The 72,089-nt window shown below is 34.9% G+C and overlaps 1 protein-coding gene, 1 long non-coding RNA gene and 3 pseudogenes across 2 annotated transcripts; 2 read left to right on the plus strand and 3 right to left on the minus strand.

The window, feature by feature from the left end:
- Positions 1-17,113: 17,113 nt before the first annotated feature.
- Positions 17,114-18,253, minus strand: LOC116112506 (annotated as a pseudogene).
- Positions 18,254-19,273: 1,020 nt separating this feature from the next.
- On the minus strand, positions 19,274-34,862 carry LOC116112516 (annotated as a pseudogene).
- A 2,272-nt stretch (positions 34,863-37,134) lies between these two features.
- LOC116112501 lies at positions 37,135-37,887 on the plus strand. Its single transcript, XR_004125263.1, has 3 exons — positions 37,135-37,564; positions 37,698-37,744; positions 37,853-37,887. It is a non-coding gene; the product is annotated as an uncharacterized LOC116112501 (long non-coding RNA).
- An 11,237-nt stretch (positions 37,888-49,124) lies between these two features.
- Positions 49,125-53,369, plus strand: LOC116112517 (annotated as a pseudogene).
- Positions 53,370-65,467: 12,098 nt separating this feature from the next.
- On the minus strand, positions 65,468-67,211 carry LOC116112518 (pheophytinase, chloroplastic-like). Its single transcript, XM_031398651.1, has 6 exons — positions 66,907-67,211; positions 66,683-66,794; positions 66,334-66,427; positions 66,061-66,238; positions 65,893-65,962; positions 65,468-65,805 (listed from the first exon to the last, which is right to left on the minus strand). Exons 1-6 carry the CDS (start codon positions 67,209-67,211, stop codon positions 65,485-65,487), a joined length of 1,080 nt encoding a protein of 359 aa, XP_031254511.1. The 3' UTR covers positions 65,468-65,484.
- Positions 67,212-72,089: the final 4,878 nt, after the last annotated feature.

Here is a 72,089-nt window from a genome sequence, read left to right on the forward strand (position 1 = left end):
CCGCTTTGGGTCCTTCTGGCCATGCCTCCTTCAGACCTTAACGGCTTTGCTTCTTTTTTTCCACCTTACGAATGCCTCCCTCATGACTTGAACCAAACATTAATAACATAAAAGTAATATAACATAATAAATTCAATCCATATCATTATGCATAATATAATTCATGTAATACTTTCCTTTAATGTTCATGAATAATGCACATTAATGTCATGCATTTATAAATACATTTTTCTTTGAAAACTTTTTTACTGTCTGTCGATCGTACTAAGCTGAGGCATGAATTACGAAACTTTTGGCCAATGAGCTAACCTTAACTTATAACATAGTCCCCATGGTCATGCACGCTATGGACTGTTCATTTCTTTTGGTCTAGATATGTGCATGAGTGACTCAGGTTCCCCATAACATGCCAACAGCTTCCATAAAATTTACAAATCATTTTATTCACAAAAATGCATGTCTATGTACCTTGGAAGCATTTTGCTCAAACTTGGGATCAAGTCTGCCTTTTTTCATCATTAATATGCTTGACATGCTTCATTCTTTAAAAACATACACGTGCCATATATGAACATATCATTTCATAATGACCATTTCCTAGATGCATAACAAATTCATAGAAACATATCATACTTAGGCTTGTTTATACATACACAAGCTCATACTTAGGTAATACATAACATATTACACATAACCTCCATGGTCATTCATTACATCAAATATATATATTCATACAATCATTAAATAATCACAAAGATCACTCATTCAAACATGCTTCAAAAGCCTTTAAATATTATTTCCATACTTGGAATCAATCATAGATTATTAGGCTAAAAAATAAATTAACAAATTAGAAGCACTTTTGAGGTAGTCATTTTGCACAGGTCATATTCAAATAGGCATATCTCGAGTTATACACATCCGATTGATATGATCTTGGTCTCGTTTTAAATATTAGAGAAAGGGCTACAACTGTTATGTTTAGGTCTTAACCCAGTTCGATAGGTAAGATACCAAAAAATCACTCAGAAAGCCACGGATTTGACACAACTAATTCCATTGATTGTCATCAAACTTCAATTTTCTACAATTCACATATAAATCCATCAATTGCAAATTATAGCATCAAACCAAACTCAATTTCTTTTGTGTGACAAGAATTAAGGTTTCCTAATACTAAACCTAGAAACCTAGTTCTTATTTCATATTAAAGGGAGGTTTCCCTTACCTTGTGTGAAGAAACTACACTCTTTTGCAAATTTCCTTCTCCTTATCTCCAATTAATTCTTTATCCTAACATAAATTATAAGAAAACTTTAATAACTTGAAATACATAATATTTATATAAGATAAGGAGTTGAAATTTACCTCCTAATATCCTTAATAAAGGAAGAAATATAAGACACTTGAAAAATTGCAACTAAGAGACTTGAAATTTTAACGGAGGAAATAGAATCAATGGAGAAGTATTGAAGAAGATTATGGAATATTGTAGAAATATTGAAGAACATAATGGAAAGTGGTAGAAGACGTGTTGGCCGACTCATACCAACTAAAATCAAGATTTTTTTTGCAAAAAAATTACTCATTTGTCTTTTGCATTTAATGACTTATAACATTATTTTCCTTTTTGCCCTTAACAATTTTCTTTTAATTACTCTTCAATCCTTTATCATCTTTATCTTGTTAAGCCAACAAAATATCATCATTCTTTTACTACTTTATCCCTAAGACATGTGCATGGAAGTTAACTTAGCACATAAAAATCAAAAGACTATTTTACCCTTAGACGTATTGGTGGGGTTTACATTTCTACTCTCCTTATAGGAATTTCGTCCTCAGACTTAAGCAATTAGGTGCATAAAAGAATTTGTGAGATTGCACAGTGTGCCCAAGACAATAGTGTCAGATAAAGATTCAAGATTTGTTTCAGCCTTCTAGCATGGGTTACAAACGGTGCTAGGTACAAGGCTAGCTTTTAGTACGACTTATCATCCCCAAACAGATGGTCAAACTGCGAGAACCAATCAAGTGATTGAAGATATGTTACAGGCCAGTTGTATGGATCATGAAGCGAATTAGAGTGATATAATTCGATTAATGAAATTTGCCTATAATAACAGTTATCATGCTACTATCCAGATGACACCATATGAAGTTTTATATGGGAAAAAGTGTAGATCACCTTTGTATTGGGATGAAGTAGGAGAAAATAAGTCTTTGGTTCAAGCCTTAGGACCAGAGATGACTCAAAAGATGATTGAAGATATCAGATTAATCAGAGAGAGAATGAAACAAGCCTAGGATTGCCAAAAGAGCTATGCAAACTTGAAGAGAAAGGAAGTGGAATTTCAAGTAGGGGACAAAGTGTTTGTTAAGGTTGCCCCATACAAACATGTTATGAGATTTAGTAGAAAAGAAAAGTTTGCTCCACGATACATTGGTCCTTTTGAAGTACTAGAAATGATTGAAAAAGTAGCTTACAGACTTACATTACCACCGAGCATGGAACAAGTACATAATGTTTTTCATGTGTCATTGTTACACAAGTACATAAATGATTCTTCTCATGTATTACAAGCTAGGGAAGTAAAATTGAAGGAGAATTTGATTTATGAGGAGCGTCCAGTCCAAATATTGGATAGAAAGATTAACGAGCTCCGGAATAAAAGTATTTCACTCATCAAAGTTCTTTGGAAAAATCACAAGGTTGAGGAAGCTACTTGGGAAGTAGAGCAAGACATGAAAGACCGCTACCTAGAGTTATTTGCTTAATTTCGAGGGTGAAATTCCTATAAGGAGGGGAGAAATGTAAACCTCACTAATACCTCCAAAGGTAAAATAGTCTTTTCATTTTTATGTGCTAAGTTAACTGTCATGCACATGCCTTAGGGGTAAAGAATAAGAATGTGAGAATATTATTTTGAAAGTGTGATAATGCAAAAAAGAAGAATTGATTTACAAGAAAGGGAACGAACATGGTCGCCTCAAAATAAGAGGGGATGTTCGTCAGATCTTGCTGTGTTACGCATTTACAAGATAGGGAAAAGTTGTTTTTATGTTCCTTATGCACATTAATTATTTGTAAGAGATGGTAAAAAAATTATTTTTTAATATGTTTATATCCATCAAAATTTAAAATTTTTGTATTATTAATATAATTTTTTGAAGAGATATGATTATAAAATCCAATGCCTAACCGTGGATCAATTCTTCAACAGCTGATAACAATACCTAAAATGCTTATATTCTCAAAAAAATTTAATTATATAATTAAAAACAATCTAATAGCATTATTGGTTGGATTACACATCAGATCTTCAAAGAATAACTAAACTTCAAAAATAAAATAAAATTCACAAAACATCTTAACAATATTAAAGTTATTGACATTAATTCCTCTTATGGATGATATAATAATAAAAAACCTTTTGAAGTTTTTAAAATAACAAAATCTCTATGATGTTGAAAAACTATTAGTAAGGCATTTAAACTAACAGTGTTATGAGTTAATAAATACAGTATCATCAATTACCCTCCTCTAATTAACTTTTTTTTTTTATGATCGAGGGTGTTCAGACTAGCTTATGTGCACGAAACCCTAATCTTCCCAAACCCTAAAACTATCAGTCGAATAAGAGTTCTAGTAGTTATTCATATTAGCAAACGAGAAGGAATTCAAACTCAACTCATAATTTCTTGAGTAATAAACCTAAAAATCTTTATTGAACTGTTTGATTACCTAGAAATAGTTTCCTATAATTACTTTAATACGTATAGCTTAACGACAAAAAGATTTCTTTTATTTTTGAAATCTCAAGATAACTTTTCCCTATCTTGTAAACGTGTAACACATCAAGATCTGGCGAACATCCCCTCTTATTTTGAGGCGACCATGTTCGTTCCTTTTCTTGTAAATCAATTCTTCTTTTTTGCATTATCACACTTTCAAAACAACATCCTCACATTCTTATTCTTTACCCCTAAGGCATGTGTATGGTAGTTAACTTAGCACCTAAAAATGAAAAAACTATTTTACCCTTGGACATATTGGTGGGGTTTACATTTCTCCTCTTCTTATAGGAATTTCGCCCTCGAAATTAAGCAAATAACTCTAGGTAGCGGTCTTTCATGTCTTGCTCCACTTCTCAAGTAGCTTCCTTAACCTTGTGATTTCTCTAAAGAACTTTGATGAGTGGAATACTTTTATTTCGGAGCTCTTTAATCTTTCTATCCAATATTTGAACTGGATGCTTCTCATAAATCAAATTCTCCTTCAATTTTACTTCATCAGCTTGTAATACATGAGAATGATCATTTATGTACTTGCGTAACAATAACACATGAAAAACATTATGCACTTGTTCCATGCTTGATAGTAATGCAAGTCGTTAAGCTACTTTTCCAATCCTTTCTAGTACTTCAAAAGGACCAATGTATCGTGGAGCAAGCTTTCATTTTCTACCAAATCTCATAACATGTTTGTATGGGGCAACCTTAAAAAACACTTTGTCCCCTACTTAAAATTCCACTTCCTTTCTCTTCAAGTTTGCAAAGCTCTTTTAGCAATCCTATGCTTATTTTATTCTCTCTCTGATTAACCTGATATCTTCAATCATCTTTTGAGTCATCTCTGGTCCTAAGGCTTGAATCAAAGACTCATTTTCTCCTACTTCATCCCAATACAAAGGTGATCTACACTTTCTCCCATATAGAGCTTCATATGGTGTCATCTAAATAGTAGCATGATAACTGTTATTATAGGCAAATTCCAATCGAATTATATCACTCTAATTCGCTTTATGATGCATACAATTGGCCCGTAACATATCTTCAATCACCTCATTGGTTCTTGCAGTTTGACCATCTGTTTGGGGATGATAAGTCATACTAAAAGTTAGCATTGTACCTAGCACCGTTTGTAACCCATGCCAGAAGGTTGAAACAAATCTTGAATCTCTATCTGACACTATTGTCTTAGGCACACCATGCAACCTCACATTTTCTTTTACGCACCTAATTGCTTAAGTTTGAGGATGAAATTCCTATAAGGAGAGGAGAAATGTAAACCCCACCAATATGTCCACGGGTAAAATAGTCTTTTGATTTTTATGTGCTAAGTTAACTACCATGCACATGTCTTAGGGATAAAGTGATAAAAGAATGATGATATTTTGTTAGCTTAACAAGATAAAGATGATGAAGGATTGAGAAGTAATTAAAAGCAAACTGTTAAGGGCAAAAAGGCAAATAATGTTATAAGTCGTTAAATGCAAAAGACAAATGAATAATTTTTTTGCAAAAAAAAATCTTGATTTTAGTTGGTATGAGTCGGCTAACATGTCTTCTACCACTTTCCATTATGTTCTTCAATATTTCTACAATATTCCATAATCTTCTTCAATACTTCTCCATTGATTCTATTTCCTCCATTAAAATTTCAAGTCTCTTAGTTGCAATTTTTCAAGTGTCTTAAATTTCTTCCTTTATTAAGGATATTAGGAGGTAAATTTCAACTCCTTATCTTATATAAATATTGTGTATTTCAAGTTATTAAAGTTTTCTTATAATTTATGTTAGGATAAAAAGTCAATTGGAGATAAGGAGAAGGAAATTTGCAAAGGAGTGTGGTTTCTTCACACAAGGTAAGGGAAACCTCCTTTTAATATGAAATAAGAACTAGGTTTCTAGGTTTAGTATTAGAGAACCTTAATTCTTGTCACACAAAAGAAATTGAGTTTGGTTTGATGCTGTAATTTGCAATTGATGGATTTATATGTGAATTGTAGAAAATTGAAGTTTGATGACAATCAATGAAATTAGTTGTGTCAAATAATGCACATGTCTAGACCAAAAGAAATGAACAGTCCATAGCGTGCATGACCATAGGGACTATGTTATAAGTTAAGGTTAACTCATTGGCCAAAGGTTTCGTAATCCAAGCATCAGCTTAGTCCGATCGACAGATAGTAAAAAAGTTTTCAAAGAAAAATGTATTTATACATGCATGGCATTGATGTGCATTATTCATGAACATTAAAGGAAAGCATTACATGAATTATATTATGCATAATGATATGGATTGAATTTACTCTGTTATATTACTTTTATGTTATTAATGTTTGGTTCAAGTCATGAGGGAGGCATTCGCAAGGTGGAAAAAAAGAAGCAAAGTTGTTAAAGTCTGAAGGAGGCGTGGCCGAAAGGACCCAAAGTGGGCATTACCTTGGACGTGTCTAACGTGCGGAGAAAGCCCTTGACCCCGAAGGTGGCAAGATAGAGGATAGCCCCCGGTCGTGATAATAAAAAGATTTATTGTCACGACCGGGGGCTATCCTTTATCTTGCCACCTTCGGGCTCAAGGGCTTTCCCGCACGTCGGACATGTCCAAGGTATTGTCCACTATGGGTCCTTCTGGCCACGCCTCCTTCGAACCGTCACGGCTTTGTTTCGCTTCGTGGTCTTTTTTCACCTTGCAAACGCCCTTTTTATTGTCACGACTGGGGGCTATCCCCTATCTTACCACTTCAGCTCAAGAGCTTTCCCCGCGCGCTAGACACGTCCAAGGTATTGTCCGCTATGGGTCCTTCTAGCCACGCCTCCTTTGGACCCTCACGGCTTTGCTTTGCTTCGTGGTCTTTTTTCCACCTTGCGAACACCTCTCCCATGACTTGAACCTTGGACTTATACCTTGGCCAAGTAATATAAGCATCATTGGGCTATACCTAATACGGATAGGTGAACTCCACACTAACTGAATCTTTCCACAAATAGGTATAAACATGGCTAAAAATGGGTACCTAGGAGTAGGCATATTACTACTTTGGGGAGTAACAATATAATTAGTTAATTAATAGGCTATTAAAGCACGTTTATTTCCTAAGGGGAATATAACAAGCACATAATAAATAGTAACATCCTTAGATCAGAATATCAAAAGCGATGTATCTGTCTTGCATGAACTAAACCCATATTCATGCAGGAAGGAGCTTAGCTTAACCAAGTGAACCAAGCTCGTGGTGCTTGTTTGAGTCCATAGATAGACTTGTGTAGTTTGCAAACATATGTGGGGCAACTTGGATCAACAAAGCATATAGCTCAATGATACTCATGTTACTTGGCCAAGGTATAAGTCCAAGGTTCAAGTCATGGGGGAGGCGTTCGCAAGGTGGAAAAAAGACCACGAAGCGAAGCAAAGCCGTGAGGGTCCAAAGGAAGCGTGGCTAGGACCCATAGCGGACAATACCTTGGACATGTCTGGCGCGCGGGGAAAGCCCTTGAGCCCAAAAGTGGCAAGATAGAGGATAGCCCCCGGGCATGACACATGGGTAGCTCTAGCTCATCATCAAGTATTATTCTAGCTTTAGCGGAGAGATGCGAAGCTCTAGAGGTAGAGGTCTAAATAGTTACACAACAAAGGGATGTTTGTGATGAGAGAGCTAAGATGCTTGCAGATGCATTGAATGATATTAACAATCTAAAATTGGGAAAATATAACAGAAATTAGCTTCAGCTATCTAAGCAATAAAATATGTATTTGGGCAAGAACAAATCAAACATAATGCTGTAAGTTTGAGGTTGTTGGAAGCCAATATTGTGCTTTTCTTGTATGAGTTTCTATTTTTAATGTCTCTTATTACTAGAAAAAAAGGAAATTTTATACACGAATTCCTTAGCATCTAACTTCTTTTTCCCCTATTTTGTGATATTGGAAAAATATCAAGTTCGTCGATGTAGCCAAGCCAACCTTTCTTGCTATTGCCTCTCTGCTATCATTTGCATCCGCGAGTGGCATGATTGAGTTCCTTGTCAAGAGTATAGTTTGTTCGGTTACCACATTTATTTCCAAGTGGGTAAGTACAAGACAGCTGGCAACGGCTCCACTAATGTATGTTATAGTACTAAATTAATGGTTTTCTAAAGGAATATGCACCCTTACTTCAATGGAGTATAGTCTTCTAAGATTTGTATATTTTGTTTTGTTTCAGTTTTTGACAATCTGTGCTCCTTGGCTATGATTAGTCTCTCTTCTCTCTATTTAATATCAGCCCAATTAATGCTATAAAAGAAATTACAGATTGGACTAATTATGGAATATTTATAATAAATGGTTGGAAATTTTGCCTTCTGTTTTGGTGTAATAATACTTTTACTAACCTACTTTTTTCAAGTTACTGTTTAAAGGTGTTTTTGTAGATGTTGTAGTCTGTGCAGTGTGTGTTTCCTTGATTTCTACAGTGTTTGGCGATTGTGTGGCCTATTGCTGTTGTTCTACAGTTTGGACTATGTGACATTTGGGTCATGTTGGTTATCAAGAACTGCTATTAACTTGCTCCAAATATTGTTGCGTATAGCCAACATGACCACAAATGTCACACAATTTGTCTTGCAAAATGAAAATAGCTCATCTGGATGATTGGTATAGATGGTTATCTCTCAGTGAGGAAACAAAAAGGAAGCGATGGTTATCAATTAAGGTTGGGGTAATTATGGAATATTTATGCTAATAATTGGTTAGAAATTCTAAACACTATCAACATCTATAGGCTATTCTTCAAAAAAAAAAATTTTCCTATCCATTTTAAGCATTACCAAGGATACCTCTGCAGATGTTTAATAATCAAAAGGCATTACGTTTGCTGCTAAAATACCTAAATTTTCATTTCTAGCCATGTGATTGCATCAGATTTCACACACTCTTATCTCCACTGTAAAATCACATTTGCCTCTCCCGGTAAGCTTATCATTTGCATATTAGCAGGTACAAAAATAATAGTGCTTCCCAATGGTCTCCCTTTTATTTAAACCATGAGGTTTTGCTTCTTTCCCCAAAATTCAAAAGGAAGGATGAGTTTCTTCACAAAAAGATCAAAAAAATTTCAATCTTACATATTTAGCCTATAAATATTTTGTGGCAAGAAAGAGAATAAAGAATGAGTCTTACTCCTTCCAACTAGTTTCTTTCTTCTATAAATTCTTCAAAAGTAGCGATAGCATCATAACTTGGATAGAAAGAACAATGCACAACATTCTAAACTCCTTGAACTTGAGTTTGCATTCATCCCAACTATCATATATGTCAGGCTTATGCCCAACATAAACTACGTAAAGGTTACTCATCTGTACCAAAAAAATTGAGATTGAACAAGCGTAACAAAATAAGGGGAAGAAAAAACAAACCTAGGCTCATGGTTAACATTTTCTTAAGATTGACATTTTTTGTGGAAAACCCGAAAAAGGTTGAAAAGGAAATAGATACTTCTCATCTTCAAAGTTCCATAATAGTCAAAAGATTTACCTTTTAACATATTAGTGATGAATTTCATAAAAATGCAGGTTAAGTTTCATGCTAATGGTATTCTAGATAACCAATTTAATGAAATCCACACAACTCTATCAATCAGAATAACTATAAAAGCCAATATTGCTAACGAATACAAGAAGACAATAATAAAGTGTAAAACATCCAAATTTAAAATATAGCGTAAGGATTTGTAATTGAAGAAAAAAAAAATGCTAAATACATCTTATTAACAAAACATAAGGAGCAGAGAGACCTTGCAACAAGAGAAGTAAATACAGGCTTCCTAACCAATAGAACAAGAAATATTCTCAAACAAATAAACATAATTGATAAAAGAACTCAGCCAACAAAAAACTTACAATTGTGGTTAGATTGATAAATATTGGTAACCCAAGCATCAAACAGTTCCATATCATTTGCCAACCAGAATCAAATTGCAAAAAAAAATTTAAACAACCAAGTAAATGCAACTCCTCGTAAGATTAATACACTTTATGGGAAATAAACAACAACACAAAACAGGAAGATGCAAGTTGCTAAGTGGTACCTTTTATTAAAAAATAATACAAAACAAAATGTTTACTAGTATTTTCATTATGCGAAGGCTTTATATTTAACTCTGCCACTGTCAAATCGTGGTTTCATTTCTCACAATCCCTCAACCTCTAATCAAACGTGAGCAATATGTTTGAAATTCACACCTTTGAACATTTACACAAGCAAATAGAAAGGGCTAAAGACCTAAAACAAAGAATTTCTTTCAAAAGTGTTCTTGTGAGGATGAAGGATAGAGCTATCTTCATTCAAGTAAGTGAACATATAACACTTACCTAGAAACCGTTTTTCCATTAGAAAGAATATTTCAACATGATTTCTCGTATTTCATTGCGCGATTTTGAATATATAGAAAGTTTGAATATATAGAAAGCGTTGGTTTGGGTTGGAGGCGGTATAGTGTTATTTGGGAGTGAGGAATTTGGTTAAGGAATTTTGTCGAACACCTGATGGTAGGGAAAAAAGTGTGGATTTTGGTGAATTGAAAGGTTCAATCAATGGGAATTTGTGAATATAGGCTAGGGGTGAAGAGGTTTCGATGTTGGATAAGGAAAAGATGGTCGAGAGGGCCAAAAACAGGGAAAAATTCTCATTGATTGAACCTTTCAGTTCACCAACATCACACACTTTTTTCCCTGCCACCACGTGTTCGACAAAATGTCTAAACCAAATTCCTCACTCCCAAATAACACCATACTGCCTCCAACCCAAACCAAAGCTTTAAACACTACCTTTACCACTTCCCAACAGCCCCAAACATCTAAAAATTTGGGAAAATCCTTATAGATTAGAGACTTGGAACCGTGGATGGATGACAAGTATTTCCGCTTTCTAAAGTGTGGCGATTCAAAGAGCCAAAGTTTTTCATCACAAAAACTCTTCCTTTGGTTTTCTTGAGTTTGAATCTAACGATATTGCAGGTTACTCTTTGAATACTTTTAATTGTTTAACAGTGCCAAAATCTAAGAAGCTTTCCAAACTTAATTGGGCGTCTTCTGAGCCCCGTGAAAAAAAGCCAGTTTCTAAGCCAGTTTTAGAAAAGAAAGGTATGGGTAAGAGCACATCAACAGTGTCCTCCTCTTGGGCGGATAAAGTTGACGAAGGTCGGGTCCCATTTCACCCTTGAAGTTGTGGACCTTGATATTAAGGATGACATATTGTATATTCTGGATGATGTTATTGATGACAGTGATGTTGAGTGGCTTCGTTGTATTATGGGTTATTTTCCGAGGCATTCTATGCCTTTTCATGTTGCCTGCTCGATTGCTTTCCGTGCATGGAAAGCTGCTGGTTTGGAGGATGCTATGTCCACTGGTATTGGTTTCTTCATTTTCAGATTTAGGGATAAGAATGTGATGCATTCAATCCTATAGAGAGGGTCGTGGATGTTTGGGAGCAAATCGATTGTTTTGCAACAATGGCATGCTCAGTTTTCCTTTGACAAGAACCGCATTTCCAAGGTACCTGTGTGGGCTCGATTGTATAGGATACCTTATCCGTTATGGTCTCACAAAGGACTTTGCATGGTTTCTTCTATGTTCGGTTGGCCGTTGTCGAGTGATAAGACAACTTCTGAACGGGCATGTTTAAATTATGCTCAAGTTTGTGTTGAGATAGATGTAGCCAAGCCTCTCAAGCGTCAATTTGAATTTCGATGTCGGTTATCTACTGAACCCATATAGCTTACAGTGGAATATGAGTGAACTCCTAAAAGATGCCCCAATTGTTGTGTTTTTGGCCATGTATGTCACCAACAAAGAGTACCTATTGCACCTATTTCTCAAGTTAAGAGTAAGACAGTTATAAACTTCCAAAAGGCACTAGGGTGGTATTGCAGTGAGATCTAAGGATCGTGAGCCTTTGAGACAGTCAGTTACTACTGATCCCCTTAGGTGGAGAGAGAGGGAGAAGGAACAAGAGCAGGAGAGGGATGTTTCAGAGCCAGTTGGGGTTTCAGTTGCAGATGGGGTTGCTACCATACATTTTAGTGCAGCTAGAGTTCGGGATGTTTCTTTGGCATTGATCCCGTACCAGCAGACTGTTCATGTTAGTAGAGGTGAATTTTTCAGCTCTGATTATGGGTCAGATCTTGATACGCCTTTCCCTCTAGAAGATGAGCAGGGCCGCATTATGAGCTTTACAAACTATACGAAAAACACTCAGGCTTCTTTTACGAGTTCTGGGAGCAGACAATCTACTTCCTCCAAAAGGTTTGCTTCGCTTGTATTACATAATGATGATCTCCAAAGGCCAAATGTCATTTTATCTGGATTAGTTTCCTTGTCACCCCTGGAAAAAGGGGGAAAGGCCAAGGACAGCAGGGGCTTAGGCCCAAGTGATTGTTTAGCTTGTTTCTAACCCAATTCCAATGATAGGGAGTTGGAATATTAGAGGCCTTAACGACTTCTCGAAATAGCGCGCGATGAGGAATTAGATTTCTGATTCTTCTTTGGGTTTGATTGGTTTGTTGGGGACTAAGGTTGAGCAGTCTCATATACAGTCAGTGGTCTCGGCAGTTTATTCTTCTTGGCAGTTTTTGTCAAATGCGACGGATTCTATTGTCTGCCGAGTTCTGGTATGTTGGGATTCTTCTCTTTACTCTATAAATAGCATTCATATATCTCATTAGGAGGTTACTTGCAGGGTTACTCATGTTTCAAATGGGTTCTCTTTTGGGATTACTTTTGTGTATGGGTCTAATGACCTTGGGAACTGCCGCAATCTATGGGATTTCCTTAGGGATCAGGCGACGGAATTTGATTCAGAGGGGTTATCGTGGCTTGTGTTGGGTGATTTTAATGCCATTTTTGGAGCCTCTAATAGAGTGGGTTAAATGGATGATTTTGGCCACTGTATTCATGATGTTGAGTTAATTGGGGTTCCTTTTACTAAGCTTCGGTATACTTGGTATAACAGTCAGCAGGGTGATGCGATTATTCTACAAAAGCTTAATTGGGTCTTTGCATCGCTTTCTTGGTTCCTTGATCGGCCGATCACAGTTTCAGAATTTTGACCTCGGGATGTCTTAGATCATAGTTCTATGGTTGTCCGATTTGGCTCTCGTCGTGGCAAGATACCATTGATAATCCGAGGATTATACTGTTTTATTTAGGCTTTTTGGCCAGATTTTGGATACTTCTTAGTTTGTTTGTGCCTGAATTGCAACTTAATTCCACATATTTTATGTTTCAGGCCAAAACGTGTATTTTGAGCAAATAATGAGCGGATTGGAGATTTTGGACCTTGAAGCAAGCGAATCTCAGAATTTAGGAAAGCTCTAAAGCGGATTTTAAGCACTATGAAACTTGTTCCCATGGGAAAGCATCGAAGATTGAAGATTCAAGCAAGGAAGCAAGCGGAGGGCAATTCCGTAAATTTAGAATTGTTCAGAAAGGTTCGTCGCGACGAGAGACGCGAGGCATAAGATTTCACTTTAGCTCGTCACCGCGAAGAAGTCTGCGAATTCTAGTTTTCTTCAAAACGCAAAGTTTTATTTTAGAAAAGTTTTTAGGTTTTTGGGCGGACTATTTAAGAAAAATTTTTGCCATCTTGAGAGAGGTTTATCTAGGTTCGTCTTTGTTTTTAGCAGCTTTAACATTTTTGGGAGAAAAAAGGAGAAGATTTGAGATTTAATCTTGTGGATTCATCAATTAAGAGAGATCTTTTACTCTCTTTTCTTTGTGTCAACATGTTAAACGTTGTGTTTACTGTTTTTCTTGCTGTTTGTGTTAATTTCGTTATGAACTAACTCACTTTGGGTTAGGGTTTTGATGTAATTCGGATTTCTATGGTTAATCAATAGATTATTGTTGCTTTTACATTCTATTGCATGGATTGTGTGATTATTTTGATTTTTATTGATTTAATTTGTTGAACATGATGAGATTGAGAAATGAATCAAGTTGAGCTTCTTGGGTAATCACCATTGTTGTATTGAACGTTAGAGATAGGTTTGAAAATCAATGAAATCAATCTACGATTCCATTAGCTTAATGAACTTGGATCTATTAATCTTCAATTTGTTGGGTGCGGAAGCTTAATAGGAAAAAGTAGGAATTCATAGCCTGAGAAGGTATGTTTTACACAATCGAGAGTCCGATTTGCAGTCCGTGCATGTGAGTGTAGAAGTAGCATAATTCGTAGAATTAATTCATAGAGTCCTAATGAAGTCAAAACCCTAACCGTTTGCTTAAATTGATATTACTCTTACTTTAATCTTGCTTTCATTAATTAGCTTTTTAATACTTAGTAAATTTTGCTTTCAATTTAGTTTTAATTTCTCCCATAAATCCAAACACTTTTCGGTTTCTCTAGCTTGAAAACAATTAGAAAAATCAGTACTTAACAACCAATCCTCGTGGGAACAATATTCTACTTATCACTTTATTACTTTTTATGACTAGTGCACTTGCTATATTGCATGTTGTAGTTACAACTGCATCAACCATCCCTTTTTAAATTTATGAATTTCTGGGCTGATCGTGCATATTTTATGGATATCGTTCAGGCAGTTTCGGACGGGCCTATAGTAGGCAATCTTATGTTTCATCTTACGTAGAAATTGGGGTTGTTGAAACAGAAATTCAAATCTTTACATGTTAGAGATTCCAACCATATCTCCAGCAGGGTGGTTGAGGCTCAAGCTTAGTGGGCGACACAACCCAAGCAAATTTGGACCAGGACCCCTTTTCTATTGAGTGTACCTCTCAGGAAAGGAACCTTGCCAACCAGTATTTAAGTCTTTGTAGAGATTAGAAGGCTTTTTTTAAGCAGCGGTCTCGTATTCAACACCTCGATGTGCCCTTAAAGTTGATATTCGGAAAGCTTTTGATACTATGAGTTGGGATTTCATCCTTTTGGGGCTACGTACTATTGGGACTCCGGAGCGTATGGTGAGGTGGATCATGACATGTATTTCTACATTTTAATTCTCTATTGCCCTGAACATAGAGCTTTAAGGTTTTTTTAGGTCCTCTCGGGGTGTCCGGCAAGGGTACCCTCTTTCTCCTTACTTATTTGTGTTGGCTATGGATGGCTTGGCTAATATCCTTCGGAAAACCTCTCAGGACCTTGGGTTTCATTATCATTGGAGGTGTAGGCAGACAGCTATTACTCATTTGTGTTTTGCGGATGATCTGATGGTGTTTTGTCAAGCACATGCTTCCTCTGTTAGCCTGATCAAATTGGCCTTGGATCCTTTTGCCAAGGTTTTTGGTTTGGTGACTAATGAAGAGAAGAGTCAGTTGTTTCTTTCTGGAGTTACAAATGAGGAGCGAGTTGGTTGGCAGTTTATTTTAGGTTTCTAATTAGGGGTGTTACCAGTTAGATATCTAAGGGTTCCTCTGATCTCTACCTGGCCTCGGCATTCTGATTGTAGGCCTTTATTAGAGCAAATTATGTCTCGAATTAGCTATGGACGTCGGCATCTTTTCGATACAGATTTATTGGTCATCCATGTTTCTTTTGCTGGCAATTATTGTTAGATGGATTAAGTATTTTGGCCTTGTTTCTTTGGAAAGGTACTTCTTTGTCCCCTTCGGGTGCTAAGGTTGCATGGTCTTCTGTTTGCTACCCGTAGAGAGGGGGTGGTCTGGGGATTAAGAAGATCCAGGATTAGAAAAGAGCTACTATCATTAAGTAGTCGCCATTATTAAGCACGTCTGGCGACTGCTTAATGATAGGTCTTCTATTTGGTCCTCTTGGGCTCGTTTAGTTTCCCCTCTATGATCAGTCTTTTTGGCATATTCGAGTTACGTTTAGGGCTACATGGGCTTGGAGGAAGATCTTACTCAACAAGGATTGATGTCGGGGTCTTATTGTGACTTGTATCGATGATGGTAAGGACACCTCATTATGACGGGATTACTAGCTATCGTAGGGGCCTTTGTGTGACTTGCTCCCTTTTAAGACTTTGACTTCTACTTGATTGCCATGGGATGCTCGGGTTTCGGATATTATTCGAGATGGTTCATGGGATTTTCCTTTGCGTAGTGTAGACCTTCAGCATATCTGGGACTCTATTACAGTACAGTCTTCAGTGGGTCTTCCTGATCATCTTGTGTGGAAAAGTCACTCGTCTGGACAATTCTGTATTGATTTAGCTTGGAATGTGTTGCGGGACAAATGGGATGTGAACTTGATTAATCATCTCTTGTGGTTTCCAAGGCATGTTCCAAGCTACTTTTTCATTTTGTGGCTTGCTTCTCTTGGTCGGCTTCACACCATGGATCTGCTCAACTCTCATGATGTCATTACGTCCTCCCTGTTTGTTCTGTGCAGGTTGGCTGTAGAGACTCATGATCATTTTTTTTTTTTCAATTGTGACTTCTCTAGTTATGTTTGGCGAAAGGTCACTACCAGGATGCTTTCTACATGGCCTACTCTCTCTTGACTCCCTTTGCTTCAGTGGGCTAGCTTGCATCTTAGACGCAAAGGGGACTTCAAGCACCTTCTCTCCCGGTTAGTCCTTTCAGCTACAGTTTATTTTCTATGGTTTGAACGGAATAATTGCGTGTCCGTCAACACTATAGCTCCCGCAGTGATACAGTCTTAGCTATTTGTGATTTAGTCCAGGCCAAGATTTTGGGTTTAGCGCCCAAGTATAAGATCTCGACCCAGCTCCGCACGATGTGGCATTTGCCTGATTAGTTTTGTGGGGAGTCTACGTGCTCTTTTTTATGTCGTCTGTGGCTTTGTGGTTTTTCCCTTGTGTTTATTTTACTAAGAGTTATAAATCCTTCTCTTGGGGTATGTCCCTCGTATTTTGTACTATTTTTGTCTCTTTTTATATAATTCTTACCTTTCTAAAAAAAAAGTTTAAGGTTAAGGGTTAGGAGTTAGGTTTAGGGTTTAGGGTTTAGGATTTAGGGGTTTAGAGGTTTAAGGGTTTTGGATTTTGGGTGTTGGATTTTAGGGTTTTGGGTTTTAGGGTTTTGGGTTTATGATTTTGGGTTTTAGGGGTTTAGGGTTGAGGATTTAGGGTTTGAGATTTAGGGTTTAAGATTGAGGATTTAGGGTTGAGGATTGAGGGTTTAGAGTTTAAGGTTTAGGATTTAGGGTTGAGGATTAAGGGTTTAGGGTTTAGGTATAATTACTTCTTTTGGCTTGTAAAAGCCATATCTACTATATCACCTATGTATAATGTTACAAGTAGATTAAGCATAGTTAATTTACTGCACATGATTACACTTTGTTTCTTTGCTATACACTAGTATGGACAATTAATGTAATAGCTTTTTATAATATCCATGGATATCATACCTTAGAAATCCTCAACTCATTAACGGCCATTCGTAGAGAATTATGGACAGTATCAATCGTGACAATGCTCCAGTGCTTAACCTGCCATATTAACAAAGATTGTTATTTAACTTAAACAAGTGCAATGGTAAATATAAATGACATTATACAAGTAAATAACACCATTTTCACTAATGGTGAGACAATATAGCTCACCCCAATAACTTAGCTGTCTCTGATACAGATCCCTCAACTGTGTAAATTAGATCAAGCAGAGCTTGCATTCCCTATAAATAAACAAATAATATCACAACAAAGATACTACACTTACAAACACTACATACAAACTAATGTCATATCATGCGACACGAGCAACAAAATATAAAGAAATTAATGCAAAAAATTAAAGTTGCTGATGACGTATTCATATATCAGATACACAATTACGGATGTTACAATTATAATTCTTCAGATAAAAAATACAATGGCTCAAGCTATTGTAACACAAATTTTCGACACAAACTTGTGACCATTGATTCGGCTTAGAGATTACTTAGTTGGCATTAAAAATAACCAAGTCTAACTTCTCATCCATGTCATTGGATTAAAGGGCTAAGAATTTGTGTTACAATAGCCTAACCCAAATATAATATATTGAAATAAAATAAAAGGAATAGCCTAATTATAATATATTGAAATAAAATAAAAGGAAATAATGTGTACCAAAACGAATTTAGGATTATTAGGTCCAATTTGAGGGCCACAGTCTGATCCTCTAATGGTGGACTTAAGTGGAAGAATTTGATGCAGTTCTTGAGAAGGTGAATATGTATCAAGGTTTACATTGTTCCTGACTAGTTCAATTCAATCAAATCAACAAAGAATCTTGTCAATTACAAGGATGAATTTGAAAAGAATAAAAGTAGAAAACAATTACGAACCTTTAAGAGCTAAAAGAGTGCGAAGACGATTCAAAGCTGAAGCACGATTCTTGTGTTGCGATCGATCTTCAACGGCCTGAGCTGTGACACCAGTTGGTAAGTGTTTGAGACGAACGGCAGACTCTTGCTTGTTCCTGTGTTGACCACCAGGGCCCGATGCTTTGAATGTGTTCATTTCGCATTCTCTCATCAATTCTTCATCATTTAATTCTAAGTAATTCTTCTTGGCGGAACAACTACTACTACTACTACAAAAGGATAATGAACCATCACCACCATTTCGATTAAGATAAGAAGGGAAAGGGAAGCTTCTTCTGATTCCAAGACGGGGAAATTGGATTAGGAATTGAGCGGCTAATGCCATTACCTTCTCAAGTGTCGCTGAAAATGCTATGAGCAAAGCTACCTACCAAATACAACTCTACTATACAAGTAGTCAACCCTAGCCCAATCATATTCGACCCAGCCCAGTTCAGTCAAACCCATTCTACTACTACTATTTGGCCCCATTTACAATGCGCTTTATTTTATTTTATTTTTCAATGTAACAACTACTTTCATGATATCATGACATCAACGTGGTCATTTTGACTAATTTTAATTCTCAAAATTTCAAGATTTTATTTAAGGGACATATAAAACCGTAGAACTATGTAATTTATTATTTATAACCTAATGAAAAATAAAAGATTTGTTTTCCAATATATAATATTATACTATATCAGACCAAGACTTGATAACTTAGCATATAACAGTATGATTAAAAGTTAAAACATACTAGACCATATTAATTAAATTTTCATTATGGATAATTACCTTAACTCACATGATTTTATGGTAATTTTGTCTTTTAAACAAAATTTTGATATTTTTGAGAATTATCATTAAGATGGCTATATCATTAAGATGAAATGTGTAATGATAAAATCATTAGTTGTAAAAAAGACATAGATGTTTTCAACACATTAACAGAAAAACAGTAGTACAAAAGCATCCGCATGGAATTATCTAATTTATATATAGAAGCTCAGAGTTGAGGTTTATTCAGCAGAGGATAGGAATAATTTCTTTTGCAGGTTTGCATTCTTTCTTCTTTTTCTGTGGCTCCAAAAAGCCTCAAGTAATAAAACACCAAAACATATACACAAGAGTTGGTTTTTACAACAACAAAAGTGCTTTACAACTTCCTGAAATCAATACCCTAAAAAAAAGAAAATTCCAAAGGCATGAGATGTCAAGTCCCAGGAGAAGCCGAAAAATTGGCTAACCAAGGTAGCAGTTTTTCATGGACCAAGTCAGGTCTGTCATCATGGGGACAATGTCCTACTCCTTCCAGCACATATAGCTTTACATTTGATTGTTGAGAAGGCAGAGATGAGAAGTATTTACCAACAGGTCCATCAAAGGGGTGTGAATGGATTGTTATCGCCTCATAAAACTAGAACCGGTAAGGATATTGATGGCATCAACTGCACTGGGTTAGACCCTAGTGGCCCTGTCACAATTGAAACAAATGCATCGAGTGCCCCTTCGTCATTTGCCAGTTCTCTAATTATCTATGATAGCTGCTAGAAAGGAAAAATAAAAAAAAATAAAAAAAAAATTTGGCCATTCGAGGTGCCGAAGTCCTCCAATTCACACTTGTTTGACTAGAAAAATGGTTATATCTTATTGAAAGCATCAGCAGCTTTTATACATAAAAGAGTGAGCTAATTGTCGAAACTAACTCCTAAAATAGAGGAACAAAAGCCAGGTGCCTCAACAGTCCAAAGACTTATTCAATCAGGTTGTTCCTATCCAATTGTCAGGCTTCCAGACTGAGGCTACGTTGTATCTCTTAACTCTTGGAGGTTGTGATTTGGTGTTGGCGGTGGATTGGTTGAGACGTCTTGGACCAATCTTATGGAATTTTACAGACCTTACCATGTAGTTTCCTTTTAATGGTTCCACCATTCGACTACAAAGTATAAGGCCCTCTAAGACAAATTTGGAAGAAGAGGAAAAAATTAGTAAGTGCACAGATACTTGGGGAAGGGTGTATGGCTCCAATTGCTAGAAGTTGACAAACCAAAATCCATGATCCCACTCCACCAGGTATTCAAGAACTCTTACAAGAATTTACATGAGTTTTCTCTGAGCCAACTAGTTTACCCCCACCTAGAAGCCATGATCATAAAAGTCCATTGAAGGAGGGAGCTCAACCCACATGTGTAAGGCCCTATAGATATCTGTATTATCAAAAGGAAGAATTCAGAAAGTTTTAGGGCTCCACTTGCGAGATGACTTGCAAATTACTGTTTCTTGTTCAATCAACAACCACTTTGACCATGCCAAGTCAAATTACAGCTAAGAGAAATGACACTTATTAAAATACGGTAACGTGTACTATCAATAGCTTGTCAACACATAACACAGCTCCTTTCTTCAAAGGACCTTGCCCAACTTTTTTCTGAATGTCTTTGAAACCCTCCCTTGTTGCATCCTCAAATATAGTCCCTTTCCATTAGATTAAAAGCTCCACACCAGCTTGATCCCCCTTTTTCTTCGGTCTCCTTTGCAAGATCTTATCAGGTTCAGGTACTAGGGCTCCACTAGCAGCAACAAGAGGTAAATCTGAGGACGGAACAACATGAGATCCCAACTTCTTCTTAAGACATAAGACATGAGACATGGAATACATGATGTATTCGAGATTCCTCTGGTAGATCTAGCTTGTATGCAACATTTTCAATTCTCTGGAGCACCTGAAATGGACCATAATAACGGGGAGAAAGTTTAAGATTCCTCCGCATGACTTCTGTCAATATGGCCTTGTTGAACTGGTCGTCACAGTCACAAAATTAAACCTAAATATTGTAGTTAGCGGTAAGCAGGGTCGAATCCACAGGGAGCAAGACTAACAACCTAATGTATTTTAAGTAGCGGAAATGAAATTGGCAATTGATTAATGAAACAAAATAGACTAAATGCAAATAATGAAATAGTGAAATTAAAACTAATAAAGACTTTATAATAAAAATGTTGCCGTTACGGTTTTGGTTCGACACGAGACCGACTCACACAATTCTTCTCCACCCTCTACGATCCCCTAAACCTACAAGGCAAGGTAAATAAATGAAATAGCTTCCCGACACTCTAGGTATAATCTATCCTGTCTCACCCGATCACTCAAGTTCGATTGGTTAAAGACTATCATTGAACGCCGATAAACGCTACAAGGCAATACCACTAGTTGGTACGCGATTAACAAATACAATTTGTCAACACGTATATTCCAATCAACCAACTTCACAAAAAACGCAACAACAGTAGAAATTAAATTAAATCCGAACACAACTCAATTACAATCGATACGAAGTAATGAAAAGCAATATTCATCATTTAATTATTTCAAACTAACGTTTATCATTCAGCAAGTTCTATGAAAACATTAAATCATAATGGACAACAATATTCATCACAAGTTATGCTCAAATCATATTAAAGTATCGAAATCAAACATGAAACGAAAACAAATATAATCTGAAGCACAATACTACCAAATGTCCTATAATCGGGCTCATCCAACTAGTCGAGAGCTGATGAGGAGAGTCGTGGAGTCAATCTCGATCTTGCCTATGCCGTAACAGACAACCGGGAACTCAGCCGCTCATGGTGGTGATGACGGAGGCTGAAACAGTGGAAACGAAGCTGACCATGGCGAAGAGGAGGTAACCGACAGCGATATGATGTAAAGAAGAGGCGAAAACGACCAACGGATAGCCCAGAATATGAACAGCTGCACTCGCCGAAAAACGTTAATTTTTCGACGGGTCTTCCGGAAAACAGTGGCGGAAATGGGATCCGAAGGTACCGATGGAAAGCTTTGGTGATGGGGAGTTCAAATCAGGTCCTAGGAGGTAAGAAGTCGTCGAAAATGAGCAGGATATAGGCTGGAAGATGAAGAGTCGCGATGGCTAGATGGAGGATTCCGACAGTTTTTGCAGCGGCTGAAGCTAGGGAAGTGTAGATCCGGCCATAGGGAAGAGAGATCAGGTCTTGGGGAGCCGAAACGTCGTCAGAAAATGGAGAAATCTAGCTTGGAAGACGAAAATTCGCGACGGCGGGAAGATGAAGCGTCGCGACTGCGTGATGGTTCGCGGTGGTGGCTTGCGGTGGAGTTGACGGAAAACTGAAGCTTTGTGCATAAGGAAGAGGAAAAGTCGTAGGAGGTCGCCGGAAATGGAAGACGAAGAGTCGCCGAAAAATGGATGAATAGCGCCTCCCTGTTCACGGGACCTTTCGTTTTCTTTTATAGAACAAATTACAAAATGTTATTTTGGTCTCTATATAATTGAAAAGTGACAAAATCAACCCTTATAATATGACAGTTTACCCCCTAAACAGCATAATTGAGACAAAATCACCCCTAATCCATAAACCACAACCTAATATCAACTCATATCCTTTCCAAAATCATTCCAAACACGTTAAATTCATAAGAAAAATATTAGGAAGCGATTTTCATGAATAAATTCTTTAATTGTCTCAATATACTTCAATTTAATCACACATGGGGTATTTTTATCATCAAAATAGAGTGACTTTCATGACTCTAACACACTCCCCAACTTACTCTTTGCTCGTCCTCGAGTAAAGTTAAAAGAACTTTTTCAACATTCTCACAAAACCATACACAACCATATTCAACCATATTCATCAACAACCAAGACATTCATCAAAAGGTAAAGTGAAGAATTTGAACATAACAAGCAAACAACACAATCCTAAATAAAGAACTAAAGTTTCTATCAAGATTTGCTTATCTCCATTCAAGTTTCTCAAACACACATTTCATATTCATATCACAAAGTTAAAATGTCATGCAAAGCTCCCCAACTTATGTACATGCAACATAATGCTCATTTTCCACACAAGATTTTGACATATAATTACTTTTCATTCATCACTTGTATTTTTTTTTTTTTATCTTAACTTCTTAAGCTTTCTGGAAGGTCCGTGTAACGGGCTTTAGGTCAATGACTCCCAAACCAAATGGCTATAGGGCACTAAGTGTAGAACACTCCTCGAACTTATTCACCCGCACCAACTAGGCTACAAGTCAACACTTTATTTCTTTATTTCTTTTTTATAAAGCTCATGATCTATGTAATGACTTTTTAAGCTTTCTAGAGGACCCATGTAACTAGCTTTAGGCCAATCGCTCCCAAGCTAGATAGCTTTAGGGGATTAGGTGTAGAACACCCCTCGGGCGTACTCACTTGAGTCAACTAGGCTACAAATCAAAACCAAATCATCAAGCAACATTTAAGCACTTTTAACACACGCAAGATAATAAATGAAACTTTGCTCCATGGGTATGTAAAGTATGTGGGAGACTTGCATAAACACTAAAACACATGACATTTACACAAAACAGTGTCTAACCACAATTATGGACAAACCTAGCACAAAATAGAACCAATAGTTCAATGTTTAAAACCATGTTGCACAAATTTTTTTCAAAAACCTCACAATACCTTTCAACTAGCACTTTAATTGCTTCTAAAATGGTTATTATGCATGAATTCATGAAAAATTTTAAAAACAACTCACTTTAATTCACTTTAACCACTTTTGGACTTACAATAATAAGATTCAACATATTTTCAACAAAAACATCATCATGCCACAAAAATTTAAGCATAATCTCCATAAAAGTCTCATCAACAACACTTCACAAAGCTATCACAATCTTCACAAAAACATCATCAACAACACTTCACAAAAATATCACAATCTCCACAAAAGCATCATCAACAACACTTCACAAAAATATGATCAACAACATACTCCACAAAATAAAAATCAATGAACACTCCCCAACTTAAAATATCATTGTCCTCAATGACCCACAACTACAAACATCCTCCCCAACTTAGCATCAAATGATCTCAAATAGCAATATTATCAATAACATTCAAATCGTCCAACATATTTGAGAAACAAGAAATCTAACAATAACAGCATATAAAGTGGAGAGATACAACCTGAGGAACAATGATGGGGTTGTCACCAATGGAGTTCGTGGAGCATGCGTAAGCGAAGCCTTGGACTAGTTAATAAGTTTCCAAACATGGCAATTCCTGCAAAGACAAAAACAACAAAAACATAAAAGCAATAAAAACATATTTAAAAAGGTGGGTTGCCTCCCACTAGCGTTAAGTTTTAGGTCTTTAGCCAGACTGAATGCAAACATCAAGTTCAAGGTGGTCGAAATGTTGGCAGTGCCTTACATGACCCTCGCCATTCAGCAACAAGTAGGGTATCACGAGGTTCCAAGAAGGCATATTTGAATTTAATACGTCATTTCTATGTGCACAAGTCTTTTAAGAACTTGGCATAGGCAGGTATGAGCTTAATGGCATCTAGAAGTGGAATACCAATCAACCCTTGTCTAAACAGCTCAACCATTTCCTCCATCCTAGTAGTTTTCTTAAAGTTGGATGCATTATTCGACTCTAGGTATTGAGGACAAGGTTCTATCGGCATGTCAAATGTAGGGGATGATTCTTTCTCCCCAACTTCCTCGTTTTCATGTCTCAGCACACCTAACTCTATGGTTAGTTCTCTTTCACTCCTTTCGGCTTGGTTTCCCTCTAAGCTCTCTTTCTCTCCAAACTCAAAATGTAATTCCCTTTCAAGCCTAGCTTGTTCATGACACCCCATCTGGTGAGGTGCACCATTGGGATTATCTACAACTTGACTCGACAAATGGAATTTCTCTTTCTTATAAACCGCTTCAGCTATTTGACCTATTTGGATCTCTAGCTTACTAATAGATTGGGAATGGGAATGTAATATCTGATAATGCTGCTCTAAGTCATTGAACCTAGCATTCATGTCATCTTTTTGTTCCTGCATGGTCTGGAGTATTTGAGCCATCATTGATTCCAGTGAACTGGGCACTGGAGTAGGCTGCTGGACAGGGGGCGGAATCCTAGGTTGGGCGGGTGGTTGAACCGAATACATGTCCCAATAATTGCCCTGTTGATTGGAGGAACTATATGGCATATTATGGGAGACATTATGAGATTGTTCCTGCTTCCATGCAAAATTAGGATGGTTATGCCACTCATTATCAAATGTGTTCGAATATGGATAATTCCGTCTCTGGAAACCTTGTGCATCTTGCACTTGCTCCTCAAAAGTGTAGGGAGCTGGTTCCTCAAATGTGTACTCAATAGCTAAAAGGTCTGAAGGCATAAAAAAGACATCCTGACTTGGCCTACCAGGTGGTGGTTGCCTAGAAGCTTGCCCGTGTATGGATATGAACGTGTCAAATTGATAGGTTAAAGACTCCAACTTGGAGTCTATATCGTCCAAGGGAGAAACCTCATAAATGCCACTATTCCTAGGCGGCTGCCCTATGATAGGAATCCTAGAAGCTAGATGGTTGTGCATGGGATACAGATTATCATCCATCCTACGTGCTTTCTATTTTCAAATCCAAGGGTACTAAAATTGGTTGATACGACTATCTACCAAGCATTCATTACAAGTGTACCAAAGGTTCCACCAACAACCACAACATCAAAATTAAAAGAAAAAAAAAAGAAAGAAAAAGAACTAAAAGCAAATTCGAAAACCACACATAAAGAAAAATAAAGCTAAATATGATAACACCCTAAGAAAAATAAAATAAAATAATCCACACAATCAAAAAAACTAAAACTAACAGTCAAACAAAAAGAAATTATTACTAAATCCAAAACTAAATCCTATGAATAAAAACAAAATATGCAAAACTAATTCAAACATGCAAACTAAATGAACACGAAACATGCAAACATCACACAAATGATTAAAAAGCACTAAAAAGAAATAAAGCTAAAAAGATTAGAAAATATCACAATCGGGTCATGCTTAAACTTTGATGGACATGACACACTGCAACGTTTCCCCAATTGCGATCTTCCTGCAAAATAAAAACAAACACGAATGAAACTGTCCTAATGAAAATTAAAGAACATAGAAAAATTAGACTTAAAGTATTTACAAACCCAAATACACACAAAGTCAAAAGAACGTTGCTCCCCGGCAACAGTGCCAAAATTTTGTTGAACCAGTCGTCACGGTTACAAAATTAAACCTAAATACCATAGTTAGCGATAAGTATGGTCGAATCCACAGGGAGCAAGACTAACAACCTAATGTATTTTGAGTAGCGGAAATGAAATTGGCAATTGATTAATGAAACTAAATAGACTAAATGCAAATAATGAAATAGTGAAATTAAAACTAATAAAGACTTTATAATAAAAATATTGCCGTAACGGTTTTGGTTCGACACAAGACCGACTCACACAATTCTTCTCCACCCTCTACGATCCCCTAAACCTATAAGGCAAGGTAAATAAATGAAATGGCTTCCCGACACTCTAGGTATAATCTATCTTGTCTCACCCGATCACTCAAGTTCGATTGGTTAAAGACTATCATTGAACGCCGATAAACGCTACAAGGCAATACCACTAGTTGGTACACAATTAACAAATACAATTTGTCAATACGTATATTCCAATCAACCAACTTCACAATAAACGCAACAACAGTAGAAATTAAATTAAATCCGAACACAACTCAATTACAATCGATGCGAAGTAATGAAAAGCAATATTCATCATTTAATTATTTCAAACTAACGTTTATCATTCAGCAAGTTCTATGAAAACATTAAATCATAATGGACAACAGTATTCGTCATAAGTTATGCTCAAATCATATTAAAGTATCGAAATCAAACATGAAACGAAAACAAATATAATCTAAAGCACAATACTACCAAATGTCCTATAATCGGGCTCATCCAACTAGTCGAGAGCTGATGAGGAGAGTCGTGGAGTCAATCTCGATCTTGCCTATGCCGTAACAGACAACCGAGAACTCAACCGCTCATAGTGGTGATGACGGAGGCTGAAACGATGGAAACGAAGCTGACCATGGCGGAGAGGAGGTAACCGACAGCGATATGATGTGAAGAAGGGGCGAAAATGACCAACGGATAGCCCAGAATACGAACAGCCGCACTCGCCGGAAAACGTTAATTTTTCGGCAGGTCTTCCGGAAAACGGTGGCGGAAATGGGATCCGAAGGTACCGATGGAAAGCTCTGGTGATGGGGAGTTCAAATCAGGTCCCGGGGAGGTAAGAAGTCACCGGAAATGAGCAGGATCTAGGCTGGAAGATGAAGAGTCGCGGTGGCTAGATGACGGATTCCGACGGTTTTCGCGGCGGCTGAAGCTAGGGAAGTGTAGATCCGGCCGTGGGGAAGGGAGATTAGGTCTTAGAGAGCTTAAAAGTCATCAAAAAATGGTGAAATCTCGCCTGGAAGACGAAAAGTTGCGACAACGGGAAGATGAAGCGTTGCGGCTGCGTGATGGTTCGCGGTGGTGGCTTGCGGTGGAGTTGACGGAAAGCTAAAGCTCTGTGCACGAGGAAGACGAAGAGTCACCAGAAAATGGATGAACAGCGCCTCCATGTTCACGGGACCTTTCGTTTTCTTTTATAGAATAAATTGTAAAATATCACTTTGGTCCCTACATAATTGAAAAGTGACAAAATCAACCCTTATAATATGACAGTTTACCCCCTAAATAGCATAATTGAGACAAAATCACCCCTAATCCATAAACCACAACCTAATATCAACTCATATCCTTTCCAAAATCATTCCAAACACATTAAATTCATAAAAAAAATATTAGGAAGCGATATTCATGAATAAATTCATAAATTCTTTAATTGTCTCAATATACTTCAATTTAATCACACATAGGGTATTTTTATCATCAAAATAGAGTCACTTTCATGACTCTAACAGCCCTCAGCCTCAAATAAACCCAATCTCCTACCGCAAACTCCCTCTCAGTTCTTTTTTAATCAACAAGAAATTTCAATTTGGCTTAGGCTTCTTGTAAATTCTCTTGAAGTAAGGTCATTACAAAGTCTCGGCTCTTTAATTCATCTTCCACAGCTTGCATGCGGGTGGAGCCTTGTTCAAAGGGAAGCATCCGTGGTGGAGGAAATCCATACACTGCTTCGAAATGAGTAATTTGGGTTGAAGTATTGTAAGAATATTCAGCCAAAGGAAGCCAACGAGCCCAATCTTTTGGCCTATCTCCAGAAAAGCAACGCAGTTAACATGTCCCGATACATCACCTCTGTCTGCCCGTCAGTCTACGAATGATATGAAGAACTGAGAAGTAGTTTAATGTCACAAATTTGAAACAGCTCCCTCCAAAATTGACTTGGGAAAACAAGATCCCGATCATTAGCTATGGATTGGGGTAGGCCATGTAATTTGAGTTGGAGTACCCACCTTCTGCTCTAACAAATGCTTCAAGGCTTGCTGATCCGTGCATATCGTGAATGAGTAACCAAACAAATAATGCCTCCATTTCCAAAAAGCCATAACTAATGCCAATAGTTCTTTCTCATAGGTAGAGAGAAACAAACTTTTCCCCTTCAGTGCATGGCTGAAATAGGCTAACGGTCTTCCTTCCTGCATAAGAACTGCTCCTAAACCATTTCCAAATGCGTCACACTCTATAATAATTTTTTTTGAAAAATCTGGCAACCTTAACACCGATGGTTTTGTCGTTGCTTCCTTTAATTGATTAAAAGCTTGAGTAGCCTACTTAGTCCAAATAAAAGGGTTCTTTTTAAGCAAATTCTTAAGAGGTGCCGCAATCTCACCATATCCCTTGACAAATTTTCTATAGTATCCAATAAGTCCTAAAAATCCCCTTAAAGCCTTAAGACTTGTAGGTATTGGCCAATTCAACATAGCAAAGATTTTGTGAGGATCTGCTTTAACCCTATCCTTGGAAATTAGTTGTCCCAAATACTCCACCTTTGGGCTGCCAAATACACATTCTGAAGCCTTTGCATACAATTGATGTGTTTTTAGAATTTCCAAAACAATTTTTAAATGACACAAGTGGTCCTCAAAAGTTGAACTGTATATGAGAATGTCATCAAAAAACACAAGCACAAACTTTCGAGAATGAGCTCTAAATATTTCATTCGTTAATGCTTGGAAAGTAGATGAAGCATTAGTAAGCCCAAAGGGCATAGCCAAAAACTCGTAGTGTCCCTCATGGGTTATGAAGGCAGTTTTGTGGATATCATCAGATATTCATCCGGACTTGGTTATACCCAGATCTTAACTCTAATTTAGAAAAAAATTATAGCCCCCATGCAATTCATCTAATAATTCCTCAATATTAGGGATAGGGTACTTATCACTAACAGTATCCTTGTTTAGCGTCCAATAATCCACACACATTCGCCAACCACCATCAGCTTTTCACACCAGTAGCACTAGAGAGGAGTAAGGGTTGACTTGTTTGGATAACTCCACTAGATAGCATCTCTCGAACTATTTTTTCAATTTCTTCCTACTGATAATACGGATATCTATAGGGTCGTACACATGTGGGTTGAGCTCCTCCTTCAATGGAATTTTATGGTCATGGCTTCTAAGTGGGGGTAAACTAGTTGGCTCAGAGAAAACTCCTGCAAATTCTTGTAAGAGTTATTGAATACTTGGTGGAATGGGAATCATGGATTTTGGTTTGTCAACTTCTAGCAATTGGGGCCATACTCCTTTCCCAAAGTATCTGGTGCACTTACTAATTTTTTCCTCTTCTTCCAAATTTTTCTCAAAGGACCTTATACCTTGTAGTTGAATAGTGGAACCATTAAAAGGAAACTGCATGGCAAGTTGGTTAATCTGTTGTAAAACCTCATCCTTAGAAGATTCCTTACCAATTTTTTAATTTCCCAAGGTAGTAGCTAGCTGATCATAGCTTGTGGCAAGTTGGTTAATCTGTTGTAAAACGGCTTCCAGTAGAGTTCCCTGGTGTTCTTGTTCTGCCTTTAATTAAGTTGTTTCATCTCTTAAAGTGGATACAACTTCTGTTAGTTGAGCATTGCAGGTCCTATCGGCCATGTCGTAGGAACAAGGCTCTGATACCAAATGATAGCTACTGGAAAGGAAAAATAAAAAAGTTTTGGCGATTGGAGGTGCCAAGGTCCTCCAATTCACACTTGTTTGATTACAAAAATGGTTATGTCTTATTGAAAGAATCAACAGATTTTATACATAAAAGAGTGAGCTAATTGCCGAAACTAACTCCTAAAATTATTACTAAAACAGAGGAACAAAGGCCACGTGCCTCAACAGTCCAAAGACTTATTCAATCAACAACCACTTTGACCAAGCCAAGTCAAATTACAACTAAGAGAAATGACACTTACTAAAATATAGTAACGTGTACTATCAACAGCTTGACAACACATAATAATTTGCAATTTTCAAGAAAATAGATGAATCCTACAAGCTGTTTTAATAGAGATTATATTAAAATGGCAATGGCATTGATAATATAGCAATATATACCTCCACAAGTACATCATCCACAAATTCCTTATTTCCATAGATCGACAGTAAAACATTCCTCAGACTATCTCTATGTAAAACTCCTCCCTAGCCGAGTATTTCCCAAGTATCCCTTGGCCATTGAGAATCTAAAAAACGCACGCTTAAGAAAGAAGTTTATTTTAAAATCCTATTTAAAGAATAAACATGTAGTTGAAAAATATTTTTTTTTTTATTTAATTTCTAAACTATAATAAGTTCATTGTACAAGTCAAAAAATATAGTTTCCTTTCTTGGAGTAAATTATGAAATCCATAGTAATACTTACTAGAACATACACGCTTTTACAAAAATTTACTAGCAATTTGATTTTCTTTATTAACACAAACATATATCCATTATATTATGGACATATTTACTGCATTATGAGATATAAACATAATTACTACACTAAATACTAGCAAAACCATTCAATAGTCATAATTAAAACATCCCTTCATGCTTATAGCGTCCCTCGAAATGCTCTCCCAGCTTCATGCCTTAATCCTTACCTACAAAACATTTTAAAATATTTTGTGGGGTGAGCGCTAATCGCTCAGTAAGGGAAAATGGCAATTTATAAACTATTAAGGTTCATTATACAAGTATATTACTTAGGACCTTACCTACCTACAAAACATGACCTTCATTCTTTGACATAACAAGTTCATAAAACATATCATATACTTTGAACTTTTCTCATAAATATAAGTCATAACATAACAATACATAATATAACATAGAACATATATGACTTATGAAATATTCATGTACATGGCATGCTTATTTCTTTTGTCTTTATACTTGATGTTTTCATTAGTCTTTGTTATCCGATTGGATTCATTTGAACTATTACCTTGTTCTTGGTCGTCACCTCAACGGACTCATGGTTCCCATAAGAATTCCATTCCTCTGATCCTGGTTTATAACTCAAGAGACTCGTGGAATTCATTCTTTAACATTTCATAAATATTTTCATAAGTCAACTAAATAAGCTATATGCATTACCATTATGAATGCAAACTTATGGAATAACATCTCCCATGCTCACTTATACTATATTCTCCTACTAAACTTCTTAACTTAATTCATTCAATTTCTCATACAATACAAGAAATTTCAATAGTAAGATTATTCATGGGTTTATTAGAATTAAAAACAAATGGGAATTTCCATTAAGAAGGTGGATACCATATAGTTTGTCACTTTTCAAGCAATTTTTCCCTTATCTTCCAATTTGAATTGATTTTTGGCTAAAACCTAAAAGTTTTAGGTCTATTTCTCAAAGTTTTAATACTTCAAGAATCAACTCAATCGAACTTTTATAACTTCAGTTATGACCAATTCAGTGAAGCATGTACAGTATAAGTCTTAAAAAGGCAAATCCGAATTCTATTCATTTTAACCATATCACCTTCATTTGCACATTCATATCATTTTCCATATCATTCTAAGTATAAAAGGCCATAAAAACCTCCATTTTTACAAAACCAAAAAGTGCCAAAACATCGTCCAACTACAAATATCTTAATTGGCATAATCATCCTCCATATGCACACATACACCAATCAACACACCCATTTAAACAATCCATAACCAAAACATAGCATCACACTCATATTAACACACCCATTTAAACAATCCATAACCAAAACATAGCATCACACTCATATTAACATAAATAAATGTAAGTTTCATAAACCCTAGGTGTTATCAATTGTAGTCATAAGGGAGATTTTTTCCTTACCTTAGTATTCAAAGCACAAAAACACTCCTCCTTAGCTCCAAAGGTTCACCTTTTCTACCTTATACACATAACCACTTATGAATTTCTCTTTTAACTAAAAGATCAGAACAACTAGGGTTTTGAAACTCACCTTAAACCCTGAAATTGAAGTTCTTTAAGTGTCGATGGTGATCTCCTTTGAAAATCAACTTGAAATCCTATGAAAATTTGAGAATAAAATGCTTGGATTAGTGGCTTTTATAGTGGATTTGAGACATGAAGAAGAAGATGATGCATTTGGGGTGTACAAGGCTGACTTCTCTCTCTTAAAACCTTGTAAATATTTATTCCATTGGTACTCTATTATGATTGGCAATAAAAGTTAGATATAAGGGTTATTTGGCATAAATTTTTCATATAAGGGCGTTTTGGTCATTTCTACCACAACACAATGATTAGCACTCATTTAATGTCATTTGACTTCTTTAGAACACTTAACAATTAAGCAACCCCATTAGGTAAATGACTAATTTACCCTTGATGCACTTTTATGGATACTTAAATCATATGGATTTTTATAAAAAGACCATTATACCATTGGTTACCGTTTACGCCATTTAACCATATCAATCAACTTGATGACCATTCTACCCTCATTTCTCTTCAATGACATCACCCCTTACACTTTATAATGGCCACATCTCAAAATACATATAAATTGACCATTTTACCCTTTCATTCAAAAAAAAGAAAATTACTTGAAAAGGTAAATTTCACACCTTAGGACATTGGAATCATAACGCGGGGCTTACACTCTGCATAGCCGAGCCATAAATTTTAGAATAATTTTTATCATTCTCTTAGACATTTTTGAACAATGATCATTGGATTGGATACTGATATACTAATAATACCTTTGTTTCACATGCTCGAAGTTTGCGAAGCAATCACCTTTTACTTCAACAAAAAATCAAAGAGCCAAAGCAAAGGTAGTAACAGCTTGATCCTCCAATCATCAACAATTGCATTATTGTTCATGCCACCAACACAATCCCTTGAACAAGATTTTGACTAGACTCTTGTAGGGGAAGTAAAATAAGCATAAATGCAAAACCCCAGATGACAAAAAGGCTAATATTAGGAGCAACTGTTTTCTTTTCAACCAAACATACCTGAGGTAGCAATCACACAAGCAAGACTTCCAACAGAGTTCACTATAGGCACAATTGGCTTCCGAACAACTTTAGCCAAGAAATCCAATATTAACTGTATGCAATGAGTCTGAGGTTAATTAGTAGGAATATTCCCAGTGGATAAGAAATTGATGTGGGTTAAACAAAGGATAAATCATTTAATGATAAAAATTTCCATGATTCCAAGATTTGTCACCAAAACTCATAGACTTAATTAATCAAAACAAATAATCAACAACTTTCAAAATGAAATATAAGATAAAACTCAATTATCCAAAAAATAGATAAAAACCTGAGCCCATAAAAATGTGGATATGATGTAGGTTACCTAAGCACATGCCTCCATGGTATATGAAAAACCTGCAAGCTTATCTGAAGCACCAAACCCAAGAAGGTCAATGGCATAAACAGTGTAGTTCTTTTCCAGCACAGTAATGTTCCTGATAGAAAAATCCTAATTTAGTTGATAGATAGATATTGTTGATACACAAATCTACACCAACTAGAGTGATCTGATCGATCTTAGCAGGATCAGAACTGATGTTTGCATGATTACGGATAATTAGCAATGGATGAATAATGAATGCAGTAATGTAATGGCAAAAAAGGATTTTAAAATGGTTCGGTAAGAGGAACACTTAAGCCTACGTCTACTGTTCTTTGTATTTACTGTGTGAGCTTACAATGGTAATTCTAGGAGTATTTTCCAACCCTTTCCTCATCGTTTGAGGGGGTTTATATATGAAATTTGTACAAAGGAAAGAGCAAAATTAAAGGGATTATAATTAAATTGAAATGAGACTCCGATATTCTTGCGATTGGGCGCTGTGATTGTGCAAGAATTACTGTCAATTTGATCATTCTCGAGATATCTGAGATATGAAATTACCTGGGAATTGATTGAATGATCACTCAAATCGTTCGCAACTAGCTTGTGCTAGGTCGAGCTATATCTCGATGAGCTTATGCTAGGTCAAACAATCAATAGAGCTGGACTAATTCTGGGTTGAGCTATTACCTCACAACTCCCTGAGCTTGATGGAAGAATCACACACAAAAAATATGTACCCGGATATTGAAATGTGTGGTTGGTATTGCATATAAAAAATTATAAGAATGATAATAATAAAAAGTAACCTGCACCAGTGAGGAATAGAGGCACTGAAGCCATGAACAAGAAGTAGGGAAGAATTGGAAAGTGAATTAGGATTAGAAGAAACCAAGTAATTAATGGAGTACTGGCCCTTCCATTGCCATTTTTTGCATCTTTTTCGTATCTCATTAACCTCCAATACACTAATACTGGTGCTGGTGTTGGTAGTACAAGTGATAATGTTAAGTCTCTTTCTTCTCTGCTGCAAATGCAAATGCAAACTCTTAGTATTACAATTCAATGCTCCTACACCAAGAGGAAGGGGAGCCCTCACTACCCAGATGCCCATTCTTATTCTTCCGGTGGAATTAAGTACCAAAATCCTCTTTTTGATGCGAGCATGACAAATAGTTTGGCGGGTATTGTTATAAAGAGTAGGAATTATGATAAACTAATGGGAAAATAACACTGACGTCCTTAACGTTTATCCTTAAATAATTGGATTCCATAAGAATTTTAACAGAGTAAATGACTTTTTCCCACCCAAGGGTTGCCTTAATGACACTTTTCCACAAAAACTGAAAAAAGTTTAAAACTACCTCTTTAATATTCCATTACTACCCAAAGCCAATTCCAGTGGCAAGAATTCTCTTCGTTACCATCATTTGAATCTTCGGTCTCCTTTCTACAAAACCCCTCTCACTCCGGCATCTGATTTCTCACCGATTGCCAGCCACTGCAAAGTTAATGTTCCTGTTCTTAGTTGACTTTTGGTTGATTTTAACAATGAATATTCAATTAGTCACAACCATTCGATCTATCGACCTCCACTCAACAAAACCCCTCTTACCCTGTCTTGGTAACTCGTCGAACATCGGCTAAGAAACTGAAGTATATTTTGGGTATTAACAGCATATAAACTTTAGGTAAAAAAGTGGTATTTTGAAACTTTTTGGGTGAAAAAGTCATTAAGGCAAACCTTGGGTGGGAAAAAAAGTTATTTACTCAATTTTAACAACTTAACGGATCTTCAGAAATTAGTGTCGCAAATTTAAATTGTATCATGCAGATGAGTTCATTATTTTTCCCCTCGGTTTCGGTCTATTATTGTCAAGATCCTTCAAATACTTGTAAATTCTCTTCTGAAATGACAAAAATTACCCCCAAATAATAATGCTAAATATTTATTTAAATATATTAAAACTATAAATTTAATTAGATTTTTTTGTTTACACATCTTTTCCAATATCAAATTTGAACTTAATTTTCTTTTTTACTTTTTCTTCTTCAAATTCAAATTTATTTAAATGACAATTTTAGTCAAAAAATCCAATAATTTACCAATTATATGCTTAATGAAATAACAAATGATATATTCCTAATATATAACGTTAAAATACGCTAGACTAGATAGTTTAACTCGATTATATCATTTAATTGTACAATTTAATAGTTTAGTTAAAACACGCTCGATTATGTTAGATAGTGCTAGACTTGGTAGTCTAGCGAATTCTGGCCATTTTTGTCCTTGTTATTTTCATGATAACAATTAAGTTAAGTCGTATGATTTTATAGTTAAATATGTCCTTTAAACATTTTGAGAATTAAGATTAGTAAAAATAACTATATTTGGGAATATTTCAAAAAATTAAAACAAAATGTTAAATAGAATAAAGGTGTATTTAGAATTTATAATGTTGGTTCTAATAACTTTTAGGAAGACTGATAAAGTGGATTTCAAATTCATTATTGAAATCTCAATTTTAATTTTGAATTCTTAAATTTAATTTCAGTTTAAATTTCTATTTCTATTATTGTTCTTATTCTATTTATTATTCAGATTCCAATTCCAATTCCTATTCTTATTTTATTTTATATTCCGATTTTAACTCTCGTTCTTATTTCAGTTTCAATTCATTTTTCAATTCTAGTTCTTCCTCCAATTCTTATTCTTATCTGAATTTATATATTGGTTCTTATTCTCATTTTCATTGACATCTTTAGTTGTATTCATATATCCCATTTTTTTTCCTATTCTACTTTCTTTCCCAGATTTTATTCATATTCTAGTTTTTATTTTTATTTTTATTTCTATTCTGATTTGTAATTATATTTCAGTTTCTATTTCAATTTTTATTCCAATTCTTATTCCTATTTCGATTATTATTCTTATTTTATTCCTATTCCTATTTTTATTTTTATTCTATTCAGTCTCTATTCTTATTCATATTCCAATATCTATCTTTCGTCGCTTTGTTAATCCTATTCTAGTTTCCGTTTCTATGCTTATTCAGTTCCCTTTCCTATTCTTATTCCTATTTTCCAATTTACATTTTCAATTTCAATTTCAAAAAGTAACCGTTAGTAGTATTCTTAATTGTATTTTTACCTAAACCCGTGATTTATACATTTTATAGGTCTTTGTTAAATCAAATTCAAAGGATTACTGTATTTTTGTTCAAAATCAAAACGGTAACAATCATTTCCACGAAACCATCTTAACAAATAATTGATGGAGCCTGCATCGGTTCGCAGGCTGTAGTTTCTCTCGTCTCTTTCAACTTCATTGCTCTCGTCTCTCTTGTAATCTTTTTTTAATTTCTTGGTAATTCGAAACTAATTTCACTAATCAATGTTTTCTTACCGTCTTTGTATCAGTTGAAGTTCTTGATGATCTCAGCCACCTTCGACATTTATGGGATACTAAAGTGGTGAAGTTCATAAATAGCGGAATGAGTTAACATTTAACAGGTGGAGATGCCTTAGAGAGAAGTTCCTTTTATAAATCGGTTTGTACCATTGATGGTGTTACTGTTCCTTCTTTTCTTTTGCTGTTTACTTTTTATTTGTTATCACTGTATTTCTACTTTTATTATTCTATCATTTTGTTAGACTATATCTTTGATTTTTTTTTTAGTTGTTTTTATTATCTTTTTTGTTGGATGAATCTAGATATTGTGGAATTTTACTCTTAAGGAATTCTGTTACTCTGTTCAGTGGCTACAAAGAAAAAATTATCCGGACTCATTGATTAAACGCTGACCGTTTAGGGTAAAGTTCTGCTGTGTTTTGTTCTTGTCTCTGTGCCTTTAATTTGATTTAGGAACAGGCAATTTATGCACTTGATATATTTAATTAGCTTTGTGATTGAAGTTAAATATCGTTTTTAATCATCTTTAAATAGATTCTCTGCTTGTTCTGCTCTTCACCCCATGATCCTTCGCTCATCAGGTTTGGTTCTCATTTTGTCTTTTGTTGTTTTATTTGGTGGGTTGGTGTTTTATTATTATTATTATTATTATTATTACTATTTTATCTGATAATTTGCTTTTTCTACAGTTATTTTGCATAATTTGACTAGCTCATCAAAGTTTGTGAGCCAAAGTTGCTGTGGTGGTACTTCATAATTTGTGTTTTTGTTCTGATTGCTTGATTATACCAACTTTCAGCATGTTAAAATTGGAACTGCCTGTGTCCTGGCAACCACTGGTTCAGATCCTAAATGGTGATTATTGTTGTGTATTATTCATGTGTGTATGGACATGACTAAGTCGTGATGTTCCCATTTCAATTTATCACCTAAAATGTATCCAAGTATTAACATTGTGATTTAAATTAATTATTGCACTTCCATTGGTTACTGATTTGATTAATGAATGTGTGATTTTTTTTACTGTAAACAGGTACTCAAATAACTATGTCCTGCCAGTTTTGTGAGGGTACAACTGTATGTAGGCTGTTCCATTGTTCATTAGAAGGATTGAAGGTGAGTCTGGTCTTTATGAGGGTACAACTGCATGTATGTTGTCCCATTGTTCTTTAGAAGGATTGAAGGTGAGCCTATTCTATAGGCATGCATAAATTTGGGTTTAGGAGTCAAAGTCGGTTCATGATTCTTCTGCAGAGTAGGCATGTGTGGAGAATCTAAAGACCTGGGGAGAGAAAATAATCCATCATATGTGTCATTATAACAATTTAGTTTTCCTTCTTTGTGTCATGTGATATTCTTAACATTACCATGTACTGTTCCTATTTCCTTGATGCATCTGCCTTGTTTTATGTATTAACTGATGTTGTGTCGTTCATGCAATTCATCTTCCATTGTTGCTTTTCAACAAGCAATTAAAGACTCTGTGAATAATAGTTTAAGACTTCTTGAAAGAGTTCTTGTTTCTTGTTTCTGGTTGATGTTTTGTTTCTTTTCTTTTTTTCCCATGTTTTCCTTATTTATGTGATTTTTTATTGGATATTTTGGAATATGGGGATTTGGTTAGTTTTTACACAATGTTATCCTAGCAATATTGATGTATTGCATACTGGATTTTTTTTCTCTTAATCGTTTAAATTCTTATACTCTTTTTTATTGTGTTCATTTGGTTTGCTGATTGGATGCTTGACTATATGTGGAGGTGGTAAGCATGAGATATGATTTGTGGAGTACAACTAGGAGAACCTGGTAACATTATATTGTGGTTGAGCCATGGGGAAGTGCAGACCTTTGGTACACCTTGAACACTAGTTGCACAGCTATTAGTATTACCTCTATTTGAACTTGTTGTCAATTTGATGTTTATATTGTTCTTGAGCCTTATGACGATTCCCTTCAACTTCTGCATTGTTGAAAGCAATACTTGAGCCATTGTATGATATTGCTTTCAGGTTTGTTTTTGAGAGTCTTGGCAAAAGGCAAGCTGCGAATGATTTTCAGGTTTGATGTCCTCCTGTTTCGAAAGCCTTTGATGATCTTGGAAATGCTATAAAGGTATCTCTTGCGATGTAGTTATCCTTTATTTTATTATTATTATTTTTTTCACCTGAAACTTTCTTAGCTGAAGTAAAATTTGATCTCCCAAATGCAGCAGTTTCTGTAAAAATTATGTTAGCTTATGCTGTAGAAGTTATTCAGTTTTCTTGGTGATAATTTGCTTTCTGCCTTTTTCTCAGAGCTATGTTCTATCACCCAGCATTCTGCAATGATGAATATGAATCCTATCCTGATAAAACATCTCATAGGTATAGTTGTATGTTCTTACGTTCAAAAAATGCCTCCTCGCCAACCACTAACATTGGACCATTACTGAGGAACCATACAAGAGAAGGAACCTGTTCTCTTTTGCCTTCATTTTGTGCCATTGTTTCCAATATAATATCTAATTGTTAGACCTTCATTGTGGTTTAATTAGTATATTTATTAAGTATTGGATTCGTTGATTTTTTAAGGCAATTTTTTGGCAGTGTAACTTGTGAGCTTTTCACTGGTTGAAAGCGTAGGATCTTTTGTAGATGTGACAAAGAATGCTGAAACTAGTATTGAAATTGAGGTAGTATAATGTTATTTTACTGCCTTTAATTCAATGTTTAACTTTCAATAATTGACTTCTTGACTGTAAAAAATACCTGTGTTTGCAAGGTTGAAAGAAAACAATTTTGGAGCTCCCGGATGCTGTAGCAGAAAGTGTCAATGGTCACATTTACTTTTCAGCAGACCTTAATTAATGTTATGGAAAAGCATTTTTTTTCATTAAAGCTTCTTTTCTCTAATGTATTTTTGCATCCAGGCTTGTGCTGTGACTTTGACGAATACATACATAATATTTTTCAGCTTTGGCTCAACATTGCATGCCTAGTATAGTATTGGAGTCTTCACTGCACCAAATTGTTAATAGATGCTCAGATCGAGACAGTAACAGTACAATACTCAAGTATTTCTTGCCAGTTTTCTGAGGGTTCAACCGTAAATATGTTGTACCGTTGTCCTTTAGAAGGACTGAAGGTGAGTCCAGTCCCTATGCATGCATAAGACTGGGTTAATTTTGTCAAACTGGGTTCATGATTCTTAAGTGGACTAGGTGTCTATGAGGAATTCAAATACCTAGGAGAGGAAACAACTCATCATATGCCAATTTAAATTTCTTTTCTTTATTGTATCATGCAATTTTATTTGTATTGTGTTTATTTCTTTTATCCATCTCGTTTTATGTATTAACTGATTTTGGGTAGTTTTTACAATTGTTCCATCATTCTTGTTTTTCAACAAGCGATTAAAGACTATATGTGAATTACAGTTAAATACTAAGTTTCATAGTTCTTGTTTCTTGTTTCTTCGTTGTTGTTTCTTTATTTTCTTTTTTCCCATGTTATTCTTTATTGGTGTGATTCTTTTCTAAAATTATTGATCTATTATGAGGTTTTGGTATACATTTTGTCAATGCTATAAAGGCAATGTTGTGTTGTGGTTTTCTAATTCTCTTAATTGTTTATATTTTTTTGCTCTTTATGATTATGTTCATCTGTTTTGCTCATAGGATGCTTGATAGGTAGCGATGGTGGTCAGAATGAGTTATGATATATGTATGACAACGAGGAGAACCTGGTAACATTATATTGTGCTCAGGAATTCTATTTTCTATTGATTTGCTTAAGTTTTGGATCATTTTCAAGTTCTATGTACTTAAACCTAATGAAAAGCTCGAAGCATTTGTGATAGGAAGAATTATGTCAGGATGATCAATGAAAAGTAATCATTTTAGTCATCAAGCCTTGTAACCTTACATTCAATCTTAGAGTAAGAATTAAAAAAAAAAAAGCTAGAGTCCTCCACATTTTGATCTCCACCTGTTCATTTTGTATGTCGCAATGAGTGTTTGGAGATAGTTGTTAAGAAGGTTGTTTTGCATGTATGGATGGAATTTTATTAATAGATTCTTCTTAATAAAATTAATTAAGTCTGCTTGTCGTCGTTCAACACTTGGGTTTTCCTTTAGTAAGTTACTATTATTATGACTTAATGGGTTCTACTTAAATTGCTACCTGAAGTGTCCGGTCTTAGCATTTCGGTGCACTTGCTAATTCTTTTGCTCTGCAGTGGGAACAAATTATGCATGCTTGTTTTTGGGACAACGAGGCTGCTTTACTATTCTATTTAAATAGGCTATTCTATTTGTATGGATGTGCAATAGGTGTCTATTCAATCCTTGTTTGTTTATTTGTTTGCCGTTCTTTCCTTTATGGTGGGTTGGAGGAGTTTGATAGTTCTTGAGGTTCATACCTTGGAAGTCATTTTTTCAAATATCATCTCCACAACATTCTATTTTGTTTTGATAATAAAAGCAGGTTTAATTCCGTTAACTAGCCATTAATTAACAATTTTCTTTTTTGATAGGAGGCTTTACCTCAGATGATTGTTAATAGTACTCTTATAGACAAATGCATGATAATTCAAAAGGCACTATATGCTTGAAGTTTGTTATTTTTTTAATTTTCTGAAGAGTTGTCTCTATTTGTTTTGATATACTTTTTACTTGCTAAGTGTTTAGGTAATCTTTTGGGAACACAAAAAACTTTTCCCTCGTAAAGATTTATACACTTTAATCTTTTTAGTTGGGTGTGGTAAATGCTAGCTAAGAATGAGGTTGAGATTTGAACCCCACCTTTTTGAATATTGGTGCTATATCCTCCCTTTTTTTTTTTTTTCCTTTACTTTTTCTTTTTTGATATTGAAGCTTTTGTACCTTATGTAGCTTTGAGCTGTGAATTTGACATTTTCTTCATCCATGCCTCATTGATTTGTCTGTTATTGCATTTAGTTCAATATCACTAGACTCTTTGAACTTGTGGTGCAGAGACAATTTCATTTTTTAGTTACTCATAACAAAGATTATTTTATAGTCAAAGGTCCAACTAGTGTTTATGATTGCTGATTGTCTTGAATCTCGATATCTCTTCTATTCTTAAGGTTGTTTCTATTGTATTTTTTGTTTCTTTATGGTGTCAGTTTTATAAATGGCTACGCATATAGCAGGATCAACAGCATAACTTTTGGTAATTACTATGTTGTAAACTTTTTATTTTTTGTTTGGTAATTTCCCATGTTATCCCCTCCATTTTGAATTTTCCTGTCAGATTGTTAGCAGCTTTGCTTGTCTGCTATTGCTGACTTAACAGGTATACTCTTTTCTAATTCCCAATTCATAAAGCAATGCAAACTTAAGTTATAACACTAGTAATATGTTTGTATAACTGTTCTGTTAGATATGGTATCTTAGTTCCTTGTTCTGTAACTAGAAGACATTGTTAAAAGGTGTCAGCTTTGTCTTATCTTCTTTTGCATTTTTGTGACATAAGATTAGCCCTGCTGGTTTTGGTGTTTTGTTCTATGGTTTTGGTGAAGTACTACTTATATATGATCTGCTGTAGGAGTTTGCATGATGCTACAAGTACTTTTTCTATTTTCCATTTTAGAAAGCAGCAAGTGAAAGGCCAAACATTGAAAATCCATTATCTTATCTGTTAGAACTTTCAGTTTCTTTGGCTTTGTAGTATAACCTGCAAACTTTGTTATAATTTCTTTAATGTGTTTATTCAGATGTAGGTTATAATTGTTGAATTTGTACACTGAAAGATTTTTGTAACAAGTTCTGTTTTATCTTGTTTGCTTATTTGGATACTTTTGATGTATGTGAGGATGTTGGACATCTGTTATGACAAGTAATGAGCTTGTCATGGACACTTAGATGTGGTATCTTTCATTCTAGTAATGGTCTTCTAACTAGCCACAGTTTTTTTCAATATTTTATTGTATTATTACATTCTTTACCCTTTTCCTTCTAAGAGACCTAAAAGATAAAATGTTTTCAAACTTATTGAATAATCTGGAGTTGAGCCTTGGTGTTGGGCACTTTTGGATCCCTTTTCTTGTTATTTAAGATTTTGGATTTGGTATAGTTGCTAATTCTTTTGCTCTTTAGTGGGAAGAAATTACGCATGCTTTTTTTTTGGGGGCAATGAGATACACAAAATGATTAAAATATCCCTTTATTTTTCTATTAATGAGCATGGAGGGGCCCCTATACCATTCTGTTTAAGTAGGCTATTCTATTTGTATGGATATGCATTAGGTGTCTATTCAATCCTTGTTTGTTTATTTGTTTGATATTCTTTTCTTTACGGTGGGTTGGAGGAGTTTGATAGTGATTGAGGTTCATACGCTGGAAGCATTTGTTCAAATATCATCTCTGCATCATTCTATTTTGTTTTGACAATAAAAGCAGGTTTAATTATGTTAACTAACTATTAATTAACACTTGTCTTTTTTGATAGGAGGCTTTACCTCATGATGATTATTAATAGTACTCCTTTAGACAAATGCATCATAACACGAAAAACACTATATGCTTGAAGTTTGTTATTTTATTTTCTGAAGATTGTCTCTATTTGCTTTGATATACTGTTTACTTGCTAAGTGTTCAGCTAGTCTCTTGGGAGCACAAACAACTTTTTTCCTTGTTTGGAATAATCAGTTTCATCTTTTTAGTTGGGTGTGTGGTAAATGCTAGCTAAGAATGAGGTTGAGATTTGAACCCCACTTTTTTGAATATTGATGCTATATCCTTTTTCCTTGATATTGAAGCTCTTTTATTTTATGTAGTTTGAGCTGTGAATTTGACATTTTCTTCATCCATGTTTCATTTATTTGTCTGTGTATCTATTGTATTTTTTTGTTTCTTTATGGTGTCAGTTTTACAAATGGGTATGCATATAGCAGAATCAACAACATAATTTTTGGTAATTACTCTGCTGTAAACTTTTTATTTTTTGCTTGGTAATTTCGCATGGTATCCCCCTCCATTATGAATTTCCCTGTCAGATTGTTAGCAGCTTTGCTTGTCTGCTCTTGCTTACTTATCTATATGTATACTCTCAATCACTAATGATTACACACAAGTTTATGCTTATATGATATTTGCTTTGACAATTGCAGGTTTGATTCTGCAAGTGGGTGGTAGACAAATTTGGTTTCTTACAATGACCCTTTTTTTTAACCAACTTGAGACGTGTCATAATATGCTTTTATCCATTTTTGTCCATTTCTGGAACAAGTGTCCTTGTTTTATTTTTCCACCTTTTGAGATAGGGCAAAGTTGTCTGTCTCAGAGCAAAAAATTACCCTGGAGTTTGAGAGTAATTATGGCAGTTAAAACAAAATGTTCCTGCCAAATCGTGCATTTCACCCTCGAAGATGGTAAAGTTGCTAGGCCTTTCAAATTCAATGGATTATCATGAAATCCTTAAACATTTACACCAGATCTGTTACTCATTTTCATTTGTTGTTTTTGTTTTATTTCCAGTTTAATCCAAAGATTTTTTTTTGGTGGTTTTTTTTTTTTTTTTTTTTTTTTTTTTTTTTTTTATGTCAACATGAGGGGGAACCAGATTTTAGATGCAAGTATGTTTTCATTGCATGAGATCATGCGGATTTTTTTTTTTTTTTTTTTTTATGCCTAATAAATCTTTCGATTTTCATATTGTGATGTCACACCGGACCTGTGATGGAGGGTGGATGGTTTCTTATGTAATTTTCCGTTTTGTATGATTGACTGAAGGAGGCACCAAGAGTTTTAAATGTAAGTATTTCTTCATGCATGAGATCATGTGATTTCATCTTTGCTTTAACCTCGCATTTATCCCCTTGGGTTGCATTTGCTCTTATTGGCTTTCAAGAGATCTTGACTTGAAGACATTGTTAAAAGGTATCAGCTTCGTCTTATCTTCTTTTGCTTTCTTGTGACATTAGAGTAGCCATGCTGTTTTGGTGTTTGTTCTATGGTTTTGGTGAAGTACTACTTGTTATGATCTGCTGTAGAGTTTGCAAATACTTTTTTTTTTTTTTTTTTTTTTATTTTTAGAAAGCAGCCAGTGAAAGGCCAAACATTGAAAATCCATTATTTTATCTGTTAGAACTTTCAGTTTCTTTGGCTTTGTATAATTTCTTTAATGTGTTTATTCAGATGTAGGCTATAATTGTTGAACTTGTACACTGAAAGATTTTTGTAACAAGTTTTGTTTTATCTTGTTTGCTTATTTGGATACTTTTGATGTATGTGAGGATGTTGGACATCTGTTATGACAAGTAATGAGCTTGTTATGGACACTTAGATGGTATCTTTCATTCTAGTAATGGTCTTCTAACTAGCCACAGTTTTTTTCAATATGGTATTATATTGTTACATTCTTTACCCTTTTCCTTTTAAGAGACCTGAAAGATAAAATGGTTTCAAACTTATTAAATAATCTGGAGTTAAGCCCTGGTGTTGGGCAGTTTTGGATCCCTTTTTTTGTTATTTAAGATTTTGGAACTAGGGAAACTTTCAGCGGGTATCTGAGAGAATGTTCAACCTTTTTTCCATGCTGTGTTTGTAATTATTGTTATCTGTTTTCAATTTAAAGCTATTCTACTTTTCTCTTTTCTCATTGTTGTCCGACATTGTGGGAGAATATTATAGTCTTGTGCTTAGTTTGTGAGTTCAATTGCTAAATAGTTTGGTTTGGTTCTCAACAAATCACTTCAACTTTTGATTCAAGTGAGAATCAACTGTTTGAGACTGTAATTTGGTAACATTCTTTTCCACTTTTCCTGATTTGCTACCGGACTTGTTCAAAGTAGGATTTGTAATCCCAATTTACCTAACCTTTTTTATTTACCGATGATCTTTATGGTATAAAAGATGGCTTACTCTGACCAAGTGCCATGTGTATTTCTTTTATTCAAGTATGAGATGTATCAGGTAAAGGTAGGTGTAAATGTGGCATGGGTAAATGATGGCTCAAATGCATGCTAGCCACTTGAGCCTAGATTGACTGTTGAGAATATATAGAATAAAATTGAAACCCATCTAACTTATCAGATGCTAACTTGTTGAGTTAGGCCATAATACCTAAGATAACTAAAAATTTATCTCAAACTTTATGAAAACTGAGTGGGAGACTTTATGACTGGTTGATAGTGGTCCATAATTTGTTTTAAAGTAAATGATTGATAAAAAAATATATAAGTATCATACATCATTATTTTTATTAATTTTTTTGAATATTTGTAAACTAGAATCAAAGTTGAAATAGTTGTATTGTATTTGTATATTTGTATTTCTAATGGAGATTTAATTTTTAATGTTAATAATAAAAAGTGTTAAAATTTAATTAATATTTGAATGCCTCATTATTTTATTATATTTCATAGTAATTATATATTTATAATTAATACAAATACAAAATGTCACTAATTGTCGACAATGGAAGAGGCTAAGAAGAGAAGCAATGAAAGAGGCTAAGAAGAGGGGTTTTTTCTTCGTAAATCACTATATATCCCACCCAAATCAGAGGGAAACATATTATTTAGGTAGTAAAAAGGTATTTTAAAAGTCTAAGGGTGAGAAAGTGTCAATGGACCATATTTTGGGTGGGAACAAACCGTTAACTCTAAATTTTATCTCAAGCATAAAAAGCTTTTTTTATTATTAAGGAGGGAGATTTTACATGTTTGACTGAATAAAAGCAATGTAATATAAAACAAAATAAATATATTTTCTTTTTTGTCTTCGCAATATTCGATTTCAAACCTCACTATAAGCCCAATAAATTAGAATACCTATTAGCACATTAAATAAATTACATTATATTAAATGACATTATTTTAGGTTGGAGTTGAAAAATAGCATTTTTCGCAAATTCTCATATAGATAAACGACATTTTATTCAAATATAAAGAATGATAATGCCCTCGTATATAATAAACCTTCATTTATTCACCCATATTCTTTAAATAGTACTTTTCATTTAAAATAATTGTTTTTATTAATAATTTAGCACAAGTTTTTATATTATTTTATTTTCAAATCACTCAAGTATTGTATCGGTTGTATTGTATGAGGTAATCTTTAGAATTGCTACGCGCACCCAACTAAACTTTAATTTTTTAAATTTCTTATGAGAATTAATAGTTAAAAAGAAATTAGTACTTTTATGAATATCTGAAAATGTTTACTCTTAAACTTAGGGATGTGCAAAATTATTCGAAATTTGAAATCCGATCCGAAACAATAGGATATCCAAAAATCCAAATCGGATTCGGATAGTAAAAATAGATAAATCCAAATATTTGAATTAGATACTGATCAGCTGTTGCAAACAATTGGATATCTGTATTTGATCCAACTTTCATTAAAACGGCACCGTTTTAGAAATCCCCCTTAAAACTTAACATTTAGCACTAAACACTTAAAAGTTTAATTAAAATCTATAACTAAAAACTAAAAATCTAAAACCTAAAACTAAAATCTAAAATCTAAAACTAAAAACTTAAACCTAAAACTAAAATCTCTCAAATCTCAATCTCACTCTCTTGTCTGAGTCATCTATCCATCTCTGATCTCTTAACTCAACACCCACCACCTAATACCCCCTTGAGAAAGTGAGCAATCTCTCGATCTCACCCTCTCATCTCTCCATCTCTAATCTCTCATCACCCACAACCCAATGCCCCATGAATCTCTCAATCTCACTCTTGAAAGAGACGACATGTTCAAACTTCATGTGGCCAGCAGTTTGTTGGGCTTGCATTGCAAGTGGGAAGTTCACGTAATGAAGCAGTTGGTGAGCTTCTTGCTGAAAAAAAAATAGAGAGAAAGGATGAGTTTGTCGATGGAAATAAAAAAAAACAAAGAGTAGATGAGAAAGAAAGCGAGAAAATAAGGGAAAGAAAAAAGAAAAAGAAAGGAGACTTGATGAATCAACACCTAATACTAAAAGAACGAAAGAATATGAATTGGGGAGGAAAAAAAAATAGAATAAAATTCGGATCAACTTCGGATATTCGGTTATCTGATCTGGATCTGGATCAAATAAAAAATAAGCTAGACCGAATCGGATATCCAGATTTGCACAGTCCTACTTAAACTTGTCTTTTTTTTTTTTTTTAAAATAAATCATGAAATTTCAAACTCTTGAATATAAATATAAATATAAATATATTCAATCTACGTGGATCTATACTCTAAATTCAATTATTTACCCAAAATTTATATTTTGATGTTTTGTATGTTAAAATACCCCGTGTACTTTATTCTAAATGATGTCTCATCTTACTGTGATATTTACATCTCATTTATCAAATCATTATTTCATTGACATAAGATAACACATAATATGAGAAGAGGTGTTTGACATGTCAACATCACGTAAGAGTGTGTTTGGCTCCGTTTGTTTAGTTTTTTAGAATAGTATTCTATTATGAATAAGATTTAATTAAATATGATAGAATTCTGAGAATGTATTTAGTACATTTTTAAAAAACATTTTTTGAAAATATTTAGATTATTTTTTTAATCTACTACATTTGTTAATTTAACTAAACATCCTTTACAATAAAAGTTTATAAATTAACAAAAACACCTCCACCCACCCAATAATTGCAAGTAGCCCACCACCATTGCCGGACAGTGGCTGAAAGTAGTCAGAATGGCGCACGACTGATTGGATTTGGTCGGTCATACACCAATCTGGCATTTTCCAGCCAAATCTATGACCAAATTTGGCCATCAACGAAGGCCAAGATATGGTTGTCAGTGCAGCCTTTGATATTTATAGAGACTTTTTAATACTTTATAATAAAACGGTTAAATTTAATACTAAATAATTTCATAGGTGAAAATGAAATGAAAATGAAATAAACACTTACTACAACCTTACAAATTTTTTTGTTAAGAGTTGATGTAAAGGGTTAAAATTTAGGGCATGTGCCATTGTAACATGCCGCATGTTGAAAGTAATTGCCGGGATGTCCCAAATATCGTCATTGACTCTAGTAGAGAGAATGAAGAATGTCGAAGTTGCCCCAGATTCTTATACTTATAATACGCTTATAAGTTGTTGTCGGCGGGGTTCTTTGCATGAAGAAGCAATTTGGGTTTTTGAGGAAATGAAATTAGCGAGTTTTAGTCCAGATAAGGGTACTTACTGTTAGGGAAAAAAATTGTCCTCGACCCAAATAGGATAACGCGTCTGACAATGAGGAAAAGCTCAAGCCCAATCCCGATGCGTCCCAAGCCAGAACTCCCTGGATAAGGCCCATTCGGTACAAAGTAAAGTCGGTCCAAACCATCTGGACATGGGCCTCCTAATCCCAGTACACTTCCTGGACCTATGGTCGAATTCAGAGCCCATGGTCACCTACGTATCACATTCCTACTTAAACACTAATAAGGTAGTCCACTACCATCCCAATTCCTCCAAGGTCTATGTTAGAGTCGTACTTGGACTCCCTTTCATGCCAGGATAATGGGGCCAAAGGATATATCCCTGAAGGAAACAGATTACTATGAGAACTCCCAATCCCATCAAGATTGGGAGGCCAGACAGTCACTATTTAAACAAAGGTCAGCCCTCCCACATGGGGATTACATTACACCTTCAGACCCTGGAGTTCCCGCTTGAGAACTTCACATTACAGCCATAGTCACAGTCCCCGACTAGACTTCTGGTAACCTCTCTACTCCCTAGTGTTAGTGTATATTAGTGTATGCCCTAGAAACCATTCGTGTTGTCGGTTTCAGAGCATTTTGTCTTGTATCTATATGTATATATCATAAATAATAGAAGAAAGAGTTCTTCAATTCATATATGTAAATTGCTTCCTTTATTCAGTCGTGCATTTAAAATAAAGTATGTATATGAATTGTCCAGATGATTCTTTTAATCGGTAAATGAATTATCGAAAAGGGTTCCCTACGGAAGCAATATAATTTGGGCAACTATATTGCACAGTAGGCATACTGGATGCTTCCGAAAGATATCATGAGTTGATATAAGTACGGATGACGATGATAGTCATGTCACTAGGGCATTGGTATGGATTAACGGTTGGTGAACTGTTTTTCGAACGTGACCGAATAACGACAAATCACTTGGAAAAGCATGTAGTCAATGATTTATCGTTTGGTTATATCAGTGCACGATGTAGTCCTTTGACCTGAGACATTGTAGTCGGATCCGATATGGATGCGTATAGTTCATACGATGTATAAGTACGAGACTAATCATGTTTCGTACAATAAAGCATATTTGGTCATGCGTTGTTCATATGCGGAAACGAACGATGGTCAAGAGGGGATCCATTTACTCGAAAATATAGGATCGGGAGTACCGCTGACTCCATCAGGATTCAAGTTCCTAGACGAACATCGATAAATGTCAGAAAATTGAATCTCTGGTCAGAGTCTATTATTAGTCATACAAAAGCAAGTTTGTGATGACGAGTTCCGAACATATTGATCGACGATTCGGTAGAAGATCGAGTTTAGGATTTTGACATTCCATGAATCCATACTCGATTAGGATATCTCAATGGAGGGACTTTACCTGCATGGTACGTATGATCTGAAATGGGTTCGATTAAATATTTCTTCATCGTAGTTTAGGGACTATGACACATTGCTAGATGTTTACTATAGTCTTTGGGCCTTCGGACAGGTTTTCGGATTCATCCAGAACCGGCTCACGGCTAATCCATGGTGGACCTACATGGTTACACCAATAGCCTTGAGAAGTTAGAGAAGGATGAGAGAGAGAAATGATTATCCGAAGAGGGCTAGCACCTTCCGAGGGTAATAACGGGATTTCTATAGTAATAGTTACATAGAAAATTATTTGTGACATTTTAAGGGTTAAAATGGTCAAGCAATAATTAATTATATTTAATTATTATATCTTAAAGTGTTAAGATTAATGAGATGAACAAAAATAACCTTTTAATAGTTAAAGGGTAAAAAGGGTAAATTTATGGGTTGTTAATGTAAACTAGTTTAGTTTACATGGGCCCTTGAATAATATTGATTATTCAAAGGGTAGCATATTAAATTCGTGGGGTCCTTTTATAAAATAAGATTTTATTGGGCTTGGAAGTGAAAAATAAATAATTGCAAAATTGCCTAAGTATATATAAGTGCAAAAGGTTGCATTTTAGTTCATTCTTGACTTATTCAAAAAAACACAAACAAGAAACTCTCTCCATAACTCACGGCCACTCTCTAATCTCTCAAGGTGGTGTTAAAGTGTGGAGGTTTCATCCCTTTGAAGCTAAACTTCATCAATCCAAAGCAAAGGAGAAGGTATAATTTCATTTCCATGCTTTGTATGAAAAACGGTTTTTAAATCCAATTTTTTATGCTTTCTTCTCCATTTCCACCACTCTTCATGCATGCATGCTGATCTTTTTCGCCTAGCTCTCACTAAATCAGCCTCTTTCAGCCTTGCTGACTTAAGCGTCGGAGTGCCTACGGTAAACACCACCCCACTGTTTTCCGTCGCTTCATGTTTGTTTCTCTACGTGTGCAGATATAGCAGATCGCTACTGGCCTCAACCTCATAGGATCAGTCCCTCCTTCCGTACTGGTAGACTTTTACGTCTACACTTACAATGCCTTGTTGGATGTTTATGGGAAGTGTAGGCGGCCTAAAGAAGCCATGGAGGTATTAAGGGAGATGGAGGTTAATGGTTGTTCACCTAGTATTGTGACTTACACTTTATTGATATCAGCTTATGTCAGAGTTGGTTTGTTGGAAGAGGCGATGGAGCTTAAAAACCAGATGGTGGAAATAGGGATTAAGCCTGATGTTTTTACTTACACCACCCTTTTATCGGGGTTTGAGAAAGCTAGGAAGGATGAGTCCGCAATGAAGGTTTTTGAGGAGATGAGAAGTGAAGGGTGCAAGCCAGATATTTGTACTTTTAATGCTTTGATTAAGATGCATGGAAACAGGGGAAAGTTTGTGGAGATGATGAAGGTTTTTTATGAGATCAAGACATGCAATTGCAAGTCGGATATTGTTACTTGGAACACACTTCTAGCAGTATTTGGGCAGAATGGGATGGACTCGGAAGTGTAGGTGTGTTCAAGGAGATGAAGAGGGCAGGGTTCATTACTGAGAGGGACACTTTCAACACCCTAATTAGTGTGTTCAGTCGTCGTGGTTCTTTTGACCAAGCCATGGCTGTTTATAAGAGAATGCTGGAATTACACCAGATCTTTGCACCTACAATACTGTTTTGGTAGCATTGGCTTAGGGAGGGATGTGGGAACAGTCTGAGGAAATACTTGCTAAAATGAAGGATGGTGGGTGTAAACCCAATGAGGGAACATACTGTTCTTTGCTTTATTCTTATGCCAATGGCAAGGAGATTGAGCGGATGCTTACTCTTGCAAAAGATATATTCTCTGGTCTGATCGAACCTCATGTTGTGCTCTTGAAGAGCCTTATTTTGGTTAATAGTAAAAGTGATCTTCTTATAGAAATAGAGCGTGCCTTCTTAGAGTTGAAGAAAAAAGGATTTTCCCCTGATATAACCACTCTAAATGCCATGATTTCGATTTATGGCAGGAGGCAGATGGTTACCAAAACAAATGAGATCTTGAACTTCATGAATGAAAGTGGGTTAACTCCTCGCTTGACAACCTACAATAGGTTGATGTATATGTATAGACATTCTGAAAATTTTGAGAAGTCCAAAGAGATGTTAAGGGAAACTTTCAACAAAGGATTGAAACCTGATATAATATCATTTAATACTGTCATTTATGCCTATTATAGAAATGGTCGGATAAAAGAGGCTTTGTGGATAATTTCGGAAATGAGAGATTCTGGCCTTGTTCCATATGTAATCACCTACAATACCTTCGTTTCAAGTTATGCAGCCGATTCATTGTTTGTTGAGGCTATTGATGTGGTTGGATACATGATCAAGCAAGGATGTAAACCAAACCAGAACACATACAACTCCATTGTAGATGGTTATTGTAAACTCAATCGTCGAGATGAAGCAATCACGTTTGTTAATAATCTTTCCAAACTTGATCCACACACGTCTAAGAGGGAAAAATGCAGGTTATCAGACCGTATAGCAAAGAAATGGTCATATCATAAACATTCCTCTTCTCCAAAGGGATGGCAGTTCGGTTTGTGTGCTTTTTCAGCATCAGACACTTGTGCATCCAGTACAATCAACCTATGTACTAGTGAAATATGAACTGATACCTTCTATTGGCCGGTGTTTCTATGCAAATTTTGTGACAAAATAATATTTTTGATAGGTTTTACATGTGCTGTAATATGGCACGACTATTATCAACTAAAATCGTATTATCAAATTTTATGTTAAATTCATCATAATACTTTTGAAGGCAAAAAGGAAAATTCATTTATTTGCTAGATGAGCGGGAGATTTGTGTGAGGGCACTCTTATTTTAGAACACCTTTTTTTTTTTTTTTTTTTTTCAGAAGTAATCCATAAATTTTGATACACATATAATAGCATTCAGAGATATATATACAGAGATACATATACAATAACATCCAAAACATTATACAATCCAATACATGATACATACATGTCTCTAAACAATAAACCCTAGATTTGGTATGTTCTGGCTGTCTGGATTACGCAAAAGTTACAGTCAAGTAAGTTACGATCGCAAAATAGAACTAAATGTTCTAGAAATGTGTTGGATGGTGCAGTGTTTAGTTTTTTGCCATAAATATAAACAGACGTCTCTAAACAATATTTCTATTTTGCATAATTTTGAATAAAAAAAAGATTTTTTTTGGTTGGGATCTGATTGAGAAAGTGCTTCCACTTAAACTTTCTCCGTTATATCTTGGCCAAATGTTGTACATATTGCACAAAGAAATTGTAGAGATAGATGAGCATTAAGAGTGGATCATTTTGATACCAATATTATTACCTAAAGTTTTCCAACAACTGGAATCTAATAGCTGACACTGGATTCTGGCAATTGGGAACTTAATTAATTTATTAAGAAAATTTAATTAAAAAGTGTTATACATAAAATAAATTATAGGACACTTTTTTAACATTTTTATTTAAGTTTTAAATTTGTTATGATTATAGGTATTTTAGGTAATTAGGTTCATATGTTTATAAAAAGTTTTCAGATTTTAGATTTAAGTAAGAAATCTTTTTTCTAGAATTAAGTGACAATTTGAAAAAGAAAAATAAACAATGAAAACTCTAAATTTAATTAGATTCGAGTTATAAATGGTAAAATCACACAAACTCTCAGTATGACTTCATTGGATGATATATAAACGGTATAATATTTGATAATGCTATGTTTAATGATTATATAGAAACGTAAACCCCCTTTTTTGATTTTTTTTTTTTTAAATTTTTGATTTTGTTTTATTTAGTTAACTTTTCAAATAAATAATTAACGATTTATAAATGAATAAATGTAATTATTTTCAGTTAACTTTTCAAATATCAATAATTAAATTAAATTAATTTTTTTTTTATTAACATTTCAAATATTAATTCAATTTTAATACAATAAAATTTAATATAAGAAAAATTAGATTTATTCATTCAATTAATGAAACTTTAGCATAAGAATGAATTATATTTTATACAAGACATGAAAATTTAAGAATAAGATACAAGAAATGGGCTAGGTTGGGTTGTTCCATAACCCATAATTTGCCATCCCTATATAATAACATTCTCACAAGCAAACTCAGCCTCTAAGCCACAATCAATTCTAAAGAAACTATTCTAATATAAGAGCACGAATATATATATGTTTCTCTATACACAATCTCCCTTTCTAACTCCCCACTTGTTATAAAAAGGAAATTCCCACAAGGTTTTTTTTTCCTTCATATCGCAAAACACCAAAGCATTTGACAAATTAAATAACTTATCCTTGTAACATGTGATTGTGATATTTGCAACCTCAACCAAAAAAACTTGGGTTATTTTTTGCCCTTAAGGTTTGAAGTATATTGTACTTACCTCCAAAACCTTAGGAACAAACATTTTAGTCTAGTCAGGTGAAAATTTTCAACAAAATTTCTTTAATTCCCCCATTGTCTTATTCACATGTTATTAGAAATGTATAAAATGTAAAAAAAAAGTAAAAAGCATATGATACACTTATAGAAAAAGTCAATTTCTCATAACAATGTTTTGAAAACCAAACCGGATCGATATCGATCGATCTAACTGTCGACGAGCGTCCTCTTCGGTCTAAATTTCTAATTTTACTATTCACTAAAATCCCTAATCTTACCGCCGGTGAACGAGGGGCTATCAAGTACCAAGGTTAGAGGGGTTTTGTAAAGGGAAGGACGGTGGTTCAAAGGGTGGTGTCGAATTGAATTTTGGACACCGAAATTAGCCGAAATTTGGCCAGAAAAATCAACCCAATATGTGAGTCATGGCCAGCAAACGGGGGGCTACCAAGTTCCGAGGTTAAAGGGATTTTGTAGGGTGGAAGACGGTGGTTCAGGTGGTGGTTTTGAATTGAATTTTGGCCACCAAAATCAATTAGAATTTGGCTAGAAAAGTCAAAACCCAAACAGATCGCAGGGGTGTATATGTTATAGTTCAAACTTGCTGGGACTTCAGGGGTATTTTTGTAAGAATTCAAACTTTTTGGACCATTAAAGTTAGCTTGGTTAAATCGTGAACCAGGCCCTCGACCAAGTCAAAGCCTAGCTTGGTTTTCAAAACATTGTTTCATAATGGTTGATATCCAAATATAAGATGGATCATTTTTAACATATTTTAAAATCTGTTTAGTTTCACAATCACGAAATGTTCAAAACATCATCTAAGTGTCACTCATCATAATTATATATACAGAGAATCATCAAAACTAAAACTCCATTGAGCAACATAAAAATTTTAAAACATAAAACTGTGTACTTTTTTATTTTTATATTCTATTCATTCCTAATAACATGTGAATGAAACAATAGAGGTATTATAGACTTCTTATTAAAAAAAAAATCTCACCTGAACTAAACTAGTCATATCTTATAGTACTAGAGGTAAGTGCAATGTACTCCAAATTGTAAGGATAAAAGTGTAAATAACCCAAAAAACTCACAATTTCTTCACATAAATCATATGTGGTTCTAAACTACTTCATGTAAGAACAAGTTCTTGTTTCCCCAAAGTCTTGTCATTTATCTGCATATTATATAAAAATATATAAGATAGTTATAATAATAATAATAAAAAAAAACCTTTTATTTTCTACTTTTAACAAGAATAATACTAAACTTACAAAGAGTTTATACAAAATCTTTCATTCAGGGTGACGTGATATATTAATTAAATTAATTAATATAAAAGTCAAGTTAATAAATACACATTAAATGATGATGAATAATATAGCAATACAAGGGTACTGCCACGTCACATTATATAGAAAACAATAACTTATATCTATTATTCACAAAATCATCAATTTGCTCTGAATCAACTATTGAATCCACATAAAAAGGCAATGGGTTGGTGCTAATACAAGCATAGCCCCGCATTTGGGACTTAGACCAACAGTCAACTTAAAAATGGGTGCATAAAGATGTCATTTTCTCTGGAAAATCCAACAATAGTATTTCAAGGAGTGAGCTGGGTTGGGGTTGGGTGGAGGTTCACCAGCGACTCACTGCCACCACCGTTTTGAACTCGATATTAGTTTCAGCATGTGGATTGTCACTAGCTAAGAAACCAGTAGTAGCTTTCAGGTCTAAGCAAATTACTATGCCACTTTCAGGTATTGACAGGGACTGAAAGTAAATGAGCATATTTTCTTCTACTGATACAACTTCTACTTTTCCGATCATTGAGGATTTTTCTTCAGAAAAATCAATGTTCTAAATCAGCTATAACTATCTTCAATTCAATGGTAGGCAGCTCAGAATCTAGGAAAGTGTGGGATGTGTATTTGAAGTTTCATAGAGAAGCAGCTAGTTTCTATACGGAGATGGTTATCATTTGCACATTAACACTACATAGTGATGGGAAATGAAGAGATTATTTCACCCAACAAGAAATTCTACCCAAGAGGCTTCATGCCCTGCGCAAATGTAAAATATTTTCTGTCAATGTTCAAAATTTGTAGGAAAAAAGGTAAATATATTTTTCAGAATTAAGATAAAAGAAAGCGAAACTTAAGTATAATCCAGCAACAATTCGAGATTGAAATCCTAGTCAAGTGTAGAGCTGATCAAGGACCGGTCCCTAGCAGGCTCGGGCCTGGGCCCGTTTGGGACTGGTCCCTTTGGGACTGATCCCTTTGGGAGTAGTTGCTCATGGGCCTGGGACCGGTCCCAGACCCGTGAGCAATTTCAGGACCCTGACCGATCCTATGGGCCTGCAAAATTTTATTTTCCCCATATCTTTTTTCATATTTTAAGGGCGAAATGAAATTATATAGGGAGGTTTAGTAATTTTCAGGGGTAGATTAGTAAGTTTTTAAAAGTTTAATTAATTTAAAAAATAATTAATTAATTAATGGTTAATTTTAACATAAATGTAATATTCACACAATCACACATTCACGCTTCACAATAAACAATTAAATAAATTTTTTTATTAAATTATTCATCTTCATCTTCAACAATATTTAAATCATTAAAATATGTGTTCCTAAAGAGTTCGAGTAGTTCGGGATCTTCAGGGTGCTGTTGTAGTATTCTCTCTGCATGAGTCCAATCCCGTAAATACGTTATTACTTCAATCATCTCATCTGTTAAAGAGCATCTTTTGTCTTCAAAAATCTGGCCACTTGTTGAAAATGTTGACTAGGATGCAATTGTAGAAACCGACACAGATAAAATGTCACATGCCATTTGGGCTACAATAGGGAATCAACTTTGATGTTGATTCCACCATTGAAGCAAATCCATCTCATGTTTCTTCTTCTTCGTCATGTAGGACAGGTCCATTTGTAGGTAGTGATTCAGCTCATTTGGTCCATGTATGTACGAGCTGGAGCTACTACTTCCGCAATGTTCCATATACGTCCACATGCTCGATCCTTGATGGAGGTCTTCATCAAGGTCCTGATCGTCTCTCTTGGACGTTCCACTTCCACTTTCATTGTATCTGTTCTGATATGAAGAAAAAAGGCTTGCCAATTTTTGCTTAACGTTAGTCAAATAAGATATATAATCATGTCCTAAATGCTGGCATATCTTAGTAATTATATAGTTAACTACGTGTAATTTAAACCTATGATCTACAAGAAGGCCTAATCCATATAAGAATTGAATATTTAACCAATATTTCTCGTATTTTTCTTCTATCTTTAAAACAATTTCCATTAAAACGTTATTATATCTATATTTAGCAAAAGTTTTAAAAATTTGAAGTAAAATATCTAATGCTAAATTAGTAGTCGGATAATAAATACCACTTAATGTATTAGTGGAATCATAAAAAAAATTAAGAAATGAATAAAAAAGTTCACAAACCGCCCAATCATCATAGTTGACAACTTCCTCTGGATGGTTCTTTCGGTTGATTAAATCTATAATTTGTCTTGTGGTTGGAAAAACTTTTTCCAACATCAAGTAGGTAGAGTTCCAAAGGATAGGCATGTTTGTACATAACTTCAAAGGTCGAACTGGTGGATGGAACGTAAAACTCATTTGGGGATGATCCTCCGAGGGCATCATTTTGGGAATCCATTATGAATTTATGATAAAAATAATAAATAATTAAAATGAAAAAAAAAAAATAATATGAATAAGAGATGATATTGAAAAATAGAAAAAATTGAATAATATAAATAAATAAATTATAATATGAATAATTTATAAATATAAATATAAATTGAATGAGAATTTGATTAGAGATTTGGAGTAGAGAGTAGAGAGCAGAGAGAGTGAGTGGTGTGGAAAATCCAGAGCTATGACACCATTGTTGTCACAGTAAAGCACGATTGGATCAACAATGCTCGAAACCACTTCAAGTTCTATAATGAACTTCTTGATCCAAACAACCTCTTTGGCCGCATCATTCAATGCTATGTACTCAACTTCCATTATAGAATCTGCTACAATGCTTTGTTTTGAACGTTTCCGACTCACTACAGCCCCATTTAGATATAACACATATCCTGACTGCAATCTATAGTCATCTTTGTCAGTTTGAAAACTGGCATCACTGTATCCTCTTATAGTAAGATCATCCCCCCCACCTAGTTTACCCCCACCTAGAAGTCATGGCCATAAAATTCCATTGAAAGAGGGAGCCCAACCCACATGTGTATGGCCCTATAGATATCTGTATTATCAAAAAGAAGAAATTTAGAAAGTTTTAGGGCTCCACTTGCGGGATGACTTGTGAATTATTGTTTCTATGTTCAATCAACAACCACTTTGACCATGCCAAGTCAAATTACAGCTAAGAGAAATGACACTTATTAAAATATAGTAACGTGTACTATCAATAGCATGACAACACATAGCACAGCTCCTTTCTTCAAAGGACCTTGCCCACAAGGTCAGGGAACTTTTTTTTGAATGTCTTCGAAATCCTCCCATGTCGCATCCTCAACTATAGTCCCTTTCCATTGAATTAAAACCTCCACACCAGGTTGATTCCCCTTTTTCTTCGGTCTCCTCTGTAAGATCTTATCAGATTCAGGCATTAGGGCTCCATTGGCAGCAATAAGAGGTAAATCTAAGGACGGAACAACATGAGATCCCAACTTCTTCTTAAGACATGAGACATGGAATACAGGATATATTCGAGATTCCTCTAGTAGATCAAGCTTGTATGCAACATTTCCAATTCTCTAGAGCACCTAAAATGGACCATAATAACGGGAGAAAGCTTAAGATTCCTCTGCATGACTTATGTCGATATGGCCTCAACCTCAAATAAACCCAATCTTATACCACAAACTCCCTCTTAGTTCTTTTTTTATCAGCAAGAAATTTCAATTTGGCTTAGGCTTCTTGTAAATTCTCTTGAAGTAAGGTCATTACAAAGTCTCGGCTCCTTAATTCATCTTCCACAGCTTGCACGCTGGTAGAGCCTGCTTCAAAGGGAAGCATCCGAGGTGGAGGAAATCCATATACTGCTTCGAAAGGAGTAATTTGGGTTGAAGTATGGACTAAAGTAGTGTAAGAATAATCTTCCAAAAAAAGCCAACGAGCCCAATCTCTTGGCCTATCTCCGAAAAAACAACATAGATAACATGCCCCGATTTGTCACCCCTGTCTACCCATCAGTCTGCAAATGATATGAAGAATTGAGAAGTAGTTTAGTACCACAAATTCGAAACAGCTTGTAACAACTGCTGTATAATAATAAAAGTAAATGGGCCCAGAAATTTTCTTGTATTACTTATATTCATTCTTTGTACAAAAAGAGTATCATTTACAAAATATCATTCAAAAACAGGGGAACAGTGTAGCTATTGCTCTTCGCTTGCCGACGCCCCTCTGACTGCATCATTACTTAGATCCTGCATCCACAAAGGAAAATAACGAGGTGAGCACAAAATAATGCTCAGTAAGTAAATCCGCTAATTGTCTATCCCCTAGCTCATTCTCTTAATTCTTTCCTTACACTTATTCTGTTTCTGTTTCTCTTTCACACAGCTTTCTTTTATTAATTTCTGTTATATGTCATAGCCTCATCTTACCGGAGGCACGACCGGGTGGAGTTCTCACAGCACCATCCCACTTTTCATGACTATCGGGTGGAGATCACAAAGCACCAACCCGTTTCTCATAACTATCGGGTGGAGATCACAAAGCACCAACCCGTTTCTTAGTGTTCTTCTCACTCACTTTACTCTAGCACTTCTCATCCTCTCTACTCTTAGAGTAGTTCATTCACAAAGTTCTCTACTCTTTGAGCAAGTGCATTCACAAGGTTATCTACTCTTTCTTAAGTTACTTCTCAAAGCACAATTAATGCATATGAATGGTTTATCTTCACTAATGCACTTATGAAATGCCAATATGCCATGTTACAAGAATTAAGGTTTACTACTCATACTCAAACCTCTCTTAGGCATTTCATCAAACAACTAAAGTGCATAAAAAGACTCTACTATAACAATAGCTCTATTTCTATCTCTAACCATCCCAAATGGGAGAAACTCCCTCACATAGCTATAAATCCTGCCAAGGAATAACACTTCTAAAAAGGTTTACTCAAAACCTTCCAAACTTCATCTCAACTACATCTTCTCATCACATATCAACACTTCTCTTAAATGAAGTGTATTCAATCACAACATGGATCAATAATCTCAATTTCATAGCATATAACATGCACATAACATACATACATAATTGCTATTAAATCTCTACTCAAAAAGTTATCAAACCTCAACTTGGGTGGGGATTTACTTACCTTGAAATGGAGGGATCTCACTAGCACTTCCTTTCCTTTGGATTGCTTGACTTGTCTCTACCCTTAGGATGCCTTAGATTGATTTTCTACCCCAATCACTCCCAAAAGCCCTTTAAAAAATCCTTGAACTAATGAAAAAGGAATTGAGAGGAAGTAAGAAAGGAGAATGGCGGTGGAGAAGAAGAATGAAGGGTTTGCAATGACTTAATTCCTTTTAACACAATTTATGCACAAGCATTCCCATTTTGCCCTTACTCTTCCTCAGGAATTTCATCTATATCCTTTGATTCCTTACAATCACACCCCCACACCAATATATTCTCCATTAATTTTCCTTACATTTTACTCCCCACTTTTCTTGCTAATTAGGGGTAGAATGGTCAAATTGTCCTTAGGGAAGAAAATATCTAAAACTTAACAATATTTTCAGTCGATCCGTCGCCGCGGCGAAACTTTCCAGCAGCTCCTCCGTGGCTGCAACACATCGTCGCCGCGGCGAAGATTCTTCTTCACCCCGGCGAAGCTTGGAACCCAAAAAAAAATCCTCTAATTCCAACCAATTTCAAGGCAATATTAATAATAAACCGACTCAAATAAGAGCAAATAAGAAACATTAGCTACGTACCTCAAGTGGGGCGTTACATAGCTCCCTCCAAAATTGACTTGTGAAAATAGGATCCCGATCACTGACTATGGATTGGGGTAGGCCATGTAATTTGAAAACATTTTCCATAAAAATGTGGGCTATAGTTATGGCAGTATATGTATGTGAAAGAGACACAAAGTGTGCATTTTTGCTCAACCTGTCCACTACTACCATGATAACATTACGCCTTCCTAAAAGTGGTAGTCCTTTAACAAAATTCATGTTGATAGCAGTCTAGTTTTGAGTAGGAATAAGCAAGGGTTGAAGAAGACCAGCAGGATGGAGAGTTTCTATTTTGTTCCATTGACAAGTATCACACTCCCTCACATAAGCCTAAACATCTTGTTTTAACCCATGCCAGAAGAATTCTCTTTCAATTCTAGAATATGTTTTTAGAAACCCCAAGTGACCTCCCAATGGACTGTTGTAAAATTGATGTAAGATCTGCTGTTGGATTGGTACCATGGTTCCTAAATGCAGTTTTCCTTTATAGAAAAACAACTCATTTCGGTACTAATATTTGGTTGAATCCGAGTTCCCCCGTTGGAAGCGATAAGTCATATCTTGCAATTGGGGATCTTGTGGGTAAGTCTTGCATAGCTCATCCATCCATGTGGCCCTTCTTTCCCTAATTGTGTGACTTGGTATCGACACCATGGTTGTGATACTTTGACCTTCTGCAGAATGTATCCGTGAGAGAGCATCTGCCACTTTATTTGTCTTGCCACTCTTATATTCCACTATGAAATCATACCCTAATAATTAAGAGACCCATTTTTGTTGAGCTGGAGTACCCACCTTCTACTCTAACAGATGTTTAAAGGCTTGTTGATCCGTGCGTATCGTGAATGAGTAACCAAACAAATAATGCCTCCATTTTCGAACAGCCATAACTAATGCCATTAGTTCTTTCTCATAGGTAGAGAGAAACAAACTTTTCCCCTTCAATGCCTAGCTAAAATAGGCTAACGGTCTTCCTTCCTGCATAAGAACTGCTCCTAAACCATCTCCAGAATCGTCACACTCTATAATAATTTTTTTTTGAAAAATCTGGCAACCTTAACACTGATGGTTTCGTCATTGCTTCCTTTAATTGATTAAAAGCTTGAGTAGCCTATTCAGTCCAAATAAAAGAGTTCTTTTTAAGCAAATTCTTAAGGGGTGCCGCAATCTCACCATATCCCTTGACAAATTTTCTATAGTATCCAGTAAGACCTAAAAATCCCCTTAAAGCCTTAAGACTTGTAGGTATTGGCCAATTCAACATAGTAAAGATTTTGTGAGGATCTGCTTTAATCCTTGGAAATTATTTGTCCCAAATACTCCACCTCTGTTTGCCCAATACACATTTTGAAGCCTTTGCATACAATTGACGTGTTTTTAGAATTTCCAAAACAATTTTTAAATGACACAAGTGGTCTTCCAAAGTTGCATTGTATATGAGAATGTCATCAAAAAACAGAAGCATAAACTTTCAAAGATTAGCTCTAAATATTTCATTCATTAATGCATGGAAAGTAGATGGAGCATTGGTAAGCCCAAAGGGCATAACCAAAAACTCGTAGTGTCCCTCATGGGTTCTGAAGGCAGTTTTGTGGATATCATCAGAATTCATCTGGATTTGGTGATACCCGGATCGTAAAGCTAATTTAGAAAAAATAATAACCCTCATGCAATTCATCTAATAATTCCTCAATATTAGGGATAGGGTACTTATCTTTAACAGCATCTTTGTTCAATGCTCGATAATCCACACACATTCGCCAACCACCATCAGCTTTTCACACCGGTAGCACCGGAGAGGAGTAAGGGTTGACTTGTTTGGATGACTCCACTAGACAACATCTCTCGAAATATTTTTTAAATTTCTTCCTTCTAATAATATGGATATCTATAGGGCCGTACACATGTAGGTTGAGCTCCCTCATTCAATGGAATTTTATGGTCATGGCTTCTAGGTGGGGGTAAACTAGTTGGCTTAGAGAAAACTCTGGCAAATTCTTGTAAGAGTTCTTGAATACCTGGTGGAGTGGGAATCATGGATTTTGGTTTGTCAACTTCTAGCAATTGGGGCCATACTCATTTCCCAAAGTATCTGGTGCACTTACTAATTTTTTCCTCTTCTTCCAAATTTGTCTCAGAGGGCCTTATACCTTGTAGTCGAATAGTGGAACCATTAAAAGGAAATTGCATGGTAAGGTCTATAAAATTCCATAAGATTGGTCCAAGTTGTCTCAACCAATCCACTCCTAACACCAAATAACCTCCAAGAGTTAAAAGATGCAAAGTAGCCTCGGTCTGGAAGCCTAGCAATTTGATAGGAACGGCCTTGCAGCAGCCATGGCAAGGAAGATTGTCACCATTAGCGATCTGAACATATAATTGGCTATCTATTATTGGTAGCTTAGCCTTCTTGGCTATACTGGGATCAACAAAACTATGGGTGCTATCGATGTCAATGAGAACCATTATTGTCTGACAATGTATTCTTCCCTTCAATCTCATAGTCTTTGAAGCAGGAGCTCCCATGATGGCATGAAGCGAAATCCCCATTAGTTCTTCTTGCGTTGGAATCATACTCTCAGCTTCCACCTGGATCTCCTCAAGGATGCTATCAGAAGTCAGATTGGGCTCTCCAACCTCCATTCCTTCTAATAAGTAAATTCTAGGTCGAGTGCATCTATTTCCGAGTTGGTACTTGTCATCACAATAATAACAAAGACCTCAGTCTTTCCTCTCTTGCATTTGAGTTGTTGAAATGTGTTTGACAGGTAAGGTGGTCTTATGGTTTATAGGATTAGAGGCAATTGTTTTTGGTGATTTGAGGTGCCAAAGTCCTCCAATTCACACTTGTTTGATTAGAAAAATGGTTATATCTTATTGAAAGCATCATCTACTTTTATACATAAAAGAGTAAGCAAATTGCCGAAACTAACTCCTAAAATTATTACTAAAATAAAGGAACAAAGGCCACGTGCCTCAATAGTCCAAAGACTTATTCTATCAGCAACCACTTTGACCAAGCCAAGTCAAATTACAACTAAGAGAAATGACACTTACTAAAATAGAGAAAATTTAGCTGCCCGGTCATCCCAAGTATCTATTTAAGAAAATGGCCTTGAAACTGTTCATCAAATTTTTTATAATTTAGATAAGATGACGTGGCATAGTTAGGATTAATTAAACACGTAAAATGGGTTAAAATGAAAAGATTAAAACATATGTGGGCCGAATCAGAAATAATGAAAGTTTTTAAAATTTGAAATTTCGCAAAACAAGCCCCACNAAAGCAAATTCCAGAGGCATGAGATGTCAAGTCCCAGGTGAAGCCGGAAAATTAGCTAACCAAGGTAGCAGTTTTTCATGGACCAAGTCAGGTCTGTCATCATGGGGACAATGTCCTACTCCTTCCAGCACAAATAGCCTTACATTTGATTGTTGAGAAGGCAGAGATGAGAAGTATTTACCAACAGGTCCATCAAGGGGTGTGAATGGATCATTATCGCCCCATAAAACTAGAACCGGTAAGGATAATGATGGCATCAACTGCACTGGGTTAGGCCCTGGTGGCCCTGTCACAATTGAAACAAATGCATCGAGTGCCCCTTCATCATTTGCCGGTTCTCTAATGATCTGCAGTTTTCAAGTGAATAGATGAATCCTGAGAAGATGTTTTGTTAGAGATTATATTAATGGCATTGATAAAACAGCAATATATACCTCCACCAATACATCATCCACAAATTCCTTATTTCCATAGATCGACAGTAAAGCATTCCTCAGAGTATCTCTGCATAGCCAAGCCATACATTTTAGAATAATTTTTTTTCACTCTCTGACATTTTAAAACAATGATCATTGGATTGGATACTGATATACTAATAATACCTTTGTTTCACACGCTCAAAGATTGCCGAAGCAATTACCCTTTGCCTCAACAAAAAATCAAAGAACCAAAGCAAAGGTAGTAACAGCTTGATCCTCCAATCATCAACAATTGCCTTATTGTTCATGCCACCAGCACAATTCAACAACACAAGCCCTTGAACAAGATTTTGATTGGACTCTTGTAGGAGAAAGTAAAATAAGCATAAATGCAAAACCCCAGATGACAAAAAGGCTAATATTAGGAGCAACTGTTTTCTTTGCAAACAAACATACCTGAGGCAGCAATCACGCAAGCAAGACTTCCAACAGAGTTCCCTATAAGCACAGTTGGCTTCTGAACAACTTCAGCCAAGAAATCCAATATTAACTGTATGCAATGAGTCTGAGGTTAATTAGCAGGAAAATTCCCAGTGGATAAGAAATCGATGTGGGTTAAACAAAGGATAAATCATTTAATGATAAAAATTTCCATGATTCCAAGAATTGTCACCAAAACTCACAGACTTCATTAATCAAAACAAATAATCAACAACTTTCAAAAAAAAAAATAAGATAAAACTCAATTATCCAAAGAACAGATAAAAACCTGAGCCCATAAAAATGTGGATATGATGTAGGTTACCTGAGCCCATGCCTCCATGGTATATGAAAAACCAGCAGGCTTATCTGAAGCACCAAACCCAAGAAGATCAATGGCATAAACAGTGTAGTTCTTTTCCAGTACGGCAATGTTCCTGATAGAAAAATCCTAATTTAGTTGATAGATAGATATGCATCCGGATAATGAAATGTGTGGTTGGTATTGCATATAAAAAAATTATAAGAATAATAATAATGAAAGCTAACCTGCGCCAGTGAGGAATAGAGGCACCGAAGCCATGAACAAGAAGTAGGGAAGAATTGGAAAGTGAATTAGGATTAGAAGAAACCAAGTAATTGATGGAGTACTGGCCCTTCCATTGCCATTTTTTGCATCTCTTTCGTATCTCATTAACCTCCAATACACTAGTACTGGCGCTGGTGCTGGTAGTACAAGTGATAATGTTAAATCTCTTTCTTCTCTGCTGCAAATGCAAATGCAAACTCTTATTATTACCATTCAATGCTCCTACACCAAGAGGAAGGGGAGCCCTCACTACCCAGATGCCCATTCTTATTCTTCCGGTGGAATTAAGTACCAAAATCCTCTTTTTGATGTGAGGATGACAAATAGTTTGGCAGATATTTTTATAAATACTAAATAGTGGGAATTATGATAAACTAATCGGAAACTAACACTTACGTCCTTAAGGTTTATCCTTAAATAATTGGAGTCCATAAGAATTTTAACAGAGTAAATAACTTTTTCCCACCCAAGGTTTGCCTTAATGATATTTTTCCACAAAAACTGAAAAAAGTTAAAAAATATTACTTTCCCATCCAAAGTTAATATTCTGTTATTATTTTAACCTCTGATCTCCTTTCTACAAAACCCCTCTCACTCCGTCACCTAATTTCTCACCGATTGTTGGCCACTGCAAAGCTAGGGTTTCCTGTTCTTAGTTGATTTTTGGTTGATTCTAACAACGAATATCCAATCAATCACAACCATTCGATCCATCGGCCTCCACTCAACAAAACCCCTCTTATCTTGTCTGAGTAACTCGTTGAACACCGACTAAGAAACTAAAGTGTATTTTAGCCGTATTAACATAATAAAACTTTGGGTAGAAAAATGGTATTTTGAAACTTTTTAGGTGAAAAAGTCATTAAGGCAAACCTTCGGTGGGAAAAAAAAGTCATTTACTGAATTTTAACAACTTAACAGATCTTTATAAATTAGTGTCGCAAATTTAAATTGTATCATGCAGACGAGTTCTTTGATTTTCCCCCTCGGTTTCATCCATTATCGTCAAGATCCTTCAAATACTTGTAAATTCTCTCCTGAAATGACAAAAATTACCCCCGACTAGTAACGCTAAATATTTATTTAAATATATTAAAACTATAAATTTAATTAGATTTTTTCTTTATACAACTTTTCCAATATCAAATTTGAACTTAATTTTCTTCTTTACTTTTTCTTCTTCAGATTCAAATTTATTTAAATGATAAATTTAGTCGAAAAATCCAATAATTTACCAATTATACACTTGATAAAACAACAAATTATATATTCCTAATATATAACGCTAAAATATGCTAGACTCAATAGTTTAACTCGAGTCTATTATTTAACTGTACAATTTAATAGTTTAATTAAAACACGCTAGACCATGCTAGATAGTGCTAGACTTGGTAGTCTACCGAATTCCGGCTATTTTTGTCCTTGTTATTTTCATTACGGCAATTAAGTTAAGTTATATGATTTTATAGTTAAATATACAGTAAAACCTCAATATAGTGATACTCTAGGAATAAATTCTGTATAGTCATAAAAAATTTTATTCCCAATTTGGGATAGTTATAAATAAAAATAAACTTCATATTGTAAGTTATAATTTTTCTAAATGTCATCTTAAGGAAAGTTGTCTCCACATAGTAATAATTATTTGTATATTGCAAAAACATATATACTATATTACATTAAATGTTTAAGATAAAATAAAATATTTATCTAAAGTTGTTTGGGACAATTATTTATGTTTTATAGTTGTTACCACACCTTTTAACTTGTAGTTACATTACTCGCTAGCATAGACATCTTCTTGTTGAAGCAAAAATATTTCTAACTTCTCAAGTATGTTTAGAGCTTCTTGACATTAAACTTTTTATATTTTCATGTAATCATTCTCATGACTATTTTCTTTCTCTTCTTGTCTAATTGTAGCAATGATTTATTTTTTAGTTAAAGCATGCATAACTTGTTGTTCATTTCGATAATTGAGGAATGGGTCTGTTTGGTTCTTTATTTCATATCCTATTCCCAATCTTATTCTCAAAATAACAGTTTGTTTCATTATTTCGGAAATAATATCATAGTTTATTTAATTACTTTTAGACCCGTTAAGTTTATTAATTTAATTAAACACCCTTAGAAAAAAGTTTTAAAATTAACAAAAACACCCCCATCCACTCATAGTTGCTAGATTCCGGCAATCACCATTGGTGGTAGCCGAAATCTGGCACAACGGCGTATAAATGATCGAAACTAGCCGGTAATTCACCAATCTGGCCTTTTTCGGCTCGATCCACAGTCAATCTGGTTGTCGTTGACGGCTAATCTTTGGTCGTTAGTCTGGCCTTTTGCGGTCGTTGACGACCAAATCGATGCACGACTAGTCAGATCTGATCTGTTTGCATCGTAACACTAGATTCTGAACAGATTCTGGCGGTGGTGGCCGAAATCTGGCACTGTGGGTGGGTGGGGGTGTTTTTGTAATTTTACAATTTTTTTATATATTGGGGTGTTTATTTAAATTAGCAAACCTAAGGGGTTTTTTTCTGAATTTTTAAATTTTACCTCGTAATAATCACTCTACTCAACTACCTAATACTATTTCCAAAATCCTATCCAAAATAACAAACCAAACGGACCCAATATCCATTCAATTAGTGTAGCGAAGTTGTCAAATTTGATCATTCAATTCGACAACGACTCTTTGATTTTCCTCATCTACTTCATTTGTAACTTGCAATTCATCGACATCGGGGGTCCTAATTTTGAAATTCTTAAAAGAATTAGCAATTATTTGTGGTTTCACGTCAATTGCCCATGTAGCAACTGCATTTACAATTCCGTCAAGTACACTTGTCTTTGCTGATTCTAAAACACGATGTTCTATATGTTTCAAAAATAGGCAATTAAAGCGTTGAATTGAAATCCTAATACTATTAAAACATGAATTAAAATCCTAATGTTGTGCTACTAAAATATGAATTATAAAATAAGAAATTTTTCTCTTTATAGAAATAAAATTAGTTAGTCTTACCATTATAACTATAGGGGGGTTTTACTAATATTTTGAGAATTAAGATTAGTAAAGATAACTATATTTGGGAATATTTCAAAAAATTAAAACAAAATGTTAAATAGAATAAAGGTGTATGTAGAATTTATAATGTTGGTTCTAATAATTTTTAGGAAGACTGATAATGTGGATTTCAAATTCATTATTGAAATCTCAATTTTAATTTTGAATTCTTAAATTTAATTTAAATTTAAATTTCTATTATTGTTCTTCTTCTATTTATTATTTAGATTTCAATTCTGATTCCAATTCCAATTCATGTTCATATTTTATTTTATATTCCTATTTTAGTTCTCATTCTTATTTCAGTTTTAATTCCTTTTTCGATTCTCATTCTTATTCCAATTCCTACTCTTTTCTAGATTTATATTCTCATTCTTGTTCTTATTCTCATTTTCATTGACATCACTTAGAGGTGGAAAAGCAACCCGCCCGGCCCAGCCGATCGGTCCTAACCCGCCTGGTAACATTGGCAGGTCGGGTTAGGTCCGCCAATGTTAGGGAATTGGCTGGCCCAACTCGGACCGCCAACCTTAACCCGCCGGGTTAGGCCGCGGGTTAGGCCGAGTTAACCCTCTTTTTGATTTTTTTTTTTTTAAATTTTGTTTTGTTTTATTTTGTTTAAGTTTAAATGTTTAATTAACTTTTCAAATGAATAATTAACAATTTATAAATGAATAAATGTAATTGTTTTTAGTTAATGTTAATTTCTTTTCAAATATCAATAATTAAATTAATTTTTTTTTTTTTTTGTTAACATTCCAAATATTAATTCAATTTTAATACATTAAAATTGTAATATAATAATAATTAAATTTATTCATTTATTAAAAAATAAAATAAGAAATTACAATAATTATTGCCTCGTTAAAAACCTCACCAAGAAAAACCCAATAGGACAAAAACTTGGTAAGGAAAAAAGAGTGCAATAATTGACAATTAATTTACAAGTTACATTTAAAAACAACTAATTTTGGGGTTCACTAGGGCCTCCCTCATCCGTGTCATCTATATTACAAAATTGAAATGATTCTATTAAAGAATCGTCGACAACCTGTATTGACCTTGATGGCGCACCGTTCCCAATCTCCAAGACATGTGAGGACTTCAATCATTTGTGGTGAAAGTTTAGTCCTCCTTCATTTAAAATTCTTCCACTTACACTAAATGTTTGTTCGGATGAGACGGTTGAGACAGGAACAGCGAAAACATCCAAGGCAAGTCTGATAATACCAAAAAAATACATTTTCTGGCTCTCCAATAGTCTAAGAGATCAATGTTGGCTCTCTGTTGTGGATTTACTGGTAACATTTCAGGAGTTCCAAATATTATTGAAGCTCATTACTCTAACTGCTGCATGGAAGACAATACATTAGTTGTTGTTGTTGGTGGAGCTTCTGAAGAGGGATGTGCTTCGGATTCGGGTCCTCTTCGGCCTATTCAGTGCACCCCAAGAGTAGAAGTCTTCATTTGTTTATCTTATGCAGCTTCCCTGGATGTTTCGCCTCTTTGCGGGTTCCCATACCTGTTTTCATACTGGAAATATACTTCGAAAAGTGTATTTTTTACCTCTCCTATTGATTGGCATATACTTCGGTTTGTAAATTTTCACATAAATTGTCAAAACCATTTTCTAAACATGCTATATTAATTCTAGGATCAAATATAACACCTAAACAATGAAGAAATGAATGGGTTCCCAATATTTTAAAAAAAAAATTCCATTGCCTTTATTGGTGCATTTAAAATTGTATGGTCTTTGTTTTTTATAAAAACTCGGAAATTTTTATAATTGTATGTATTACCAATGGACTAATAGGATAATACACACCAGGAAGTTGTAAAGTGGATTGGTAAAAATTTTTAAGAAAATAATGAAATACTTTAGCTATTTGCACTCATTTCTACCAAATAATGAGGACCTCTATATTTGCTACAAAATAACTAATTATTTAGCATAAGGTAACATGAATCAAGCATTAAATAAGTACTATTCCATCTAACAGGCATGTCTAATGCAAGTTCGGAGACATATTTGATTTTATACAAACGTCTTGAAATTCAGCATTTCTTTTATTA

Source organism: Pistacia vera, unplaced genomic scaffold (genome assembly GCF_008641045.1).
Source record: "Pistacia vera cultivar Batoury unplaced genomic scaffold, PisVer_v2 Contig663, whole genome shotgun sequence".
In the NCBI taxonomy this organism is placed as follows: Eukaryota; Viridiplantae; Streptophyta; class Magnoliopsida; order Sapindales; family Anacardiaceae; genus Pistacia; species Pistacia vera.

Excerpts from the sequence above, each read along its gene's own strand:
- LOC116112518 (XM_031398651.1), bottom strand. The coding sequence starts at position 67,211 with ATGGGCATCTGGGTAGTGAGGGCTCCCCTTCCTCTTGGTGTAGGAGCA. Across the intron at positions 66,239-66,333 it reads TTGCGTGATTGCTGCCTCAG|AGTCCAATCAAAATCTTGTT; the intron begins GTATGTTTGTTT and ends TTCTCCTACAAG. Across the intron at positions 65,806-65,892 it reads TGGATGATGTATTGGTGGAG|ATCATTAGAGAACCGGCAAA; the intron begins GTATATATTGCT and ends TGAAAACTGCAG.